This window comes from Malania oleifera, chromosome 12 (genome assembly GCF_029873635.1).
Source record: "Malania oleifera isolate guangnan ecotype guangnan chromosome 12, ASM2987363v1, whole genome shotgun sequence".
NCBI classification, from domain to species: Eukaryota; Viridiplantae; Streptophyta; class Magnoliopsida; order Santalales; family Ximeniaceae; genus Malania; species Malania oleifera.
In genome coordinates this window covers 76268042-76340130 of record NC_080428.1, presented here as the reverse complement: position 1 = coordinate 76340130, position 72089 = coordinate 76268042, and the positions used below count along the sequence as shown (strand labels likewise).

The following is a 72089-nucleotide window of genomic DNA, read 5'->3' as shown; positions in this document are numbered from 1 at the left end:
CACAATGCATTACTTACTTAACCTACATCTCATATATTGAACATATATTTGCACAGAATCTCATACTACACAGTTTAGTAATAAAATTCATACATTGCCTGTAAAATAAGTCAACCAACATTTAACGTTTATATACCGAAAATACCTTTCATTCCTTACATAATTATCCTGAAAATATTTTCCACTTTCATCAGTTCATTTTTGCATATACATATCTAATAAACAGTCATAAACTCGAAAAAACATAATTTAAATGGTTGACATTTTAAACTTATACCGAAACATATACATGTACATATAACACAATTTATTTTTCCATTAAATTCATAAAAATTATGGTTTAATATATATTTTCCCCCTTACCTAGTTTCTTGAACTACGCCAACAGAGACACTGAAAAATACCTGTGGTGCTCACCCGGACCCTGAATTAAAAATCATAATTCCATTAAATCAACCCTAAATAAAATATTATTTAATATTTTCTAAGCTCATAAATTCTAAATAAATAAATATACCCTTAAATATAACCAAATTACCAAATTTCCCAAATCTCACTCTCGCTTTGGAGTGGGGCCTAGAAAACCTCCATTTGAACTTTACTTATGTCAAAATGATGACGATCACGACTAGGACCCTATGGTGGTGCCAGATCGTCGATTCAATAGCAGATTTAACGAGAAATTGAGAAATTAGGGGAAAGTTGCCTTTTCCCAGGAATGGTGCCTACGTTGCTCCCACGATAAATCAGATCTAGTAGAAATATCAGTGGTGGAATTAGGAATCCAAAGGCACCTTCCGTTTCCCAATCGGTCGAATATTCGTCGAGAAATGAGGGGAGAGAGAGAGGCGAAAACGGAGGAGTGGACAGGAGAGTGCAGAAGCTCTCTACAATTGAGAGAATCGCAGGAAGCTTCAGGTAAGCTTCCTTTATTTTCCTTTATCTTTCCTTTTTTTTTTTTTTACTTACTTTAACATAACTTATATATATATATATATATATATATATATATATATCTTTATTCCAATTTTTTTTACTATTTTTGTTTATTTATTTTAACAATATTTAATTAATTCATTAATTAATTAATAATTACTCTTTTTTTTCATACTATTTATGTCACACCCCGAATCCGGAAATGGGACCCAGGGGTGAGTTCAAGTAACCTAACCTGTCTCTGTATCAATTTAAACATACATGACACAATACATAAAGGGGGTCCGACCCCGTGGGATAAACGGATGCCCACATACATACACACAATCATCCATACTCATCCATAATACGTAGCGGAATACGATCTTTTATACAATAACAGTATCATACTAGAGTTTACACGAGCTAGGATATACATTCCCATAATACAAATATACCCCAGGTGTCTACAAAAACCATCCCGACAACTTGGATACCAAAAATCGCACCTAAAAGGTACTAGCAGTAGCTACGACACCCCTTACTTCCCGACGCTAGGATGCTACTTACCGCTACCTGAAGGTCCTGAAAATATTGTACGTACATCCGGGGTGAGACACCTCTCAGTAAGGAAGAAAACAGTTTATATTAGTGTGTGGCATACCAGTGTCATTTTACATACTTCATAACACTATACATACGATACAGTTTGAAACAATTCATACAATTTCATACAATTCCATACAGTTCCAGTATTTTCAGAAAATCATTCCAGTTCATACGATACCCATCATACATACATAATACATACACACATACGGTCAGTGTCGTCACACTCGTTCGCAACTACACCAGGTCACCTCGTCTCACAGCGATTACATTGCTATATACGCAACTACGCTGCGACGATCGAGGCCCAATGGTGAATCCATTGCCTCATACGCAACTACACAAGGTCACCTAGTCTCTCAACGATTACATTACTACATATACAACTACGAAGATCTACGACTCAGGCCCAATAGTGAATCCATTGCTACATACGCAACTACACAAAGTCACCCAGTCTCACCCCCATTACATTGCCACATGTATAATTACGCTGCGACGACCTAGGCTCACTGTGAATCCATTGCTACATACGGTGTAGATCACACCCACCGGTGACCAGCCGGAACATACTGGTGATATTTCACACCTTGAATATAGAGTCGTCCACTCTCGCCAATGGTAGTTAACCGATACATGGCTGTTTACAAACCCCTTGAATCATTTTGGAACTCACGTTTGTATACATTTTAGGGTAAAGTAATTAGCCGCCATATAGCTGTTTCACAAATATCTAGAACAAAATACATACATACAAACATACCACACTTATTTGGTTTACGGCAAATCATAACGTTTACAAATTCAAGTATACAGTTTATGCAAATATGGATTTCGGTCACCTTAATAATACAATTTTAACATAACCAACAATTTCCAAAACAAAGTAGAGATGAAACCCGAAATCCCCAATTTTCCTGAAAACTGTAACCCAAAAATCCCGTTTTTTTACTCGATATATTTCCCCAAATAAGTTGCCAAAACATACATATGATCGTAGCCTACAAGTTTACCGATCCCGATTTCAAAAATGAACTGATATAAACAAAATCTCCTTACCTTAACCCAAAATCCAACTACGAATCGAGATTCCGAAACCTACAAACCACAGTACAGTACATACTTACAATCCGTACCTCTACACATGTACTGAATCAGAAACGAAAACCGAGTCTTATCTCGATTTTGGCCCAAAACCCGAAAACGCTCGAATCAAGATTCCGATCCGCTAGAAATGTAGAGAATCCTTCGCTGATCCTCGTAGTAACTTTGGATTTGCAATTCCGGCGACAAATAGCGAAGCAATTGAGGAGAGAGAGAGAGCTTCAATCCTAGAGGGAGAGAGAGAGAGAGGAAAACCAAAACTTAGCCAAGAAGCAACTGAAAATATCCTTATAAAGATCTTTGACCCGGAGGATTTCGTCGACGAATTGGTGTCCTCGTCGACGAAAGGCGAAGTCTTCAGAGATTTCGTCGACGAGGTAGAGATTTCGTCAACGAACTCTGATATTTAAATTTTCCTGAACCTCTCGGCTTTTTCTCGTCGACGAACCTCTGAATTTCGTAGACGAAAAGCCTACTACCTTCGTCGACGATAATGGCCTTGTCGACGAAGTCTACAGAATTTCCATTTTACCCCTCATTTACATAATAGACCCACATCTCATGGTTTGGGTTCTTACAACCTCCCCTCCTTATAAAAATTTCGTTCTCGAAATTTGCAATCTCTCTTTATAATCACATTCACACTACTACATACATACTCTGAAGTGAAACGATGAGTATCTATACACAGTCCCTCTAAGATACATACATACTCACTCTAGAGAATACGGCGGCCATTTATACGTAGCCCCATTACGATACATACATACATACTCTAGAGAATACGACGATCATTTATATGCAGTCCCGTTACAATACATATACATACATACCCTCACTTATGGCGGAGGAATACCGTAGTTACATACATACACGGTCTCGAAAGCTCACAATACTACAAGACTCTTCCAGAAACTAACCACACAATACTAATACGATAACATAGTATTACATACATACATACATACTCATACCGACTCTGCTATCCAATTACTACTCAGAACAACTGCGAATACTTCCGACGTATTTCCGTTTCTAGTTCCCAAGAAGCTTCCTCAACCTCGTGGTTCCGCCACAATACCTTCACTAACGGTATCTCTTTGGTACGGAGCTTCTGAACTTTATGGTCCAGAACCTGAACAGGTATCTTCTTATACGCTAAAGTATCCCTAATTTCCAACTCATCATAACTAATAACATGCGAAGGATCCAACACGTACCTCCTCAACATGGATACGTGAAACACATCATGGACCCTCAAAAGTGCTGGAGGTAATGCAACTCTGTAGGCTACTGGACCCACTCGCTCAAGTACCTCAAATGGTTCGATATACCTCGGGCTCAGCTTACCCTTCCTTCCGAAACTCATCACTCCCTTCATCGGAGCGATTCTAAGGAATACCTTACCCCCCACCTCGAACTCCAACTCACGGCGGCAAACATCCGTGCAACTCTTCTGCTGGTTCTGAGCTAATCTAATCCTCTCCCGGATCAAACCTACCTTCTCAGACGCTTGCTGTACGAGTTTAGGTCCTAAAACCTTACATTTACCGACCTTATCCCAATACAAAGGAGATCGAAACCTCAGACCATACAAAGCCTTGAATGGTGTCATTGCTATACTAGCCTAGAAACTATTGTTTTAGGCAAAATCCACCAGTGGTAGAAACTGAATCCAACTACCACCGAAGTCCAATACACAAGCCCGTAACATATACTCCAAGATCTGTATCGTCCTCTCTGACTGTCCATCAGTCTGGGGGTGGAACGTTGTACTAAAAGTAAGTTTCGTCCCCAATGCTTCCTGCAAACTCTTCCAAAATCGAGAAGTAAACCTCGAATCTCGATCTGAAACAATGGATACTGGTACCCCGTGCATTCTTACAATATCATGCACGTATATATCAGCTAGCCTATTTAAAGGGTAGCTAACCTTCGTCGGTACAAAGTGAGCAGATTTCGTCAACCTGTCCATAATTACCCATGGAAATGTGCTCCCACTTCTACACCGGAATAGGCAAAGGCTGTAACAGCCCTGCCGGCCTCTGATGTTCAGCTTTCACCTGCCGACACGTCAGACACTGCTCCATAAATCGGGCAATATCCCTATTTATACCACTCCACCAGAAGGACTTGCACAAATCCCAATACATCTTCGTACTACCTGGATGTACCGTATATAGGGAACGATGCACTTCCTCCAGAATCGTCCTTCTGATCTCATCATCATTTGGAACGCACAGTCTGGTCCCAAACCTTAACACACTTCCATTAGAGATGTTAAAATTCGTAGCCAAACCCTGCTACACTTTCTCCCCAATCTCAGCTAACTCTGCATCATTAGTCTGCACGACTTTAATATGCTCAAACAAAGTCAGTTGGATTACCAAGCTAGCAATGAAAGCCTGATGATCACAAGACACCAACTCCACACCAAGGCTTTCCAAATCCTGACTGACATGATGCTGAGCTGCAATTGCAGATACTGTTGCATGTTCTAACTTCCGACTCAACGCATCTGCTACCACATTAGCCTTTCCTGGGTGGTAACTGATCGTGCAATCATAGTCCTTAATCAACTCTAGCCACTGCCTTTGCCTCATATTCAACACCTTCTGGGTGAAAAAGTACTTGAGGCTTTTGTGGCCAGTGAAAATTTCACACTGAACACCGTATAGGCAGTGTTGCCAGATCTTTAGGGCATAAACAACAGCAGCCAATTCCAAATCATGCATAGGGTGATTCATCTCATACTCCTTAAGTTGCCGAGAAGCATAAGCTACCACCTTACCCTGTTGCATAAGCACACATCCCAAACCCTCCAAGGACGCGTCACTATAAATCACAAAACTCTCATCCCCTGAAGGAATGGTCAATACTAGAGCAGTAACCAACCGATGCTTCAACTCCTGAAAACACTGCTCGTAATCATTGGTCCACTCAAACTGCACTCCTTTCCTGGTCAATCGTGCCAGAGGTCCAGACAATTTAGAGAATCCCTCCATGAACCGACGATAGTAACCCGCCAGTCCTAGAAAACTCCGAACCTCCTGCACACTCTTCGGTCTAGCCCAGACTACAACTTCGATCTTGCTAGGATCAATAGAGATACCGCCCTCAGACACCACATGGCCTAAAAACGCGACCTGATTCAACCAAAACTCACACTTCTTCAACTTAGCATATAGCTTCTTCTCCCGCAGAATCTGTAGCACAAACCTCAAATGGTCCACATGGCTTTTCCATACTCCTAGAGTATACCAGAATGACGTCAATGAACACCACCACGAACCTATCCAGGTACTCATGGAACACCCTGTTCATCAGACCCATGAACACCGTCGGAGCATTTGTCAGCCCAAAAGGCATGACCAAAAACTCGTAGTGGTCGTATCTGGTTCGGAAAGCGGTCTTTGCTACATCCTCAGATCTAAGCTTACCTAATGATACCCTAACCGTAGGTCGATCTTCGAAAAGACCTGCGTTCCCTGCAGCTAGTCAAAAAGATCATCTATACGAGGCAAAGGGTAACGGTTCTTCACCGTCACTTTGTTGATCTCATGGTAGTCAATGCACATACGCATCGACCCGTCCTTCTTTTTCACAAATAATACTGGAGCTCCCTAGAGAAAAATACTAGGTCAAATAAAACCCTGGTCCAGTAATGCAGCAACTCTATCGCAAACTCCACCTCACGATCTGGAGGTAAACCGGGTAAATCACCTGGAAATACATCTGGAAACTCATTGACCACCCGAATATCCTCGAGTCTCAACTTATACCACGGCGATTCCTGCACACAAGCTAAGTACCCCTGACATCCGTCCAAGAGTAACCTCCTCACCTGCAAAGCCGATAGAATCTGTGGCGTAGAATGCACACACGATCCCATGAACTCATACTCCTGCTTCCCAAGAGTTCTGAACACTACTACCTTCTTTCGACAGTCAATCACCGCATAACTGGAGAACAACCAATCCATTCCCAATATAATGTCGAAACCCGTCATGTCGTATACTACAAGATTCGCCGGTAGTAGTCTCTCCTGAATCACAACCGGGCAATTTCCTCACATCTTACTACAAATCGTTATACTCCTAGTCGGTGTAGTCACGGCCAAACATTCATCCAAAAGTTGGGTTTCAACCCCACACAATTTCACATATTTAGCAGATATGAATGAATGGGTTGCCCCAGAATCAAATAATACAATAGCTTTATTAAAAAGCAATAACATGGTACCTGTCACTACGTTCCCAACATGTTCTGCATCTACTGGAGTAAGTGAATATACCCTCGCCGGAGCCGTGGTTGCCTAGTAGTTCCCTCGAGGCATCTGATTACTTCCACGGTTCTGACTCTGTGCAGGCATAATCCTCCTCTGTTCCTGACAGCTCTTCACCATATGGCCTGTCTCGCCACAGTTGTAGCAAACATCCCAGAATGGCCGGCATTCGCCATCATGCCATTTATGGCATTTGGCGCATGGTGCGGAGGGTGGATCCCCTTGAGAACTCAGTCGCTCGGTGTTTTGCCGATAACCAGAGCTATAATTCTTCTTCTTCTTCCACTTACTTTGCTAAGGACCACTCTGAGGATCAGAAGATACTGGCATCTTCCCCTAAACTTGTTCTATCTCATCTCCCCAAAGATCAGTCTCAACTATGGTGGCTTTATCCACCAGGACAGAGAACTCACGGATCTGTAGCATCCCCACATGATGGCGGATGTCTTTCCTCAGACCCCTCTCGAACCTTCGAGCCTTCTCGTGCTCATTCAAAACCAAGTATGGTACAAATCGAGATAACTCGATATATTTGGAAGTATACCTCTGCACCGTCAAAGTTCCCTGCGTCAGGCCCAAAAACTCATCAGCTTTAGCATCCCGTGTGGAGACCGAAAAGTATTTTTCGAAAAATACCTCCTTGAAGCGGCCCCACGTCATACTAGATGGACCAGCTCTCTGCCTCTCAAGCAGGCTCACTGCCGTCCACCATCGTCCTGCCTCCCCAGTCAACTAGAAGGTAGCGTACAAGACCTTCTGCTTCTTAATGCAGTGGAGGACTCCCAAAATCCTCTCGATCTTCTTGATCCAGTCCTCCGCCAGTATCGGATCAGGTCCTCCCATAAATTTCGGAGGGTGCATGCATGTGAACCTCTCGATGGTACACCCCGCATCAGTAGGTGAGCTCTCGTGTCTCCTAACACTCCGCCTAATCTCTTGGATCACCTGTCTCACCAAACCACGAGACACAGAATGAGACTCATCGCTTGCCGTCTCCTCGGAGCCACTTTCCAAGTTATTATCCTTGGGCTCCATTCTGAAAACAAAATAAGAATCGGTTAGAATTCCTATATCATACACAGTTAACACAATCATACACCTAATCATGTCAACTATTACTCTCACAGGTCTAAGCTTGTCTCGTCACACCGACACGAAAGTTGTCAATGGTCTGCCCTGCCTTTATTGGATCGTCATCCCAAGAAAAATACCACTGACAAAACCTGATCTAGCAAAAGAACAACCCTCGATCAACACTACCCATTTCCTACATCCTATACTCTAGTATGTACACATCAATACTTCTAACCAAGTCTATAAGACCTAACAACTTGGTTAGCTTTGATACCAAGCTGTCACACCTTGAACCCGGAAATGGGACCCGGGGGTGAGTTTAAGTAACCTAACCTGTCTCTGTATCAATTTAAACATACATGATACAATACATAAATGGGGTCTGACCCCGTGGGGTAAACAGATGCCCATATACATACACACAATCATCCATACTCATCTATAATACGTAGTGGAATACGATCTCTTATACAATAACAGTATCATACCAGAGTCTACACGAGCTAGGATATACATTCCCATAATACAAATATACCCCAGGTGTCTACAAAAACCATCCCGACAACCTGGATACCAAAGCTCATACCTAAAAGGTACTAGCAGTAGCTATGACACCCCTTGCTTCTCGACGCTAGGATGCTACTTACCGCTACCTGAAGGCCCTGAAAATATTGTACGTACATCTGGGGTGAGACACCTCTCAGTAAGGAAGAAAATAGTTTATATCAGTGTGTGGCACACCAGTGTCATTTTACATACTTCATAACACTATACATACGATATAGTTTGAAACAATTCGTACAGTTTCATACAATTCCATACAGTTCCAGTATTTTTAGAAAACCATTCCAGTTCATACGATACCCAACATACATACATACATACATACGGTCAGTGTCATCACACTAGTTTGAGCCTACACCAAGTCACCTCGTCTCACAGCAATTACATTGCTACATACGCAACTACGATGCGACAATCAAGGCCTAATGGTGAATCTATTGCTACATACGCAACTACACAAGGTCACCCAGTCTCACCCCGATTACATTGCCACATAATATAACTACGCTGCGACGACCTAGGCCCACTGTGAATCCATTGCTACATACGGTGTAGATCACACCCACCGGTGACCAGCTGGAACATACTGGTGATATTTCACACCCCGAATATAGAGCCAGCCACTCTCGCCCACGATAGTTAACTGATACATAGCTGTTTACAAACCCCTGGAATCATTTTGGAACTCACGTTTGTATACATTTTAGGGTAAAGTAATTAGCCGCCACATAACTGTTTCACAAATATCTGGAACAAAATACATACATACAAATATACCACACTTATTTGGTTTACGAAAAATCATAACGTTTACAAATTCAAGTATACAATTTATGCAAATATGGATTTCGGTCACCTCAATAATACAATTTTAACATAACTAACAGTTTCCAAAACAAAGTAGAGATGATACTCGAAATCTCCAATTTTCCCGAAAACTGTAACACGAAATCCTGCATTTTTACTCGATAGATTTCCCCAAATAAGTTGCCAAAACATACATATGATCGTAGCCTACAAGCTTACCGATCCTGATTTCAAAAATGAACTGATATAAACAGAATTCCCTTATCTTAACCCGAAATCCAACTACGAATTCTATGGTCCTTAAAACTACGAACCGAGACTCCAAAACCTACAAACCACAGTACAGTACATACTTACAATTCGTACCTCTACACATGTACTGAATCAGAAATAAAAACCGAGCCTTACCTCGATTTTGGCCCGAAACCCAAAAATGCTCGAATCGAGATTTCGATCCGCTAGAAACGTAGAGAATCCTTCGCTGATCCTCGCAGTAACTTTGGATTTGCGATTCCAGCGACAAACAACGAAGCAATCGAGGAGAGAGAGAGAGAGAGAGAGAGAGAGAGAGAGAGAGAGAGAGAGAGAGAGAGAGAGGGAGAGAGCTTCAAACCTAGAGAGAGAGAGAGGAAAACCAAAACTTAGCCAAGAAGCAACTGAAAATATCCTTGTAAAGACCTTTGACCTGGAGGATTTCATCGACGAGGCAGAGATTTCGTCGACGAACTCTGATATTTAAATTTTCCTGAACCTCTTGGCTTTTTCTCGTCGACGAACCTCTGAATTTCGTCGATGAAAAGCCTACTACCTTCGTTGACGAATTATGGCCTCGTCGACGAAGTTTGCAGAATTTTCATTTTACCCCTCTTTTACATAATAAACCCACATCTCATAGTTCAGGTTCTTACAATTTATTTTTACTTGTTTACTTAATACATTAATTTAATAATGTTTAACTAATTAATTGATTATTAATTTTAATTAATTAATTTTTTTGAATTTTTTTTTTCGGGTTATTACATCACGGGTAGAGGTTGTTTTGTGCTACCCTTACTAGAAGGGTAGGTGTATTTTTAGTACCAATGATTTGGGGTAGATCCCAAGTTTTTGATGTTGTTACTGGGTGTTTTGTATTGTAATTATACTTCAGAATATTATAACTTTCTGGTATTGTGTATATGACGATTTATCGTTTCTTGTATACCGCTGCTTAGGAATGTATGACGTACAGACTTTCTCCGTGCTCCTTTGAGGCTGAGATATTTTCAGTAGTATTTCAGACAAATGATATTTACGTTATATATATAGTTGAAAAAAAATGATTATATAAGTAGCAGGTCGTTGCACGTGTTACACTCTATATGAGTCACATATTACAACAAAACTAATTCTATCAAAATAAACAAAACACTAATATCAATAGAAACTAATATAGAAAAGAAAACAATGACACAAAAATCTCCAAATGCATACAAATTAAATTGTGAATATAGATTGAAACAAAAAGACGCACACCATTAGTGAAAACAAATTAAAAAAAAAATAGTTACAGATATGAATCAATTACTAGACTAATAAATTACCAGAAACAAAAGAGAAATGTACGCGAGAAAATCTACGACAACTACCATACTGGTGGATCTTGCACAACAATGTACTCACCTGCTAATATGATCATTTTAAGTACCCAAACTCTCACCTTCATTGTTTATTTTTGTCCCCGCTCCCTCCCTCCAAAACACACAAATCACAAATTTGTAAGCATATTTCATACTAATTACTAATTCTAATATAATATTAAGACTTAATAAATTATACATAAATCGTTTGCCCAAATTAATTTATAGTCAAATAAACTAAACACATCTTTCAAAAATGAAGCCAAAGGGTCACAATCTATTTACAAACAAATGATGTAACTATATTATAAAACTGAAAAGGTTCCATGACATTTAATTGGAAAATGAAAGGTGTTTAATAGAATTCAATTGAAATAACAAAAATTCGATGATATTTAGATAACATCCAAAATTTTTGAATATAATAAGAATTAACGTCTAAAATAAAACATAATTACCCAAAAAAATATCTAAAATAAAACATACTGAATGATAGTTTGATCATTTTTTAAAACTTGTCACTTAAGACTATCAAAAGATCGATTTTTATCTTTTAGAAGTAGTTAAATTAGAGTGTAAGCCATTACTTTAAGAGTCTAACCTTAAAAATAGCATAGAATTAAGCCTTTTATTTAAGATTTTAACCTTAAAATAACATAGAATTGAAACTTCTTATTTGAAAATATTTATATTAATTAGTGTGTTATAATAATGATACTGTACTGTTGTAGCTGGAGCCAGGAGACTGCCAGGAGCTGGAGCTGAGTCAGAAACGCTCTCCATTTATTTTGATTTTATCCTGATGGATGAAAGTCCTAAATTTTGTAATTTAATGTATTAATTGTGATTTAAATATCAACCCTATTGTAACGACCTGCTTAATTAACTGATTTTTTTTCACTGTAATAATTATCATACCTTGATACCATAACATTATCCTAAGCAACGAGAAGCATAATCATATAAACAAAACCTAAACCATTACATACAATACCAGAGTTCTGAAATGTTTTGCAAAATATACAACGTAACTGTATCCCCAAAAATTGCCCTCAACTAGCTAGGGTAATACAAAAATGCTCTAAAAAATGATACTCACTCTCTGTCAGGGCCCTACTGAAGCCCTTCTATTTGCAAGCCTGATCTGCTCGCCTACCTAGATCACCTGAAAAATATATCAACACTGGGATGAGCTAATGCTCAGTAAGAGAAAATATGCTATTACTAATGTGTGGTAAATGAGCTACTACATATCATGAAATCTGTTTCATATAAACATGAATAACTAAGTACAAAAGTACAGTACAAATAATAAAACACACCACCCCTTTTCCCTATTGCTTAACATTTCAGTATTATGATTATAATTCAAAATACTTCTAGTGTATATAGTAGGATCCCTATTTCTGTCAATCAATATGTAAGTAATAGTAACTAAAACTGTTCCTTATGGCTATCGGTGTCATGACATGCCCCTCATGATGAGGTTGTGCAGCCCGTAGACTGGATTTACCCTAGCTGGCCAACCAGGAATAAATCACTGAACTCCGTCAGTCGACCTGCCCTCCTCAACCCATATCTGGATAGGGAGCCTAACCTCTTCTAGGGCCTAGGTGGTCGACCGTACCACGTATATTCTGAATAGGTGGTTACACTCATAAAGTAACATAGTATCTATAGCAACGATACTGTGCTCTGTAGCTGCAAGTCCAATAGGGTCTGATATCGTATAATATATTTTTATATACATGTCTATATGATTTACCATGATTCTGAAGTACTGAAATAACCATGATACTGCATAACGTACTGAAATTTGAATAATCATAATATGGAACTGCATATTCGTAATACTGGAATTCGTGTTATCATGGTATTGAAATTCATAAGATCATGGTACTGAAATATCGTAAAATCATGGTATTGAAATTCGTATAATCATGATATTGAAATGCGTATAATCATAATACTGAAATTCGTAAAATCATGAAACTAAATTCATAAACATATCCCCGTACCATATACATAATCATAAGCCACACCATACTAAAATACATAATTTTCTTAAATAAATAAACTGCATAATATTCAGAACTTTCCTAACATAGCATATTTCCCTTACCTTATCTCTGAAAAGCCCTTACTGTACTCTAGCCTGATACCCGCAGGGTCTCCTACAAAACACCCTAAAACCAATATTTGTCAGAACTAAACATCAGTATTTTTCCGTCTATAACATTTTCTCTAACTGCCACAAGGCCAAAAGGAGACTAAAAGGCCTTACCTTGAATTTGGGATGATTTCCAACTCTGATTTCCTGACGATCTGCTCCGATAGATGCGTAGAGAACCCCACCAAGAGCATCGTGGTAGCTTCAGATCGTCGATCCGGTGACTGGTGGGGCCGGAAATGAAGAGAGAAGGGAGAGAGAGTCGTAGGAGAGGGAGAGGAGAGAGAGAGCCGTGAGAGAATGAATAAAAATCCCGTCTTTCCACTATTTATAAAGCCCGGCTCATCGACGAGACACGTCACCTCGTCAACGAGTTCTTTATTAAATTCGTCGACGAAGCCCTGTGTTCGTCGACGAAATTCAGGCTATCCCAAAATGCCTCTCAGTACTTTCTCGTCGACGAAGTCCTGTGTTCGTCTACGAAATTCTGAAGGCCTTCGTCAATGAAACCTTGTGTTCGTCGACGAAGCTTAGAAATTTCCTGTATTTTTTATTATTTAATATTATCTCCAAAATGCAATGTCCGCGTTCGTCGACGAAGTCTACGACCTCCTTCTGTTTCAGTATCTATTTTCTCTCTCTCTTATTATTATTAACATGCTATTATTCGGGTCACTACACCTATAAATAGAGGGCTGAGGAATACAAGTGAGAAGCTCAGAGAGTAGAGGGGGGAAAGAGGAGGAAGAGAGGGAGAGAGAGAGTGAGAATTGTAATTTTTTGGCGAATAGTGAATTTGTGGTGTGTGCTTCATGGATGTAGGTCAATATAGACTGAACCACGTTAAAATTCTGGTGTCACATCTTTCTGGTTGCTCACAGGTTCCTAACAAGTGGTATCAGAGACCGGTTGGAGCAAAAAAGCCAGATCGGAAGTGATCCCGAAATCAAAGCTCTCTCTAGTAGATTAAAACTGCATTTTGAGGCCACCATCACATTCAGCTCGCCGCAATGAAGAGAACGGTGCAAGCCGGAGCTCGAATGGAGTCCATACGAAGCCTCACGCGCCTTGCCGGAGTAAGATGCTTCGCCACGTGCTGGTGACCAGCTGCACACGAGCCGCACGCATTACACGCGTCTTCCTCTCCCGGACAACCTCGACCCCACCCGATGGAAACCCGACCCGACCCGAATACACCCTCACACTGGGTCCACCCAAGAACCAGTCCTTGACCCGGATCCGACCCGCTGTCTTAGAACCTAGCTGTGTAAGCGCCGCTAAGTCAGCAGAACCCCACTGCCACATCAGCAGCCATGTCAGCTGGGGGTGCCACATCATTGGAGTGCCACGTCAATAGGTGGACCCCACAGCCAAGTTAGGACTGACATGTCAGCTGCCACGGCATCAAGTGCCACGTTAGACTGCCACATCAGCATAGTTTACCAGTTTGACCAAGTTTGACCATTACTTTGATTGAGCTTTTCGGAGTCGTTTTGGATTCGATTTTCAAGCGAATTGAACCATTTTTAGGGTTTTCGATCATTACGGATCCAATTGTGCTACCCATTTGAGCTAATTCTATCTCTATATTAGAAAATCAAGATGTCAAATTAAAAGAGCTCAAAAATCGAAATGCTCAACAGAAACAATTTCGGTTTCTAGAAGATGCAAATAGAAGATTATTTATTTGGGAAGGAATTTCACTTACCGTTGAAGTGTAAGCCAATGTCCATGATTGAGGACGCGTGAGAGTTGTTTGATCGAAAATCCCTCAGAGCCATCAAAATGACGTTGTCAAAGTTAGTGGCGTTCAATATCAAGCATGTAACATCCACCATGTCTCTGATGGATGCGCTCTCTAATATGTACGAGTAGCCTTCAGCCGCAAACAAGATACATCTCATGAAAAGACTATTTATAATGAGTATGTCTGCAGGTGAAAGTTTCAGTAGACATTTGAATAATTTCAATGAGTTGTCTGATCAACTCGCCTCAGTCGAGATAACGTTTGATAATGAGATTCAGACCTTACTGATTCTCAGTCAGTTGCCTGAAAGTTGGAATGGTGTTGTTACTGCCATCAGTAGCTCTGCAGGAAAATCAAAGCTTGTATATGATGAGGTCGTCAGCATGATTTTGATGGAGGAAATAGGAATGCCGTTGAATCATGGCTCCACTTCGAGTTCAGCCTTGAACATAGAGATTCAAGGCAGAGGAAACATGCATGGACGATCAAACAACCGCGGCAAATCTAGGCCCATACGGTCTAAATCTAAAAATCCTAGAGGTACTCAGGACACAGGATCCCCGGAGCACAAAACTTATTGAGTGCTGTAACTGTCGAAAAATTGGTCATTACAAGAACCAGTGTAGAAGTCAGAAGAAAGACTACGAGACGAGGGCAAAAACAGAAGCAAATATTGCTTCCGAAAATGATGATTTGTTGATCTACTCTTTAGAGAGCAAAAATGAGTCTTAGGTGTTAGACTCTGGAGCTTCATTCCATGCCATTTGCAGCAGAGATTGCCTAGAGGAGTATACATCAGGTAATGTCGGTAAAGTTTATTTGAGCAATGATCAACCGTGCGACATTGCTGGTGAGGGGACAATAAAGATCAAAATGAATGGGTCAGTATGAAAATTGAGAGAAGTCAGATATATTCAAGACCTGAGGAAGAATTTTATCTCAGTCGGTCAATTGGCAGATGAAGGTTTTAACACATCTTTCATTGGTAATGAATGGAAGATTTTGAAGGGTGCATTGACAATTGCTCGAGGTAAGAAAAGTGGTACTCTTTATGTAACTTCTGATGCATGTATGTCTATTACAGTTGCTATAGGAAATGATAATAGCAACCTATGACATCAACGACTCAGACACCTGAGTGAGAAGGGACTTAGAGTGATGCACTCAAATGGTAAGTAGAGTGATTTACAGTTCGTGAAAATTGATACATGTGAGGATTGCATATTTGGGAAACAGAAGAGAGTCAGTTTCCAGACAAACATCAGTACCCCAAAGAAGGAGAGACTTGAGCCAGTTCATTCAAATGTATGGGGACCAACAACCACTTCGTCTACAGGAGAAAAGCATTATTTCGTCACGTTTATCGATAATCATTCACAAAAGGTATGGATTTACTTCCTGAAGTATAAATGTGATGTTTTTTATGCTTTTAAAATTTGGAAAGCGATGGTAGAAAATGAAACTGGTTTGAAAATCAAGAAGCTAAGAATAGATAACGGTGTTGAGTATATTGACATCGAGTTTAAGAAATTCTGCCATGAGCATGGTATTAGAATGGAAAGAACTGTACCAGGTACGCCTCAACACAATGGTGTAGCCGAGCGAATGAACAGAACATTGACAGAGAAAGCCAGAAGCATGCATATGCAGTCTGGCTTGCCAAAGATGTTTTGGGTAGAAGTAGTCAACACAGCAGCTTATTTGATTAATAGAAGTCCTTCAGTACCATTGGACTATAGTCTACTTGAAAAAATTTGGAGTAACAAAGAGGTAAGACTTTCACATTTGAAAGTTTTTGGTTGTATTGTATATATACATGATCATGTCAGGAATAAGCTGGATCTGAAATCCCGAAAATGTACTTTCATCGGTTATGGTGGAGATGAATTTGGATATCGCATTTGGGATGATGAAAATAAAAAGGTGATCAGAAGCGGAGATGTGATTTTTGATGAAAAGATGATGTACAAGGATAGACACACAACAGAGTCTACAAAGTCTGAAACAACCTTTGTAGATGTGGATGATGTTTTAGAAGGTGTAAGGAAACGTCAGTAGAACACAGAGAATCCTCAGTAAACTACCGAGATTCCTCAAGCAGAGGAACATGTGGAGCATATTATTGCACCACCACCTCCTACTCCACTACTAGAGTTTAGGAGATCTTCTCAGCAGCACATACCAAACAGGAGATATATGAACCATTTGCTTCTTACAGATGGAGGAGAACCTGAATGCTATGTTGAAGTATGTCAGGCAGGAGATGCGAGCAAGTGGGAGTTTGCAATGAAATACGAGATGAAGTCTCTTAACTCCAACAAAACAGGGGAATTAGCCAAGTTGTCCAATGGTAAGAAGGCTCTTCACAACAAATGGGTTTATAGAATCAAAGAGGAGTATGAAGGCTCCGGGAGGTACAAGGCTCGGTTGGTAGTTAAAAGCTTTGAGCAGAAGGAAGGAATTGACTACACCAACATTTTTGCACCAGTTGTGAAACTGACAACCATCAAATCTGTTATAAGTATTGTTGCCTCAGAGGGTTTACATCTTGAACAGTTGGACGTGAAGATGACATTTCTTCACGGTGATCTTGATGAGAAAATATATATGCAACAGCCAGAAGGTTTCTCAAAAAAAGGTAAATAGAATCTGCAAATTGAAAAAGAGTTTATATAGTCTTAAACAAGCTCCTAGACAGTGGTACAAGAAATTCGACAGCTGTATGCAGAGGAACAATTTTTAGAAATGTAATGCCGACCACTGCTACTACTTCAAAAGGTATCGTGCTAGCTATATTATTCTACTATTATATGTTGATGATATGCTAGTTGCAGGATCAGATATAGAAGAGATAAGAAAATTGAAGCAGCAGATGTCAGAGGAATTTGATATGAAAGACTTGGGTCCCGCAAAGCAGATTCTTGGGATGCGGATCTCTTGAGATAAGCAACAAGGCACGTTGCAGTTATCTCAGTTAGAGTACATCAGCCGTGTTTTACAGAGGTTCAACACGAGCAGCGCCAAAACTGTAAATACACCATTGGCAGGTCATTTCTGTCTCTCAAAGGATCAGCCTCCCCAGACAGATGAAGATAAAGACTTCATGACTAAGGTACCATATGCCTCAGCCGTTGGAAGTCTAATGTATGCTATGGTTGGTACCAAACCGGATATTGGCCAAGCAGTGGGAGCTGTCAGTAGGTATATGCCAAATTCAGGGAAGACACACTGGGAAACAGTAAAGTGGATTTTGAGATATCTTCGTGGCACTATTGATAAGTGCTTATGTTTCGGCAAAAGTGATCTGAAAATCCGAGGATTTGTAGATATGCTGATTTTGCAGGTGAGATTGATCATCGCAGAAGCACCACCGGGTACATGTTCATTGTTGGCTCAACAGTTGTTAGTTGGATGTCACAGATACAGAATATTGTTGTTTTATCCACTACAAAAGCTGAATATGTAGCAGTGACAGAAGCCAGTAAAGAGATGATTTGGCTTCAAGGTTTGTTAACGGAGCTTGGATTAAAGTAGGAGAGGAATGTTTTGTACAACAGTTAGAGTGCGATACATATGGCAAAGAACTCAGCATTTCATTCCAGAACTAAGCATATTGGATTGCTTTACTACTTCGTCAGATCTCTGATAGAGGACGGTGTGTTGATACTTGAAAAAAATCCAAGGTAGCAGAAAATCTGGCAGATATGTTAACTAAGGTGGTGACTACAGAGAAACTGAAGTTGTGTTCAACTTCAGTTGGTTTTCGTGCCTGAAGATATATATTTTGAATACATCATTTATTCATGATATTGGTTGAGGAGGCGTCTCTATCTCCAAGTGAGAGATTATTGTAGCTAAAGCTAGGAGACCATCAGGAGCTGGAGCTGAGTCAGAAACACTCTCCATTTATTTTGATTTTATCTCGATGGATGAAACTCCCAAATTTTGTAATTTAATGTATTAATTATGATTTAAATATTAGCCCTATAAATAGAGGACTGAGGAATACAAGATATGTACAAGTGAGAAGCTTAGAGAGTAGAGAGGAGAAAGAGGAGGAAGAGAGGGAGAGAGAGAGAGAGAGAGAGTGAGAATTGTAATTTTCTGACAAATAGTGAATTTGTGATGTGTGCTTCGTGGACGTAGGTTGATAATGACTGAACCACGTTAAAATTCTAGTGTCACATCTTTCTAGTTGCTCACGGGTTCCTAACATGTGCAACATTTTTTCGTAAGAAAAAAACTATTACTAATATTCAAACATATTAAAATAAATATTAGATTAAAAAACGTCATATCATATTTATAAGCACTAAAATAAGTGGAACAATATCAAAGTTACTTTATTTGCTTTTTATCAATGCATGATATCTATATATATATATATTTTGAAAAAAAGAGGATTTTACCTTGAGTAGATTGTGAGATATTTATATTAAGACTCAACACTTGGAGGAGAAAAAAGAGAAGGTAAAATACAATAAATGATGGGTTACTCATAATTTATGGCTCACACATAATCCAATTAACTAAAAAAAATATTATAAAAAAAATAAAAAATTGTTAATTACTACTTTTAGGTTGGTACCTATATTCTAAGCGATGTTTTGCATTGTATTCGTCGTTTTGGTTCAAAAGCAATGCTTCGTCTTATTCCCAAAAGATAATTAATATACAAATACCTTACTCGATCATCAACATAACAATTTTATGCATCATAACTAAAGTATAGATTGAAGTTTATTTCATTTTATTTTTATTTTGATAAAAATTGTGTTCGTTTTGCAGGTTACAATTTAGTAGGATTAAACTAGTTCAATAATTTTATCTTATCTTGCATTTGGTTTTCATCTATATATTAAAAACAGATAAGACGTATAAAACATTTTATTTTCATTTCACATTTCTTGAATTTTATGCCGTTTAATATTCTCTAATTTAACTTAGTTCGTTAAAGATGAGGTGGAGGAGGGAGTGAACCTATCACCTCTAAATCATGCAAGTTTGTTATTTTTTCTTTATATAAAAAAATTACACACATAAAAAATTAAAAAAAATATTTTCTTTAATTTATTTTTAACACATATATTTTTAATATTTTTATATTTTTAAAGTTACGTCAATTACATTTTAGTTTTAATGTAACTTTTTTCAATTTTTTTCCCATTCCTTTAAAATTTGGTTATAATTTCAAATTTGAAATAATGTGTTAGAGACTAATTAAACTTGAACAAAATATAGGTAAAGGAAGAGAAATGTCAAAAATCATAAAAATAAAAAAAATAAATTTATAAAAAATAAATTAACCTTTAATTTTAAATTTTAGTTATATTTGAATAAAGAAATTATTTTTTATCATATTTAAAATAGAGAAAAAAACAATAAAAAATCACCCTTTTTTATTATTTTGTTTCTGTAAAATTTTCAATCCATAAGCAGCCCGTGGTGGTTTTGCAGAAATATAATTTTTCGAGAAACCACGTGGACGGTCAGAAGCAGCGATGAGACATCCATTACCGAAGATTAACGGTGGTGATTCGGAGGGAACCCTTTCCTTCACAGAGGCGACCGCCGTACCTCGCGAGCAGCAACAGTGTTATAAAACAGGCAGATCTCGCCGACCATTTCCGAAGGTTTAAACCTTAAAGGCGCCGTCTCCGTCTCCGTCTCCGATCCTCGTCTGAGGTGAGTCACGTGCATCCCACTTGTTTTATTCTTTGCTTGAACATTGAAAGAAGGACAGGGACTTCGCGCTTTATCTGACTTGCAGTTTATCTTTTAGTTATTTATTTTTTATTTTTATCTTCTTCTTTTTTTTCGTTTTTGGGAATGGAGTCATGCACTGCTTGCTTGTTTTGTTAAAATAATTATCCTAATCGAAGGGATCCTGTTTGATTGCTCAGAAAATTGAAAAAAAAAAAAAAAAAAAAAACCAAAACCAAGTTCTTATTTTTGTGATTTTTGTTGTTTCGTCTTTCAGGAAATTTGTATGCCCTAGGATTGCATCAGGTTCAATTGCGCTGGGACTTCTTGTATTTTATCTTGTTTCTGGTTGTTTCAATTAATGAAAAAAAGCCTAGATTGAAACCCTTTTTTTCATTCTTGTTTAATGAGAAATTGATAGAAAAGAAACGAATGTAAAGTTGCATAGTATGTTTCTTGCTGTTCGGGCCTTGGGTTATAAAAAAAACCTCTTCTCAATCAGGCCAAATAGTTTTATTGGACTAAGTGGATTGAAGATAATTTGTTAATGAGGTTTTTAATACTGAAAAATTAAAGATTAAATATTTTAATCAATCTCTTCTCTGTTCTTACCTTTATTCAACCACCAAAACTGGAGTATAAAGCTGTGATTTTATTCATTTATTTCCTTTTTTGGTAAAGATTTACTGCTATACTGAGGAATTTTTTTTTGCAGATCTGTTCAAATGGCTGAATCAAAACCAGCAATGAGGAAACCAGTTTTCGTAAAGGTTGACCAGCTTCGCCCGGGCACTGGTGGGCACACGCTCACAGTTAAAGTCGTTAGTTCTAAGATGGTATTGCAAAAAGGTCGTGCTGATGGACCACAACTACGCCAAATGCGGCTTGCTGAGTGTATGGTTGGAGATGAGACAGGAATGATTATCTTTACGGCCAGAAATGATCAAGGTATGGCTTTTAATGCCTGCTGCTTGATCCTAGGGACTATTATTATGCACTATCCGTGAGGTTTTGTCCTAGTCCAATACAGAATTTAACCATGCATCTTTGGTTCTCTATGAGCTGTATTGTTGGATCTGTCTATGAATTTGATAATAGCTAACCTTGTTGCTCTTTGTGCATTCAGAATGGCAGTGTTCGTGTAGACTGTAGATTAGGTTGATATATCATAAGTGCAGATTAGTATTCCTTATTTAGTGAACTAAAAAGTTCATCCATAAAGGTGATAGTGAGGTGCATTATGCAGTTAAAACTTCATGCTGAAATAATGAGCTGATCCAAGAAAATCTGTAATTTTTGGTTCATTCTGGAATAAAACCAACATTTTTGGTGAATTTGGTTTTGGTTTGGTTCAATAGCATTTTTATTAGCCAATTAACAAAATATTTGATACACTAGACACTCACACAACAATTATTAGTGGGGATGAGTAAGTGTTGAGAGAGAGAGAGAGAGAGAGAAAGGACTAAAAAACCTATGATATGTGTGCATGAATTATGGTTGCATTTCTATTTTAAATTAAAATGACCTCATTATTTGTCATCAAAAAATAAAATATGCCTATATATTTGTTGTATTAATTAATTATCTCCATTGCGTTGTATCCTCATTTTTCAAGATCACTGTATTACTATGTCAGTGTTGTGTAGTATTCATGTCTCATATTGGTATCGGTGTTTCCTAGACCTAGTGTCAATATGTTAAGAAATGAGCAAATAAAATTTATTTTTTTGACAATTCCTGACATGTTTTGGACACAGCTTGACGCATCTTTTGTGTTTTTTTAATCATATTTTGTGCTAGATTGCTTCTTGTTCCTGCACCAATGTTTCTGATGCACCTTACTGCTAGTTGTTTCTTGTTCTGTGTCATTGGATGATTTTTCATCATTAATGATACTTTTATGATTATGTTATAAATTTGATGATACTTTTAAATGTGGTGTCAAATTATGAAATATGAATGTAGGCAATATATCTAGTTGAAGTTTATTTGGAGAATGTGTGTTAATAATTCCTATAATTTGTTGTAAATTTACTTTACATCGATGTTTTATATCTAAAAGGGAAAAGCAATATTGGGCATGCCTAAATATGTTTTTTTTTTTTTTAAAATTAGTTCATCGATGTGCCCCCCTCATGTCATATCCTTGTTTTTTGAAAATGTTTCTGTCGTCATTTGTCATGTCGTATCCTTATTATTAAAAAAATTATTTTATTGTGGTACTTTTTGGTTTTGGTTCTGCTTAGGGTGAGTATCTTTAGGCATATAAGCTTTTAGAATTATGAGAAGTATGTATTGGTTCTCTATCTTGAAGGCTATTGTTAGCCCCTTGACCACTTGACATGCCGAGGCATGTGGTTCCATTAAGCCATATGCCAAGGCAACATATAAGGATGACCTGTCATGGGTTATCTTGCAGGATTCAGATGGTTTACATGTTATGTTGTTGAGCAGGGAGCTCATAGTAGTTGAGATGCTTCAGTACATGCTCCACATAGTCAGAGATGGACATGGTTGGGGCCACAGTCTTTGACAGCATTACTACAGGACCTCAGGTTTAAGATTATGTTGCTGAATGCTCAACTTGGTTGTATGTCAAGTGCTCTAATGTCATGCGGTGCGTGTTCATTCCACATGCTACGCGCAGTCTCAATGACATAGGTAGATTGGTTGATATGTTGACAAAATTGGGTAGTTACTTGTTAGTTCCTTGTAATGACCGACTTGTATGCCTTTGTCTGAAGGCAAATTCGTGGTTTTAACATGTCACAACTTTCTAGCCAAAAAAATGTAGACACAGTTGGTTGTGCCTTGTTGGTACTTGTTTGTACATCCTTCATGACCTAATCAGTTGGGGTTTTTAACTAATAACCCTATTTTTTTTTTTTAAAAGTCAAATTCACATGTTTAACATTTGGCAACTTTCTAGCCATGAAAATGTAAACAGAGTTAGTTGTGCCTTGTTGGTACTTGGTTCTTACATCTTGCATGGTCTATGCAGTTGGGGTTGTTAACTATTAATCCTTGATAGGTGGGGGGTGTCAACTTGTTTAAATCGACATGTTCTTGTAACACTAGAGAATTTGTATGTGGGGTATTCATGCATGTTGTTGAGTGTATTTCCTTGTCTTGAATAAACTATTAAGGTTGGGAGGTGGTGTTCAATAAATTGCTTTTGTGCATGCTATACTGTCCTTTACAAGATAACAACGAATTTTTGATCGCAGGATATTGGTTGTACTAGAATGGACTTTGTGCCATCACAATGGGTAAAAATTTGTGGGAAATTTTGACCTTGTGACAATTTCTATTAGAGGCTAGTTTGTTGATGGCGAATTTGGGTTGGTGGAATAGGTTGATCTATTGAATTTATTTTTTGATTTTTAATGGATTGATGACGCAATTGCAGTGTAATATGAATGATTGACCAAGGCATTAGTTGAGTTGCAGCAAAGGCATCATGTTGACTTCGTGGTTGCTATAGAAAGGCCTAATATATATTTTTATTGGTCTAATTACTTTGCTTCTGCAATACACCAAATTTGGTCTAGTTGGCCCAAATGCATCAAAACTAGGGCAAAATAACAAGCATGTTTTGGAATTTGTTTGATCCAAGTCAAGAGAGCATTTGAGCATCTCTTGAAAGTTCTCTTCCTTCAAAATGGAAAGTTCTTTGAGAGCTTAGAGTTCTTTTGCCCGAGTTGTCCATCGATAGGCTCATATTGTTTCTTCTTCCAGTAAGAGTAGGGGCCAGCTGAGAGCTTTGATATCAACAAAGAGCTTCAACGAATAGGGAGTTGCATAGTCAAGATGAGAGCGTAAAGTTGCAGGGGTATGGTAGTTATGCGTTATCTTTGTGGTTTTTTTACATTCTTCCTCTTTCTTTTCCTCTTATTATCGACAAGCTAAAGACCTATCTTTTTTCCCAAAGCAGAGAGTTCATGGCTTTCTTTTTCCTCTTCTTTCCTTTTCGACTAACAAAAAGTTCTTCTTTCTTCAACAAAAAGATTTTCTTTTTCTTCTTTCCTTCCTCTTCCTTCTTGTTTTCCTTCATCTCCATCTTCTTCTTATGGTTTGGTGACAAAACCACAGAATCTAAGAAGTTTACATCAGCTCTATGAATTAAGATTATCAATTTCTTCTTCCTTTTTCTCTTCATTCTTTTTGTTTCTCTTTTTAATGACAATTATTGAATAAACAAGCTAGTAACAGTCTGCCTTTTGAAAAGAATTTTATAGTTTAGGCTAATCAGATTTTTAAGGGTCAAAGTTGGAAGGAAAAACTTGCTAGATGCTAGCTAGCAAGCTAGCTACAAGTGCTACACGTTTGAAATTTGTTTAAATTTCTTAAACTTACTACCAAGTTCATAGGCTTATTTATTGATAGTTTTCATAAACTCTAAATTCATTAATTTTTAATTTATTTTACATTGTAAGTAGAATGTTATAGTCCACTATTTGATCTGGTGGATCCTATGAATGATTATATGTAGGATCCCAATTCTAACAACCTTGGTCCTTAGTGATATGCATGGTTTTAAATAAAGGCCGCGACCGTTACGTAAAGCCGTTACATAACGGTTTTTTGGGTTACCGATACCGTTACACACCGCGAAATCAGTGGGAAGAAAAATCACGGCCATAGCAGCCGTTACGGACCGCGACAATTACGTAAAGGCCGCTACGGCCGTTATGTAACCGCTACAGGATTGTTACACCAAAAAATTATTTTTTTTTTTACTTTTTCTTCTCACTTTTTCTCTCTCTTTCATATATCATTCTCAATATACCAAGTGACAATAGGGGGAAAAGATTATAAAGAGGATGACAATGATACAAAATCTACTATTTCTTTAAATACTCACAATAGATGCATTAATTAACAATTTGAAAATACTAACTTGTTAGGAAAATATTTTATTTTGATAATATTAGTAATGTAATATTTATGTTTTAAATTTTTCAACTTCAACCTTCTTTCTTTTCTAGCTATTTTATATTTGTATTATTCATATGTCTTATGTGTCTAATAGATTAATGAAGTGTCTAATGTATTTTTTTTTTATTAATTAATTTAGCACACATAAGAATTCATCACAGATAAGAACAATGAGAAGTATAAATACGCACACACATGTAATTTTTCTATCAATGGTTGTTTAAAACAAATGTAAACTTGTTGCCCCTACCAAATAACTTAGTTACTCGAACTAAAGGATCCAAAATATACTAAAACTCTTTCTAAGAAGGGCTAAAATCTTAAAACATGCAAGTACGCTAATATGCACAAGGCTGTGCGTGCTTCAAAAAATTCACGGCCGTTACACCCGCTTCCCGTTATGTAACATCCGCTACTCTCGCTTCTTGTCACACCCGTTACCGTTACGTTATGCTACCCGCTACAGCGATTTAAAACCATGGTGATATGACAACCCTTACTAAAATCGTGAACGATTTGGCTCTGTGGATGAACGCTTGTGAAGGGGGCATCACTTCAAGCCCACAATTTTTGAGTTCTTGAACCGAAGTCCTTCGAAGGGAGCTGAAGTGCAAAGAATATGGATAATTTCTTCTGGGATAAGGAGTAGTCTTAGTTAGAGGTAGTGGATGTTGTTTTAGTGAAGAGTAGGCTGTAAAAGGCATTTTTAGGCATTTTGGTGCCAAAATGCATTATGGTGCTTTTCTAAAGGCACAAGTTGAGAAAAGCAAACACATTTTTTTGATCTGTGCACACCCAAGAGGAAAAGCCGCGCTTTTGGTGCCTTGTTTGAGAAGGCATACAAATTATGGGAACACATGTTTATTTGTTTTCTTATTAGAATTAGCAAAAGAATGGATTAGGGCTTAAGGAACTTCATTCAATTGTTCCGCAGTAGGAAGGAAGTAGCTGCCAAGTTTTCTGATCTCTCTTTGCCTTTTACCCATATTTGTCTGAATCCACCTTCTTCACTCTTCTATTGATGGTCGCAAAGCAAGTAGCTTCCTCAATGACCTCCCTCGATCTTCCTTTCTCTTTGATGAGTTTCTCTGATTGACAACTAACCCTCTCTTGAATATCTTTCCACTTGAAAATCCCTTTTTTGTGTACAATTCTCTCAAGGGTGATGTTTGTGAGAAGCACAAAGGGCTGAATTGTTAGAATTTGGGTCATGCAAAATTTTGTTGGACCTCTTTGACCCTCTCAAGCAACGTGCTTTATCCTTATTGGTTGGAAGAGAACCCATTAGTGATGTTATATCCTTAGAAATACATGGCTGTGGCTGTGGCTGTGGCTGTGGCTTTGCCATTTATGCGGAAAGACTGAGGACAAGGTCATCATCCCTTGTGCAAGCCCCGTTCATAAATTGTTCATGATCATGTCTTTAAACTGAGGCCCGTAGGTCATGTGGGACTGAGGACAAGGTCACAATCTCATGTTCCAGCCTTGGAAGAAGCTTATGATCAAGACATGAGTGTCTTAGGATCGAAACCTGAAGAACATGAACAAGACTGAGAGGCAACAATGTTGCACGTTGATAATCGAAGTAGGACCAAAAGGCAACAAGGTCACAAGCTAATAATCAATACTAGGAACAAGAAGCAATAAGATTATAAGCTAATTAGCAAGTGGATGTCCAAAGTTCTGAAGAAGAAAATTCAGGACATGTTTCTTCTAATAGTAATTTAGTTCTAAGCATTATATATTTTTTTTCAAAAATATTATTTTTTTTCAAAAATATTATTTTTTTTTATGTTGATGAGATGACATTAGATTTTTTTAAAAGAATATTAATAGTAAAAAATTTATATTTATTCAACTTTAGTAGTAATATATTTTTAGGGCCAAGTTGATGAAAGGATAGTTGAAGTTAATACTCAAGACCATGAAGTTAACCGAACACTGCACCATCAACACAAGTGTTGTTCAGTTGTAAGTATTTTACTTAGGACTTTCTTCTAGTGAGTATCATTCAGTTGTAAGTATTTTACAAAGTATTTTACTTAGTCCAAGAAAATGGAAATAGTGCTTAGTTAGCTTCATGGTCTTGTATTAACTTCAGCTATTATTTCGTTAACTTGGTCCTAAAAGTTTATTAGTGCTGAATTTTAACAATACAATTTTTACTTTTAATATTAAAAAAATCTAATATAATATTTTGTATAACATAAAAAAGTAAGACTTTTTGAAAAAAAATTAAACATTATACGAACAACTAAATTATTATTAGGAGAACATGTCCTAAATCCTTTTCTTTAGGGGATTTAATATCCACTTGATAATAAGCTTGTGATCTTTGTTTGTTTCTTGTTCTTGGTCTTGATTATTAGCTTGTGACTTTGTTGCCTCTTGGTCTTGGTATTGATTATCAGCTTGTGACCTTGTTGCCTCTTGGTCTTGGTCTTGATTATCAGCTTGTTACTTTGTTACTTGTTGGCCCTATTAATGTTCTTTAGGGTTCGGTCCTATGAAATTTGTGTCTTGATCATAAGCTGTTTTCGGGGCTGCTACATGAGATTGTGACCCTGTCCCCGGTTCCACAAGACCTATGTGCCTCGGTATAAAGACATGATCATGAACGAATTTCGGGCAGGCTGTCGCATAAGATTGCAACCTTGTCCTCGATCCCACACGACCTATGGGCCTCTGCCTAGTGACATGATCATTAATGGCATTTGGGAGGCTTGCACATGGGACAAGACCTTGGATTCAATGCCACGTAACTTATGCGTGTTGGTCCCACACGATCTGTCGGCCTTGGTGCCATACCGTCCATGCCTTGGTCTATGCATAATCATGAATGGCTTTCGGAGGGGCTTGCATATAGGATTGTGACCCTATCCTTGATACCACTCGACCTATGGGCCTCGGTCCTACACCATTTGTGAGCCTCAACCGGAGACATGATGTGTTGAATCAAATACTTGAACCCTTCTCTTGACTTTCTTTTGCGCTTCTCAAAGATGTCATTCTGCAAGAATCAAGTATGAAGAATTTTTTATAATAGAGGTCCTTAGGTTGTGTGGGACCAAGGCCCATAGGTTGTCTGAGATCGAGGATAGGGTCACAATTCTATGTGCAAGCTCCTTTGGACGCTGTTCATGATCATGTCTCTAAACTGAGACCCAAAAGCCATGTAGGACTGAGGACAAGGTCATAATCCAATGTGCAAGCCTTAGGGGAAGCCGTTAATGATCATGCCTTTAGATTGAGGTACGCAGAAGGTGAGGGACCAAAGAAAAGGTTACAATCCCATGTGCTAGCGCCCCCCTTTCCCCACATGAAAGCTGTTCATGATTATGTCTTTGGACCGAGGCCCACATGTCTTGTGAGATTGAGGACAAAGTCATAATTTCATGTGCCAGGTCTATAGCAGCTTATGATCAAGACATGAATGTCTTAGAGAACCAGATTCTGAAGAACATGAATAGGTCCAATAAAGAACAAGGTCACAAGCAGATAATCAAGGACCAGATAACTATTGTGGAATTAAGTGAACTAAAACTAAGGTTAGAAAACAAGGGTCTCAGATAACTAGTTTGTTTTTATGCCCAGGAGACCTACCTTAGAAGCTAATCTATGGAAGTTCTACTTAAGTTTTTTAAAAAAGGAGCATGTAGCTGGCATATAGAGGTGAATATGTTTAGTAGAGTATTCAAGTGTTATAGAGCTACTATTGAAAAGTCTAGGAAATCTCTAATCACAATAGTTGTAGATCAAGGATCTGCTTTGTTTCCTCTCTCTCTCCCTCTCTCTCATTTTTTTTTTAATGCATTAGTGGTAGGTGCCTACCAAGGATATTCAAATTATTTTGATACTTCACTAAGAATTATAGAGAGAAGCTTTAGAATCTAGAAATTTTAAGATAAGTAGGAATAAAGGTAGAATATATGAATCATAATTTTAGTTATATTAGGAGGAATATTGAAGAAAAGATTAAACTTGATGGTCAAGAAATTATTAGCTCTTGTAGATTTTGATACGCTGGATCTGTTATGCAAGCTAAAATAGAAGTTGAAGAAGATGTAATACATAGGAGTTAAATGCATGTTGGGTATTTTGAAGGAGTGCATTGGGCGAGCTGTGTGACCATTAAAAAACTTTAAAATTAGAAGAAAGTTCTATAGAATGGTTAAAAGGCCAAGCATGCTATATGGTTGGGACCAAGAAATACAACATATCCAAAAGATATGTTAAGGAATGAACATGTTAATGGTAAGCCGGGTGTTGCACTAGGTAAGATTAGCAGTGGGCAGTTAAGATGGTTTGGTTGTAGGCCAAATGACACATCATTGAGAAGGAGCAAGGTAGTGTAAATGTTAGTGGCAATAGGAGGGGAGAGGTAGACCTAGAATAATGTGGGTTGAGATAGTAAGGATTTGACTGTTCGGAACGATTGAAGAGGATTTGTGTAGTCGACCCCACCTAGTGGGACTTAATGCTTGCTTCTTGATATAGATTGGATTCACATAGCCGACCCCACCTAGCAAGGATCTTGCTTCTTTTAGACAAGCAAATTGGAGGCACAATGAGATCATTTACATATCAGATCTCGGTTGGAACTTGAACCTGGCCTCTTTTTTCATGTCAAGACAGAAGCAAATGGGCTGGCTTAACACTCGTGCAGTTTCAGCTGCTGCCTTCCAGATTGTAGGAGAATTAAAGCTCAACACTCTTAACTTGCCTCCTCTCATCTCCAGAGCTTGATTAGCAGATATGCCTCTTGCCCAGCAAGATCCTTGATCACTTCAGTGGTTGCTTTGGGAGAAAGCAGGTTCGGTCTGCCTGTTTTATCTGTCTTATCCTTTCCCTGTGGTTTATCTGTTATGTTGTTTTTCTTTTTGGTCTTTTCACCTACCCCCAAAAAAAAAAAGCCACTACAAGACTATTCTCACTTCCACAACAAAAGAATCAATGTAACATTCAATCCCTAGTGTTTTTGGCTTGGTAAAAATCATCTGAAACATTAGTATGTAAAAGTCGGAGCCAAAACTTGTGAATAATTTTAACAAGTTGGCTAATGTCGTAAATGAATTCATTGGCGTGGTAATGTTAAATGTTGCATCCATGGTTTTAAGTAGCAGGCAATGTAGTGTTATAGAGGAGTAGATTTCCTAGGCTGTAAGGAACCACCTTTGCCTTAATCTGCCCAAAAGGTGACAGATGTGCGGCGACAATACTACATCAAGTCCTATCTACTCATCCTCATCCATGGAAACATTCCAATGCTCAATTAAGTGTCGATCCTCATTGCGTTACAACTCTTGTACCAATTGAGATTGTCATTGAGGAACCATGACTCGAACAATAAGGGTGTTAAAATCACATTCCACAAGCACAGAGGATAAATCCTATACCCACAACACAATTTTAGTGAAGAGCACTTGCACTTACTACCCACTGGTTGAAGTTAAGGGAAGTGATACCTTACACTACTTTAGTCAAACAAAAAGGATGAAAGACCCTTGATAGTTCAATTAGGGATGAGATGACAGTGCCCAATAGTATACTGATGGGCCAACAAGGGAGAGCATCGCAACCTCTGGGTCGAGATTAACACGTGACTTCATTCCCCGATGAGTTGTTAATGAGGCTTCCAATTTGACATGGAAGCCCAAGACATCCTTCAAGGATATCAAGAGCTTGTGCTTGAGCATTCCTTAGGCTGCTAACTTAGTACCCAAGAGGAAACTAGGGGGAGGTAGGTCGCTCACATGATGTTCCCCCTAAAATAATGTCTTTCCATCACGTTCCCACTTACGTACAAGTAATCATCCGTGGATCTAATGATCATGCGTCAGAGCAGCCCAAGATCGCCACTATAATTATTGTTTGGATCAACAACAACATTGCAGTGACATTCAAAAAGCATCCTATGACTTCTTCATAATTGAACCCATTCTGAACAAATTTCCTTCCACAACCCATCCAATGTGAACAATGTAACCATCCAAAGTTGTTCAACAAGCCATTTGACATGTGTCTTGGTTACAAGAATGTAGCACTGTGTCATGGTGGTAGGTACAACGGAAAGCAGGAGTAGCAAAGGTTGTTGCATCGCAGGAAGCAGGTGTAAGCCGTGAATTTCTTTTCAAGCATGCATGACTTTATCTATATTGGTATATTTGCTATGTTCTAAGCCCTTAACCCTTCCTAAAATGATTTTTAGCGTATTTGGATCCTGCAATTTAACTAACGGACATTGTTTAGTAAGGGTGATATATTTATATTGGTTTTAAAATGTTTTTGACCAAAAAAATTTATATATAGTTTTTTTTTTTGTTTTTCATTAATCATGAGTGATAAATTATTGAAACAAATTAATTTATTAATTCATCAAACTCTTATATTACAAAAAAAAAAAAAAAAAATTGTGTCAAAATCACATCACAATAATATTCTTCTCCTTCCTCTCCTCTTCAAGTAGCTGATTGTGATGGATTACAAAATGAAAAATGAGATATAAGCAGGATAAAAAATTATATATATATATATATATATATATATATATATTTCTGTTGTAAGTCTTCTTTTGGTTGCTGCAGTCCTGTAATGACTGCAAAGGCTGTTATGTAATGGTAGTAGCGTTCAACAACCATTTTGACTGGGATTTTGTTTCCTACTGCTTTAGTAGTGTGCTACGATATCATGACCCCAAAAATCCATTATGTAATGGCAATACATGGCAATTTCAACTGCTATTATTTAAAACCATTGTTACACTAGAAACAATTGCAGCCACTACCCTGTAACGATTGCCATTGTGCAGATTGCAACTGTGAGGTTATGTTTATTTAAATCCATGACATTGTGTCACGGTCTGACTATTTTCACACCATTGTGAAGGGCCGTGCGGTGCTAGCTAAAGCACTCTTGCTTAACTAGCCAGCCTATCCTTTTACCAACATTCATCCACGAAGCACTTTCATTAACATTCATTCAGATAGCAGCGGAAATAGTAATCAATTCATGAAAGTCGTGGCAACCAAGTAGTAAACATTGAAGCAAACGTAATTCATTAACAAATCCTCTGTTGACATGTTGTACGTAGCGAGGGAGGCAAGTATGCTAAGCACGTTGACAATTGCTAGTGAGTTTTACAATGACTGATGAACACTCACTCTCCCCTAAAGAGGTTTTTATGTAATTATCATCCTGACACTAGGAAACATCAAAGTGACCGAGGAGTCATACTGCCTTATTTGGCTTACAAAGATTCTACTAGCAGAAAATAACCCTACACTAGTATTTAGATGATGGAAACCCATCCCAAGCACACGAGATAAGCGGTCACAGGCAAGCATAATGCCCTGAACAAGCTTAGCTTGTGACACATTGGGAAGCATGAGACTTAAGTTGGGGTGTTTGCTTACCACTAAGCTAACCCGCTCGTTCCAAACTAATAATTTTAAAGGATATGTATGCATATAATTAATGCTGCCTTCGTTATGCCATAGGTCATCATCACCGTGCCTCCTCTCATTAATTGTTTTTGACATTCCCTCCATTATTGTGCTGTCTTTTACTTCAATTGAATTAATTCTCCTTGGTGCAATAATTGGTTTTCATTTACATGGTTAAAACGTCTTAGATGTATTGTCTTTGTGGCTATTAACATTATATCTAGCTTTGTCTCTTATTGCCATTCATCTACCTCAATGTAAATTTTTTTTTTTCTATTGTAATCAGTTGTAGCAGTTCTGTAATGGCTGCAAGGGCTATTGCGTAATTATAGAGCGTCCTGCAATGGCCATTTTGGATGTGATTTTTATTCCTGTGTGCAATTGTATCAAGGCCCCAAAAATCCATTATCTAACATCGCAACTGCCATTATTTAAAACCAAGGCTACATGACATGGAAAATGAATTCAATGGCTACCCTATGACCATTACCATTATTCGGATTGCCACCAGTTTCTACATTTGCATGTTTGATGATATGTTTTAAAATACACGTATATACGTTACAGGAAAGTTGGCTGAACCACGAGGATGGGCTTAATTGAACCCATGGACTTGGGGGAGAATTGAGACTTTCGAGGGGATGCTTACCTTTAAGCCAATCCTGCTCATTTTTTATGGAAATGCCCACACTTACTTTGAGCACTACCTCAATTATGTCATAGGTCAACATCGTCAGATCATTTCATTATTTTTTTGGGACTAGCTCTGTCATTGTGTTATCTTTAACTTCAATTGAATTTGTTCTCCTTCAGGTGCATTAATGGGTTTTTGTTGCACATTTGAAAACACATCTTGGACGACTTCTCTTGTTGCCTATTCACATTGTATCTGGCTTTATGAGAACAATTTTCTCCTCTTATTGACACTCATCTACCTTAACATCCTCAATTCAGTGGTGCTTATCTTATGGACATTTTATTTTGTGAACATCAAAACTCCAGACCGTGAAGCTTGATTGGAGTTATAATTGTCTCATGATGTTATCTTTTAAACTTATTAGCGATTGTATGGCCAGAAGCAGCCTGCAAATACTTTTTATTGATCTAGCTCTGATCTTTTAAGTAAAGCTCTATTGAACCACTCCATCTTTGTGGTGCCAAGTTACAATGACATTCATTGTATGGCTGTATTTGTACATGATTAACAGCGTGGTAGATCGTCTGATATCGATTCTGAAGTTGATTGAAAGAAATGGTTATCAGAACAGTGATGCTATTATATGCAAAAGTAAAATAGTGATATCCAGCTTTTAAAAAGTTTAGTTAGGATTGTTTGTTTCTTTCCCTCCTAATATATGATTTTATTTTGGGCTGTTACTGGATCTTCCAACCTTTTTTAAGATCTTTCAACCCTTATAAGGATATATGAATTGGATATCCAAACTCCAAATATTCAGATCTTTCGAACTTTTTCATGCCATACTTTTCTTAGGTACAACCCAGTGCTTGTTGGACTCCAACATCCATCATGAAAACTGTGAAGCAAAGGCTATCACCCAAAACTAATATTGCCGGAGGGCAGTCTGGGAGGCATGAGTCAAACTTTTGGTATTTTTTCATGAAGTGGTTATTTGTATGTTTTAAACCTTCATATCTGCCTTTTACCACTAATGGAGGTAATATTTTACGCGCGTTTGGATTTTGGTCACCTGCATGGTCTTAAATTTCCACGACATTGTCAAAATTTCCATCGAATTTCCGGTTTCCATCACTGTCAAATTGAAATGGCAGTCGATTTCTGTCTTGCATAATTTCCGTTGAAATCTCAACGAATCATCTGAAAGTTGAAATCTCGAAATTTTAGTGAAACTTGTCGAAAGTTTAACTATACAATGAAATATCCCCAGAATTCAAATGAGGGATTTAGGAGTGAAGTGAAATTTATCTCTTAATTTATTTTTATCGAAACAAAAGATTATTACAAATGCTTTTGAAATTATTTGAAAAAATAAACTTACAGCAACACTTTATATAATCATTCATGTCTAAATTATCATTATTTGTATAATAAATGATGCTTAAATGATTTATAACTTTCATTTGTATTAATTGAACATGTTTAATGTATGTTATCTTATAAATATGTTTGATACACATTATATTACAACTTTTTCACCTCATACAACATAGATGTATTTCACTTGTAATATATTAGTCCTTAAAACTTTATTATGTCTGTTAACCATTTCTCACAAAGAATTCAATGTTTTACTACTGATTTCCGTTATTTTTTCAAATCAAAATCGAAATTTTCCGTACTTTTGAAGCTTCAAAAATTGAGTCGAAATTGAAATTTAAGACCTTGGTCACCTGTGAAAGGGTCTAATGAATCCTGTCTCTGGAAAATATCCGTCGAGTAGAACAGTGCTTGAACAGAAATTACATTGAGTGTTTGAAAAGGATCTACTAGTTTAGAATTGCAAACAGTGAGTACATTTTTTAATGCTTGAATAGATATATACTGATGTTTGTAGTGCATTTTCTTTGCTAAAACTGATCTCTGGTTGAATGCTCAATAATGAGCTTTTGTATTAGCAATCAACTGAGTGAGCATGAGAAGAGGGGCAAGTTCCTTGTTAAGGTTTCCGTAGCTCTTCTTTTGTTTAGGCCTAGAAAACTGGCCTAGTTTCTTTAGAACAATCTTATGTACTATCTGCATTGTCATTGTAATTTTTGGTGATGCAGAACTTGATGTAAACTTTTGTGTACAGTTAGTGTCATAGTGGGTTTATTTACTGAATTAGATGATTTTACAGTGAAATTAAGAAATGAGAATCTAAATTTTTTCGGCTATGCAGGAGTTAACCCAGTTAATTTATTCATGTATGTGACCCCCGTAGAGTTGGGATGTTGCTTTGATGTTGCTTTGTTGTTGTTGTGCTTTTTTATTGGTTACCTCTTTGAGGATTATGTATTATATGAAATCTGGGATCTTTGTAAATTTAACTTTTTTTTGGTGCTGGAAACTGTTGTATACATTGTCTTGTATTAGCAAGTGTTTTCAACTGTGCAAGCATGAGAAGAGGGGCAAGTTCCTTGTTAAGATTTCCCTAGCTCTCCTTTTGTTAAGGCTTAGAAAACTGGCCTAGTTACCTATAGGACAATCTTACGTGCTATCTGCATTGTCATTGTACTTTATGGTGGAGCAAAACTTGGTGTAAACTTTTGTGAATAGTTAGTGTCTTAGTGCATTTATTCACTGTATCTGGCTGATTTTAGAATGAACTTAAGAAATCTAAGTTTTCTCTGCCATGCAGGAGTTAATCTAGTTAATTTATTCATGTAGGCGACCCCCATAAAGTTGGGATGTGGCTTTGTTGTTGTTGTTGTGGTTTTATTTTATTTTTGATTCTAAAGGATGCCATATTGTTTATAAGTACAAGAATGGTCTGTTTTTTTCCCCCCTGATAAAACACACTTTTTAAAATTTGGTTATCTCTTGGAGGATTATTGTATGAAATCTTGGATCTTTGAAAACTGAACAAGTTTTTGGTGCTGGAAAATGTTGTATACATTGTCCTTGTTTTTTGGTGGAAGAAATAGATTTATGAAGTTTAAAATGCATTTCCAGAGCATTCTATCAGAGTTTTGCAGTTATTTTGTCTATTAGAGTACTGCAGTTATTTTCCTTATGAGAGCTTCAGTATTTTTTCTTAGGTCCTGCTTGAGAATTGTGCATCTTATGTACTGAGTCAGGACCTTTGCAAATTGAGGGGCCGTTTGGTATCATTGTAAAAAATTATGAAAATGAAAGCGAAAAACCTAGAAATTAAAAACTAGAAACCAACAACCTGTCTAGTCAATATTTGTAAAGCTAAATTTAATTAAAAAATTAATTAAAAAATGCTCATTTTTGTCTTAAAATAAAATAATATTATAAAAATATTATTAAAATAATAAAGTGCAAAATAATACAAATTAATTAAAAATACTATAATAAAAATAAAAATTATCATAATTAGTTTACTTAATTGTTAGATTTTTAAAATTCACTTTACAATAACAACCTTATTTGTACCTAACAATTGAAAAATAATTAAAATATTTTGTAATAGGATTTTATTTTTTATTTTTAAATATTTTGAATATGTCTATATTTTTATTTTAATTATATTTAAATTTATATGACATTTTACTTTTAGTTAAAAAGTGTATAAGATGAATGATTTAATAAATTTTTGGATATTAAAATTTGTAGTAATCTCTGCCTATGATGTGCTAAATGTACTAATCTTTTCACATAGTCAGTCCCAAGCCCGAGTAAAGGAGGAGGATTGTGTTAGATAGTTGACAACCAGCGTAAAACTCGTCAAATAATTATAATATGAATCCTCATTGGCCATTCGTTGGGGCATCCTGTACGAGCGACGCGTTGCACTTATATCGCTTGGGTGTAGCGAAAAGTGGGCTAGGGGGTGGGTAAGGAAGTTAATTTAGGAGACTAAGATTAGATGAACAACTTGAAATATAGGGAAATTTACAAGTAAATGCATGGAAATTGTGGACAATGATTATAAGAAAAATTAATCTAATCTGCCTTCAAGAAATTAAGTAGGTGGGGGAGAAAGTTAGAGAAATTGAAAGATTAGGATTTAAACTTTGGTACATTGGAAAATAAAAATATAAGAATGGGGTAGGAATTATTGTAGACAAAAACTTAAAAGATAGAGCTGTAGATGTCAAAAGACTAGGGGATAGAATTATAAAAATTAAGGTAGTCTTAGGCCAAGAGATAATATATGTCAGTAGTAATCTTAAGTGACAATTTTGGGAAGATATGGGTAGCATTATACAAGGCATGTCAAGGACGGAGAAAATATTCATAGGAGTAGATCTAAATGAACATGTTGGAAGAGTTAATAAAGGTTATGAGAGGATACATGGAGGATATGGATATGGAGACAAAAATGAGTCTAGAGAGATGATCTTAGACTACACCATGTTGTATGATTTTATTACAATGAATACTTTCTTTAAGAAGAGAGAAGAACGCCTAATGACCTTCAAAAGTGGACAAATTAAAAGTCAAATAGATTTTTCCTTAAATAAAGGGATAGGTCGTTTATCGTGTTAAGGATTATAAAGTTATCATTGGTGAAAGCATAACCACACAACATATAATTTTAGTGTTAGATACATGCATTAAAAAATGGAAGAGGAAGGATAAAATGAACCGGTGTAAGAAAACTAGGTGGTGGAACTTAAAGGGAGAAAATATAATAAAATTTACAGATAAAATGATCAAAGATGGCGGTTGAACTATAGATGATGGTGTAGGCACAAACATTCTTTGGAATACGATAACTAGCTCTATTAAAAAGATAGCAATGGAGATTTTAGGTAAATCAAAAGGAAGATTCTCGGATAGCAAATAAAGTTGATGGTGGGATCAAGATGTCCAAAAAGACGTAAAGACAAAGAATTTAGTATAAAATGACAAAAAATGTGAAAGCATGTAAAACTTTGACAAGTATAAAGAGGCGAGAAAAGATGCCAAAAGGGTTATTAGTGAAGCTAAATATAGATCATTTAATAATTTGTATACTAGATTAGATACGAAAGAAAAGGAAAAAGACATTTAAACTTCCTAGAGCCAGAAAGAGAAATAGTAAGGACTTAGGTAATGTGAAATATATAAAAAAGTGAGGATGATATTATCTTGGTTGGAAGAAGACATAAAAGAAAAATGATGAAATTACTTTAGTAAGCTATTTAATGATAATTAAGTAGAAAGTTTAAACTTAGAATTGACAAATGAGGACTAAAGACTACAAATATGAGATTCCAAAATGAGGTTCCATGGTGTATGTTGTTTGCAGATAATATTGTCTTGATTGATGAAAACTGGGGTGGAGTAGAATTTAAGTTAGAATTATGGAGAGAAACTTTAGAATCTAGAGACTTTAGGATAAGTATAAATGAGGCATAATATATGAAATGTAATTTTAGTAATAGTAGGAGGAATATTGGAGACAAAGTTAAAGTTGATGATGAAGAAATTGATGTCATTAGTAGATTTTGATATCTTGGATCTATTATGAAAGTTGAAGGAGAAATTGAAGAAGATGCGATACATAGAGTTAAAGCAGGTTGGGTAAAATGAAGAAGTGTTTCGAGTGTGCTTGTGATTGTAGAACACTCTTAAAATTAAAAGGGAAGTTTTATAGGACAGTTGTAATATTGGTTATGCTATATGGATTAGAATGCTAGGCTATGTTAAAAATTAAAAATTGTCAAGATGAGAATACTCAGATGAATAAGTAGTATAAAGTTAAAAGATAAATTAAGAAATGAACTATTCGTGATAAGTTAGGCGTAGCTCCTATAGAAGATAAAATAAGGTAGGGACAACTCAAATGGTTTAGGCACTTGCAATATAGGCCACATAGTGCTTCAGTGAGGAAGGGTGAATTAGTTACTGTGAGGGGTAGTAGAAGGGGTAGGAGTAGACCTAAAATAACTTGAAATGAGATAATGAGTAAGGATTTAATAACCCTAAATTTGTTGAAAGAAATTATCCATGATCGTATAAATTGGCGAAAAATTATTCATGTAGCCAACCCCACCTAAATTTGTTGAAAGAAATTATCCATGATCGTATAAATTGGTGAAAAATTATTCATGTAGCCAACCCCACCTAGTGGGACTTTAAGGCTTGGTCTTGATGTTGTATTAAAATTTCTAGTAGTAGGTTGCCAAAACAAATGAAAACGATAAAATTTGGTTTTTCAATTTTTTTTTACAAATAGTTAAAAAACAGCAATAGAAACAGAAAATTGGCAACTTAAGGAGCCATTTGGTATCACTGTAAAAAATTATAGAAATGGAAATAAAAAACGAAAGTAAAAAAATAAAAATAGAAACTAAAAAGTAGAAACTAACAACCTATTTGGTTAATATTGATAAGACTAAATCAAATTAAAAACATAATTTAAAAAATGATCATTTTCATATTTAAATAAAATAATATTATAATAAAAATATGATTAAAATAATAAAATTGCAAAATAATGCACTTAAAAAAAATACTATAATAAAAATAAAATTTATTATAATTATTTTACTTAATTGATATACTTTCAAAATTTATTTTACTATAAAAATTTTATTTGACATGACAATTGAAAAATAGTACAATATTTTGTAATTGACTTTATTATTATTTTTTGAAATTTATGTATATTTTTATTTTAATTATATTTAAATTTGTATGATCATTTAATTTTAATTTAAAAGTGTATAAAATGAATGATTTAATCTAAAAGAAAAATTTCTGAATATTAAAATTTCTATCAGCAAGTTGCAAAAACAATTGAAAACCATAAAATTTGGTTTTTAGTTTTCTCACAAAAAAAGAAAAACTGATAATATAAACAAATGCGTTTTTATAATATGTTTCTTCACTATGTAAAAATTGAAATAGAAAACAATAACAATACCAAATAGACCCTAAACAAATTTGTTTTTTTAATTTGTTTCTTCATTGTGCATTCTCCCCCTCCTCTTTACCCATTTTAAAAAAAAGCAACTTTCTGTTTCTTTCTAGGAAAAATGTGTATTGGTGGCTTTTTATTGTGAACCCAATTTTACAATATGGTTTGTTCATTGATTTGTATTGTCTTCCACTTGTTTAACACTTATGGAAGTTCTACTGGTGAATACACTATTTGGAGATTTACAAGTGTGTTAAAACTTAATCTATAATGAGAATTGGATATAATTACCATCTTATGTGTTTGGTGTACTTCTATAGATGCACAAACGGAACCACTAATTTCAATATGATAAACTTGTATGCATATACCCAATACATTGTCCTTTTTCTCAGATTTTACAATATGGTTACATTTTACCCCCTGTGTTCGTGCTTCTTTGAAATGCTAATCTTGTGCCTGTGCATATAACAAATTTTGTTAGGCCATTCTTTGTATCATTGTATGATCAACAACAACAACAAACCAAGCAATGCAAAGATAAATATGAGATTAAAAGGAATGTCTCGCTCTCTCTTCTCTCCCTCTTGAGCATATGGTGATATGGAGCCTTATGCTATAGGCTATGCTGAATCTGCCGATTAAAATCAAAGGAAAATCCTTCAATCTACGTTTGGACAAAGGTCAGCTAGATCTCCTTTCCTCATGGTTGAGGATAACTTTATGTGAAATAGGTGGGGGTTAGGTTTTATAAAGAGGCAATTTCCTGGTTTGCTGGTGGATTGTCCGTCCGTGTTCAGCCTGATGGAAAGGGGTTATCAGGGTATTCCAAGTGTATCTCACAATATTGGATATTGATTAGGTGGACAAAGGTTTTTGGAGTTACGATTGGGGTGGAAAGGAAGGAATTTTCAGTTTTCATTCCTGGCGGCGTGAAGGGTGAGGGGTGGCAAAACTTGCTAGCAATTTTTATGAGATTGCAAAGGAATTTTAGAAGGAATTTGAAGCTGTAGTTGTGAATGACTTGTCACGTCCCTGATTGTGGAATCAGGTGGTTTTGGAAGGTAAAAAGGGCAAAAGCGGTGGGTCATGGTAGTCAATCTTGTTCTGAAAATCAGGGTATGGTGGTTTGGAGAGAACATCAGTGTTGTCTGCGTGGAGGTGTGTTGCAGCTGAAGGATCTTGAGCTTTCAAACTCAAGATCCACTGCAGACTGACTAAAATCGTTTTGTTAGAATGGTAAGGAAGCTAGAGTTCAGGAGGAGTGGCATTCCTCTTAGATGCAGTTAGGGCTATTCTCGGGGTGGTATATTTCTTGTTTTGAACCTGGCTCAAATAATAGAAGAAGTAGTTAAGTCTTTTTCTAATTAATTTGGCCAATTATTTGATCGGGCTCAATTTTTACGAAAGTCGGATTTGGGTTTTGATGTGGAGTCAAAGGGAGGATCTCATCCTTTGGGCGTCATGTAGATGGACCATGGTGGTAGTCAATCTTATGTTTTGGGTAATAGTGATCCAGGTATTTCCTTGTTGGAAACAAAAAATGGCAGGCCCAAAATTCTGTTCCTAGAACGCAAGGGCAATATTGGGAAGGAGGACCCTATCCCCTTTAATAGTGCAATCGATCCCTAGTCTACAAATTTCCAAGGTATGAATCGAACTAATCAAGAACAAACTCAGAATGGCAGTAGAGAAGATTCGAAACAAGATTATTGTTTTAAATTGCAACAAGTTTTGAAGAGGGATTAGAAAGTGGCGTAGAAAAGAGTAAAAAATTAGAAGTTGTCTTGTTGTGAGGTTTTTTTGGAGTGGGGGGGGGGGGGGTAGATTGGTGGGCTGTTATGATGTTGCTTGTCATAATTATACCATATTTGAATGAAACAAAGTTTATGCTTGTCGGAGAGCGGCTTTTATGGATGCTGAGATGAGGATGGTATTTGAAGATAAGTGAGTAAAATCTGTTTGAGTCAGTGACAAAGCTATCAAAGAGAGATTCTAAAGGAGAATATAGTGAAGATTCTCATGCTAAGGTGGTAGGGTGTAGTAACGGGGTAAGTAAATAAAAAAAGAAAAAAGGGAAAGAAATAGGGAAACTTTATCAGATTCATAAAGTGATGATTTAGTGAGTTTGACTCTGGTAGGGGGCTGTTGTTGGATGAGTTTTGAGAATAATATGGGTAAGTTTTGGATTCTTCTTAGGGGATTTCTCTGTTTGATAATGATGGTCTGATTAACAATTTACAGCAGATGGATGGAATTTTTCTTACACCCGTGGAGGATTTTCCTAAAAGGAATTAGAATAGTTAACTTGTTCTGGAGGAAATAAAGTGTGCATGGATGGTGGCAGAAGTTGAAAGTTGTAGTGTCAAAAGGAGTTATCAAATTTCAAGAGTTTGGTAAATTATTATGGGAAGGGGTTGAAAAGGCTCTTCCTTGGTAAACATTGTCTAGTTTTATTTAGTGATCTTGTGTTTTTTGTTTTGGTTTTTCCTATTCCTCTTTTCTTTGGGGGTTTTCTTGTTTTATTTGGTGGATTCCTTGTCCTTGCATGTATCTTCCCCTCTTTCTATCTAATAATAACTTATTTTTATCATAAAAAAGAAGAAAAAGAAAAAGAGAAGAAAGCAACAACAAACCAAGCCTTAGGTTCCATTAGGTGGAGTTAGATACACAAATCTTTCTTAGCCAATTTACATGATCATGGGTAATTTCCTTCAACAAATTCAGGACAATTAAATATTTACTATCTCATTCTGAGTTATTTTAGGTTTACTGTTACCCTTCTACTATTCCTTACATGAACTAGTTCACTTCACCTCATTGGTGCACTATTTAACCAACATTATTGACGCCCAAATCATCTTAGCTATTCCTCCCTTATCTGATCTTCCACTGGGGTTACGTGTAACTTACTGTTAAAATATTCATTCCTTAATTTATGTTTTAACCTTATACCACCCATCCACCTTAGCATTTTCATGTCGACAACTTTTACTTTTTTTGGACATGTTGCTTCTTACTTCCCTTATATTATGATTCATATCGCATAGCTGGTCTTACAGTTGTCCTATAGAACTTCCGTTTCAATTTTATGGGTATTCTACGACCACACAGCATGCTTGAAATACTTCTTCATTTTACTAAGCCGGCTTTTAACTCTTATGAACTACGCTTCTTCAATTTCTTTTTCAGCTTGTATAATAAATTTAAAGTGTCGAAATCTACTAGTTTTATTGATTTTTTGACATCACGTTTAATTTTTTCTCCAGTATTCCTCCTACTATGATTGAAATTACATTTCATATATTCTATCTTATTCTTACTTATCTTAAAACCTCTATATTCTAAAGCTTCTCTCTATAATTCTAATTTGGATTGTACTTCACCCCTAATTTCATCAATGAAGACAATAATCATATGCAAATAATATATACCATGGAACCTCTTTTTGGATACTCTTAATAAGTTTATCCATTGCTAAAGTGAAAAGATAAGGGCTCAAAGTGGATCCTTGATAAACACCTATTATGATTGAAAATTGGCTAGCCTATCCATCTGTAGTCTTAACGCTAGTCATTACTCAATCATATGTATTCTTAATGACATCAATATACTTACTACATACGCCCTTGTTGTCTAATACACGTCATAGAACTTCCTTGGGTACCTTATCATAGGCGTTTTCTGAGTCAATAAAAACCATATGCAAGCCCTTATTATTTTCCATGAACTTTTCCATTATTCTTCCTAAATGATATATAGCTTTTGTATCATTGTATGATATTTACCTATTTTGGACATGTAGATGGGATGGGCTTATGCTTGGGGAACTTTTTTTCTTTCTTCTCTTTTTCATCATGGAGGGTGGTTTTGTAATTGTTTGTAGATATACAATAATTTCTTCATAATGTGGAAGTAGTGACTCTCATAGTTTCCCTCATTAGAAGGTGAAATGTACTATTGGGTGAACAAACTACTTGATTTGCATAGGTTGGATCAGAAAAATCATTGCTTTAGCGATTAAAAGTTAAAACCAAAATTTAAGGTCATTAAGTTGAATGGTTTTGGTAGACCAGATGAATTTGAAGAAAAAGAAATGTTTCTCAACTTTTATACGTGCACATATATGGGAATTACTGGATCCCGATTCAAATGGAAATTAGGGCCTGTTCCAGTCCAAAATGTTTCAACCATCTTGTCTGGTTTGTGGGTTTCACAATGCTGGGAGGTTTAAAAAGTTAAACAGAAAAGAAACAGTGAACATCATTTGTGAGTTACACAATGCATGCTTGATAAATCATTTGTTTTTCAAAAATTTTTCATATTAATTTTATTCCTTTTATGGTAGTTGTGTATGACCACAGTTATTGACAACATTTTGTTGTTTTTAATGTTTTTGACGTGTAAATGTGTATTTTTCCAACATGCATTTAATATTGATTCTCTTATTCTTATACAACGAAAGAGGATTTACGGTGTTGTGTATTGCAATTCATATAAATTGTTTATTTGATTGTTTATTACATTATGTATGGAAGACATCTAACATATCGGCAATGGTGATCCAGAATTTCTTGAGACAATGAAACTTGGTTAGTGTTTGTTATTTCCCAGCTTTTAAAATCATCTAAGATATTTGTTCTTAGGTAGCAAATCATATATTGAAGATTGTGATTAGTTGCATCTTGATGGTAACTGTTGTTTGTGAAATCCAATGCAAAATATAAAACAATATCCTTGCAATAAGTCAGTTTCTATTAGTTCTGATTATGTACAATATTTTGTTTAGTTGACTTGATGAAAGAGGATTCTACTGTAATACTGCGGAATGCAAAAATTGACATGTTCAAGGGATCAATGAGACTTGCTGTGGACAAGTGGGGCCGCATTGAAGTCACCGAGCCTGCCACATTCACTGTGAAGGAAGATAACAACTTGTCATTGGTTGAATATGAACTTGTTAATGTTGTTGAAGAATGACCTTGTGTTGACACTGGTCACTTTCCTAATACCTCTGGACCCAAAAGACAAAGGAATTACTCGAAAAGGCAAACTACTTTTACCATCGGGGCACCGTTTGTGGAAAAATGCACTTGCCTTTTTGCAGGAAGATATCTGAAGCCACTAGTAGAAAGGTTTGTTCTTAGTTTTGCAGCAGAAGAGCATGACTTGAACCTTAACATTTGACCTCAATGCAGATGGTGAATGCAGTATGCCCATTAAATAAAAGAATCTGGCTGTTAAAACTTTATTATTTTTACCATTTCTGGCTAGTGACTGTTTCATTATTGTTGTTCCTGGATAATACTTCTAACATTAGTACTATGAAATGTATTTGTTTTTAAAATACATATTTAGTATTCACATTCAATATAGTCCATCAATAATTTTTTTTCTTCTCTGTTTTTATGTTCCATTGCAGTTTTTTTTTTTTTTTATACATGTGAACACATTCAAAAATAATTGTTTGTGCCTCGTAGTTGGTTGTGTTTGTGATTCTTGCCTTTATATTAGTCTTGTTGACCATTGGTAGTTATGGGGTGAAAGAAAATGGGAAAGGGAAATTTTGGTTTGCAATGAAACTAGAAATTGGGAGTGCTAGTATGTGAATAGGTAAAACTAACCATTAGCCCTAGCTATTAGATCGACACCTTTTGAACTGATTTTAAATTGTAGTAGTGGGTAGTGTAACGGGAAGTGGGAGTAGCGAATGTTATATAACGGGAAGTGGGTGTAATAGTTGTGAATTTTTTTTAAGCATGCACCTTGTGCATATTAGCTTATTTGCATGTTTTAAGCTCTTTACCCTTCGTAGAGTTTGTGTATTTTGGATCCTTTAGTTTGATTAAGTTATTTGGTAAGTGCAACAAGTTTTCATTTGTTTTAAACCACCGTTAGAAAAGTTACGTGTGTGCGAATTTATACTTCTTATTGTTCTTGTCTATGATAAATTGTTGTGTGCTAAATTAATTATAAAACACAATATATTATATATTTCATTAATTTATTTGACACATAAGACATACGAATAATAAAAATATAAAATAATTAGAAAAGAAAGAAGGTTGAAGTTGAAAAATATATAGCATATACTAATATTATCAAAATAAAATATTTTTCTTAGCAAGTTAATATTTTCAAATTGTTAATTGTTAATTTTGTATAATTATCATCCTCATTATAATCCTTTCCTCTTGCCACATGGAATATTGAGAATGATTTATGGAAGAGAGAAAAAATGAGAAGAAAAAGTAAGAAATAAAATAATTTTTTTAGCGTAACAGTCTTGTAGTGGTTACGTAATGACTATAGCGGCCTTTACGTAATGGTCACAGTTCGTAATGACCGCTATAGACATGATTTTTCTTTCCACCGATTTCGCGGTGTGAAACGGTATCGGTAATTCAAAAAATTGTTAAAGTAATGGCATTACAAAATGGGCATGGCCGTTATTTACGTAACGGTCGGAGATTATTTAAAGCCATGGTTCTCGACACCTTTTTAGCCATTGCCAAAGGCCATTGCGCCATGTATGTATCAAAATAATGCTTTTGGGCATATTTTCCCCTTCGTCTTTATGAAAAGATCTCATGAAATAAAAGTATCCTTCACAAAGGCTTCTATGCTACCTTGGGCAGCCTTTATTTTGGAGAATTTTATCCTTATGTCGTCATCACTATTATTATCATTGTTTTCCTTGTCAATCACTATTATTATTCATTATTATTGTCATTATTTTTGTTGTCATTCTTTTTTCCTTTACTATTTTGAAGGCATTGTAGAATCGTGGGAAGAAAATTATGTTCTTGCATTGCACAGATAGTAATAAACCAGTAGGCAGGAAGAACTGGCACATAAAGCAAGATTTCAAGGCATTTTTAAATAATATCCTTGAGATATTATTTTCTGAAGACCAAAACAACTACTTGAAGTTAGGTCATACAAAGCGTCATATAATTTCTTTTACACAAAAGAAATTATCCATTAATGGGCTGAATAAACTCTGTTCTAAAGTTCAAAAACGTGAAATTTATATTCAGCTAGGTCAACAGAGAACTAGAGAGACATGTGATTAGTGCTATTGGGTGAGAAGCATGTCATGTTCAAAACGTGGGGCTCTCTGATGTGAGAAATATGAATTTTGCTTGGAGAAATGCATCGCAGTTGTGACTACTTTTCCTCACAGAACAAGTGGGATACATGTGCCATTAAAAGTTCCATGTTACAGATGGGATTGCTCCTTTCTCCTTACTTGCATAAATACAGAGCTGTTGCCAAAATATGAATAGATTGTCCATTTCTCAACCTTTTAGCTAAGCACTTGATAGCCTTATTATACGCTCAAGCAGATCTAGTCTTAATTATCTGACTCATGTCATGGTAAACATATTCAGACCCATTTTAAATCAGTAGAGAGTAATAATCTTCTTAGGGTTTGTATCCTAGCCGTCTCCCGGGTGTACACTTAATTGATTTTAGCAAAAAAAAAAAAAGGGAGGTGGGGATGGGGGGAGGGAAGGCTGCGTGAGCGGAACATTGTAGACGGTGCATGAGGAGCATGCTTCTACGGAGTAGTTGCCCCACACGGTAAGCCTGTATGACAGTGTTTGGTGAATATATATATATACTAGTTAGCTCAACTGGGGTTCGCAGAGTGAAAGTTCTAAGGTTCTTAATGTATCCATTACAGGACAAAAGTAAAGATCTCAATTGGGGTTTGCACAGTGAGAGCTATAAGTTACTTATTCATAAAATTAAACGAAGGAAAAAAGAGATAAAGATGATTAAACAATTGGAAAGTGAGGTACAACTATAATGTGAAAAGGGAGGACCGACTCATGGCTTTCTACATTATTAATTATTATGCCCCAGAACTAGAAAAAAAAACCACTTACATGGCTGATCATGAAGAACAAGAAAGAATCCAAATGATGGGAGAAAAAGGAATAAAAAAAAAAAAAGGGGAAATGGAAATGAATAAAATTCATATAGAATTACGATCGATCAACGTCACCCTAACGTGTTGAGTAGGAACAGTACTTGTGGGAATTTTCATACAAAGAGCTCAAAAACGATGCCTTGTGATAAAGCATACTGTGTTCTGTAGTGGATAACTGGATACATATATCATCAACAAAATGACATAGGGAGATGGAATCAACCAGCGGTTTCTCACATCACAGATGCCCTGAAACCCCTTACATTTGCAGACTTGTCTTTTGCTGTCTTTCTGTGGATCACTGCTCCTTTCACTGTTATTGCATTCCGTTTTCTGTTTTCTCAAGAAAATGTACCGAAAAATAAAATCTCATCGATGAATAAATTGGTTTAGGTTTGAGCTTTCAGCATGTGTTATATATGCTGCCAATTAGACTGATTCTCATAATGTTGTTTTCTGATGGTATCACTAAGCAGAAAATGTTCCATTATATCTGTTTTTACAGAGAATGACTCCTTCCTTTATCCAAAAAACAGAGGGGGTGGGTTGGAAATCCCCACTGCCTGAATCATTGTACTGGGAAATCCTTCTATTCAAAGAATCCTCTGTTAAGTACATGGGTGTGCTTGGTACATGCCTGCTCGGGTGGTGGGCATGATTGTGCACGCGGTATCATGAACCTTCTGACTCAAAATCATCATGTGTGTACTGCTCTTCTTGTGTCCAATTGGATCTATCTCATTGGCAAATGTTTGACCCCACAGAAGCATGTTCTGCTTTCCATAGGATGCCTGCCCATATGCTCACCTTCTTTTTTCTTTTTCTCATATCAATAATGAGAGTTGTAGCACCCCTTGTTGGTCCCAAGGGATAGTTTAAGTACGATACCAATATTTTATAATTTTTAGTTCTCTTATATTGTCTGACAATTTCAATAAGATTTCATTATTGAACAGTGATACTTGATAATCACTTGATAATCTGAATGAACTTCTTTTAGCTTCTTCTTTAACTTCAGTTTTCGTTTCTTTATCTTTTTTAACACATTCCATAATCTTTCTTTTAGTTTCTTTGTGTTAGTTAGGCTTCTTTTCCTTTTAACTCGTATCAAGAGCTAAGCACTTGTCCCTGAGAAACTTGTAATGATAAGTGCCAATCATTTTAACACACATGTGGCTAAACAAACAACTTGCAGTTAATAGTAATGGGCTGAATCTGGGATGACAATTTAGCAGTTAATTGCAAGTGACAGGTGGCAGATTTCTTTGTAAGCTTCTTGGGTTAGTTAGGAGATATGTATTGTATATAATGTTGGTTGTTTGTTAAAGTTCATAATGATGATTATTTTTATTGGCAATAGCAAGATCAGGGAGAGGGATTGAAAGCTGAAAACACCAAGGGCATTGTTCTTCTTGAAACGATCAAGAAGTTGTGAATGTGAGGTGATATGCTTGTAATCTCAAGATTGATTTGATTCATTAATAAAGGTTCTTCCGTCTGGTTCTCACCGTGGATGTTGGCCACATTGGCTGAACCACGTAAATTTGTGTTTTCTTCTTGTTTAATTTTTTCTTGTTGATTCATTTCTGCAAGATTTACTTCAGTTTGGCATCAGTTTTGGTTTTACATAACAGATATGAGTTTTTAACAATTGGTATCAGAGCTTAATCATGACGGGGACAACCAAATATGATGTAGAGAAGTTCACGGGGAAAAATGACTTTGGTTTATGGAAGCTAAAGATGCGGGCTTTGTTGGTGCAACAGGGTCTTCAGGATGCACTTCTTGGTGAAAAGAACATGCCCAATTCTATGTCTGACAAGTAGAAGGCTGAGATATTGCAAAAGGCTCACACTGCTATCATACTTTCTCTTGGTGATAAAGTACTGAGAGAAGTGGCTAAAGAGAAGTCAGCAGCAGCACTTTGGCCCAAGCTTGAAAACCTGTACATGAGAAAGTCCTTGGCCACTCGACTTTACAAGAAAACCCAACTCTACACCTTCAAAATGGCTCTAGGTACGTCTGTGGATGATCATCTTGATGAGTTTCACAAGATAATCTTGGATCTTGAAAACATAGACATAACAATAAGTGATAAGGATCAAGCCATTTTGCTGTTGAGTTCTTTAGACACCTCCTAGGCTAACCTAAAAGAAACCATGATGTAGGGTAAAGAGAGCTTGACTTTAGAAGACGTCCAGTCAGTTTTGCATTCTAGAGAGTTACAAAACCAGGGGGGAGTCAAAGAATGAAGTTGGAGAGGGTTTGAATGTAAGAGGTAGAATGGGAAAATGTGAAAACAAGAACAAGAATAACAAAAGGAGGTCGAAGTCCAATGGACAAAGGTTAAAGTGCTTTAATTGTCATAAAGAGGGACATTTTAAGAGAAATTGTCCTAAATATAAGCAGCATGTGGGGAAGAAACCAATTGATGAAGGTGATGCAGTAGTTGTATTGGATGGGTATGACAGTGCCGAGGTATTAAATGAGTGATATTGATTCAGGAAAGGAACGGATACTAGACTCAAGTTGCTCGTTTCATATGTGTCCAACAAAGTCCTGGTTTGAAACTTTTAAAGAAACTGATGGGAGTTATGTCCTACTTGGCAACCACAAGTCCTGTAAAGTACTTGTTATTGGGTCAGTAAGAATAAGGATATTCGATGGTGTGGATAGGCTGCTCCAAGAAGTTAGGTACATACCTGAACTCAAAAGGAATCTTATCTCCCTAACTTTGCTTACTCAAGCTGGTTGTACCTTCAAGTCAGATTCTGAGGCTTTGAAGGTAGCTAAGGGATCGATGACTATGATGAAAGGAGTGGTCAAGAATGGATTGTATACTCTCATTGGGAGAACTGTTATTAGAGAAGCATCACCTGTTAAAAATGTTATTGATGATGCTGTTAAGCTACGACATATGAGACTCGGGCATATCAGTCAAAGGGGGATCCAAGAACTGGAAAAACAAGGGCTATTGGGCACATAAAAGTTGATTGAGTTACCTTTTTGTGAGCATTGCATTTATGGAAAAGCAACCAAAGTTAGTTTTGGGAATGCTAATCATAAAACTTAGCAGACCTTGGACTATATTCATTCAGACTTATGGGGGCCTGCAAGGGTAACTTCTCATGGAGGAGCTAACTACTTCCTCACGTTAATTGATGACTTCTCAAGGAAGGTGTGGATCTACTTCCTTAAGAATAAGAGTGACACCTTTGCCAAGTTCAAAGAGTGGAAGACCCTAGTTGAAAATCAGTTGGGTAGGAAAGTAAAGACATTGAGAACTGATAATGGCTTGGAGTATTTGTCTAATGAATTTAACAAGTTTTGTTAAGAAAAGGGTATAGCTAGGCACAAAATAGTAAAGCACACACCTCAGCAAAATGGGTTGGCTAAACGTATGAATAGAACCACTTTGGAGAGGGTTAGGTGTATGCTATTTAACTCGGGTCTGTCAAAATCTTTTTGGGCAGAGGCTGCTGATACAATATTATGCCTAATCAATAGGAGCCCTTCTTCTGTTATAGGGTTCAAAACTCCACAGGAATTATGGTGAAGAAAACCAACTGTGTAAGAACCCGAACCGTGATAGGTGGGTTTAATTAAAATAAGAGAGGGCTAAAAAGTTAATTAAACAGGCTTTGTCGACGAAGGCCTCATATTTCTCGTCGACGAGGAGCAAGTGTTCTTCGACGAGGATAAATCGAGAGGTATTGTGAAGTACGATGAAATTCAGGGCTCGTCGACGATGTGACGACCTGCTTAATTTCCTCATTTTTTTTCACAATATAATAAAATCAATATCACAAAACTTAGCATATCATAATCCACTTGGACTAGTGGGTACCCGGGATACATCAGAAACACATCACAGAAGCCTATGCAGCAGGAAACATAAATCATAAACACCTCATTATACCATACATCACAATACCAGAGTTACTACAATCACTCTATATATATATATATATATATATATATACACAATACACAACCCAAAAGATGTCTTAGGGTCATTTCCACAAAATACATCTGACCTTATCAAAACACTTATCTTTTTAGAAGGGCAGATCAATCGTACCAGATCAGCGGAGCTTTACCCGCTCTCCTATTAGGGGCTCTTGAAATGTTTATAAAATTTGGGGTGAGACACCTCTCAGTAAGGGAAATAAACTAATACTAGTGCGTGACAACATGAGCATTTCTATGATATACATATAGTTATAAACATAACCAGTAAAACTGTATGTATATTATTTCTGGGAAAAACATGTATAATCCAAACATGGTAGAACATAATGGTTTTCGTAGCATAATTTATCTCATATAAATAATAATACGAAAATAATCCTGGTAGGTTAGCTAACTGTTGTCATGTATTACCACATAATTGGGTTGTGTGGCCTGAAGGCGGGACTTGACAATGGCCGACCACTGCCAAGTCAAAAGTATAGTCTGTAAGTCTGATAGATCTGCTAGACCTGGTTTGTACACCAGGGGCGCTCATACACTTCCTAAAAACCACATCGACCATCCAATCTCACACCACTCTGTACAGCGGTGTTAACACAAATATCATAATCATGATGACCATGGACACATAGCAACGGTACTGTGCAAGTGCTAGCCTAAATCAAGTCAACCAGGTTCTGATATCATATAACATATACTGAAACTGTGATACATGGATATTTTATATCATTAATTATCAAATCAATCATATCATTTTGCATATATACATATATCATGAAAATCATCGGCCCGTACGCTGGCAAATCATACACATAACTTGGCTCGTACGCTAGCAAACAAATATAAAAATCTCAGCCCGTACGTCGATTTTCATTATAAAAGTCCATATCATTAACACATTCCCAGAAAACAGTATTTCATAACAATTTCTACTTATGCAACACTAAACAGGTTTTTTGTATATTTAACATACCATCATTTTCAATAGTATTTTTCCAAATATAAATCACATATAAATATATTTATTTCCCTGAAATCAAATGCTATAAATATTATACATATTTTTCATAAAATACTAGCTTATTTTATCCCCTTATCCGAGTTTTGAAAAGTCCCTAAGAGAAATACTCCTTCACCCGCAGGGTTCCCCATTCAACACCCTGAAAACAACATTCTCCAGAACTAAAGTTCAGTATTTCTACGTGTACAACACTTTATACAACTGTCAAATAGACAAATATTGAGTAAAAAGTCTTACCTTGGATTTGGGATGGTTTCCAACTCAGCCCCACCGACGATTCGCTCCGGCAAACTTGTAGAGAACTTTCTCAGGAATGTCGTGGTGGCTTCAGATCGTCGAATCGGTAGAAAATTGGCCTGAGATCTTAGAGAGAAGGCTAGGGAACCGAAGGATGAGAGAGAGAGAGAGAGAGAGAGGTTATGCGTGGAAAATGAACTAAAAAATCACGCTTAACCCTATTTATATTGCGGGATTCGTCGACGAGCCACGTCACCTCGTACGACGAGTCCTATAGAAAGTTTGTTGATGAACCTTAACCCTCGTTGACGAATTTCAAGCTTCCAAAAATCCCTTCTCGGTATCTTCTCATCGACGAGATGGAACTTCGTCGACGAGATCCTGAAGAATCCTTGTCGATGAAACCCCTGTGTTCGTCAATGAGGCCTTGGAAAATTTCTCGGGATTATCCCATCCAAAATGCTACGTCGTCGAGTGCCTCCTTCTGTTTCTATTTCCAATTCCCTTTCTTTTTATTATTTAAATACCATTATTCTTCGGGTCGTTATACACGAGGTCATGGTCTCGTCGACGAGAAGACTATAGGGCCTTATCGACGAGAGCTGTTAAGTCAAGGGTGCTATAAATAGAAGTCTTCATTACTTCTCAGGTAAGAAATCTCATTTTTTGCCTCTATCTCTCTAGAAACTCTCCCTACACTTCCTTTCTTTAGATTTCTTTGTCGTTCATCATCTGATTTGACGATCTGAAGTTACCACGAGGATCATGGAAGGATTCTCTACAAGTTCTATAGATCGGATTTTCGATTTGACTCTTTTTGGGTTTTGGCGTTAAATTGAGGTAAGGCTCGATTTTCAATTCTGATATGGTAGTTTTGTAGAGAATAGTCTTGTGAGTATCTTTTGTATTGGGATTTGTAGTTTTTGTAATTCGATTCGCTATTTAGGGGCCTCAAAGTTCGAGAATTGTCATTTGGGGGAAAGGTAAGGGGAATCTGTTTATGTCGGTTATTTTTGAAATTGAATTTGGTAGAACTGTGGTTCACGGTCCTGTGTGTATTTTAGCTACTCATTTGGGGGGATCTAACGGGAAAAATTATGAGTTTTTCATGATTACAATTTTGGGAAAAAAGGGGGCGACGGGCTGCAACCCTAGTTTTGTTGAAAACCGAATGTATATGTTGATTTATGCTGTATTATAGCGATAACCGTGCCTTGACTTGTTTAAACTGTATGTGTTTGAAAAATTATGATTTTAGATTACTAAATGAGTGTGGTTTGTTTGGTTATATAAGCATGCATGTTTATGTTGTGTTTTGTTGAAATGCGAGTAGGAACAGGGTTCCGAATTTGTTCCAGGTACTGAGAGTGTCTATCTCTATATCTGAGGGCATATGAAATCACTGGCCATGTTTGGCAAGAGTGTCCGGTTCTATATCCGAGTGCGTGAGCCTTACTGGCTGATCACTGAAGGGTGTGGATCCACTAGTTTAGCGCCGGTACAATGCCATGGGAGTCTACAACTAGCCATGTGCGTGTGGTGCCGTGTTTTACAGGTTGGCTACGGGCAAAGGTTGTATGTCGCGGGCTGGCTTCACGCTGAAGGGTGTGATAACACCGAGATTGCTGATCACGTGTGTCTGAGTGTATGCACTATTGTGAAATTAGTACTAGAACTGCATTTAACTGTATATATATTGCGTTATGATAACATTCAAATGCCACACACTGATATAACCTGCATTTTTCCTTACTGAGAGGTGTCTCACCCTTACTGAACGTACATATTTTTCAGCTCTTTCGAGTAACCGGAACTAGTGTCCTTATGTCAGGAGCATAGTGTCTGGTGTACTGCGGGTAGCGCTTGGGTAAGTGTTAAGACTTGTGTTTTGTGAGTTTCCGTTTTGAGATATATTGGGCACCCAGTTGTACGTTGTATGATAGAGCCTTATTTCTGCTCTTGTATAGACTCTAATGTGGTACCATGTTTGTATAGAATGATCTTTTTCTACTGCGTATATTCTGTTGTGTTTGGATGTGTATAAGGTGCCTGGGAATCCCACAGGGTTAGACCCTCATCCTTTGTACTGTATCTTTAGATGTTTTGTTGGATACAGGGACATGTTAGATTACATTTTCACCCATGATCCCATATCAGGTTCGGGACGTAACAACTTGGTATTAGAGCTAACTAGGTTGTTAGGTCTTGTAGACTTGATTAGGCTTAGCTGTGAGTACATACTAGAGTATAGGATGTTTAATATGGGTAGAGTTGCTTGAGGGTTGTTCCGTTGCTAAGCCGGGAATTGTTGGCGATATTCCTTGTTTTTCCTTGGATGATGATTCTAGTAAAAGCAGGGCAGACCATTGATGACTTTCGTGTTGGTGTGGTAGAACAGACCTGGACCTGGCAGGGAGTAGTTAACACAATTATTTGTAGGTAATTGTGTTAACTGTATGTGTTGTAGGGATACTGATAGATTCCTATTGTGTTGCAGAATAGAGCCCAAGGATAATGACCCGGGAAGTGGCTCCGAGGAGATTGCAAGTGATGAGCCTCTTTCTGTGCCTCGAGGTTTAATGAGACAGGTTTTGTGGGAAATCGGGCGGAGTGTGAGGAGCCGTGAATGCTCTCTTACTGCTGCGGGGTGCACCATTGGGAGGTTCACACTCATGCACCCTTCGTTGTTCTTTAGAGGACATGACCTAATGATAGTAGAGGACTGGGTGGAAAAGACTGAGAGGATCTTGGAGGTTTTGCACTACACGGATAGGCAGTGAGTCCTCTATGCTACCTTCCAACTATCTGGGGAGGCGGGTCGATGGTGGACTGTAGTGAATCTGCTGGAGAAGCAGAGGGGCGGTCCTGAGGAGATGACATGGAGTCGTTTTAAGGAGGTGTTCTTTGACAAATACTTCCTAACTTCAGTACGTGATGTGAAGGCGGATGTGTTTTCTGCTTTGCCTCAAGGGAATATGTCGGTGCAAGGGTATGCGGCTCGGTATATAGAGCTATCCTAATTTGCGCCGTGTTTGATCTCAAGCGAGTATGAGAGGACTCGGAGATTTGAGAAGGGCTTGAGGAAAGGTATCCGCAGACTAGTGGGTATGCTTCAGATCCGCGAGTTCTTGGTGTTGGTGGATAAAGCCACAGTGATTGAGATTGGTATCCGAGAGGATGAGGTAGATCAGGAATCGAGGAAGATGACAGTACCATCTGGTTCTCAGTTAGGAACTCGTCAAGGATCGTGGAAGAAGAGGAATAAGGGCTCGATTTACTGTCAAAATACCGAGTGCTAGGGTTCTCAGGGGAGCTAGATTAGTGGGCATTGTACTAGATGCCACAGATGGCACAAAGGCGAGTGCAGGTCATTTTGGGGTAACTGCTACAACTGTGGCCAGTCAGGTCACATGTTTTGCAATTGTTATGCACTGAAGCATGACGTGCCTGCATCCAGTGTGAACCGGGGTAGTAATCAGATACCTTGGGGAACCGTTCAGACGAATACAATTCCGACAAGAGTATACTCTCTTACTCCAGCGGATGCTGAGCATACAGGGAACGTAGTGACAGGTACCTTATTATTACTTTCAAATAAGATTTCTGTTTTGTTTGATTCAGGTACAACCTATTCTTTTGTATCTGTGAGTTTTGCTAAAATGTGTTGGATTGAGACCCAAGTCATGAACAAGGTGTTATCTGTTATTACACCATCTGAGAGTATATCATTCTGTAGGAAGATGTTGGAAAACTGCTCAGTGGTAATTTAGGGGAAGCTGCTACCAGCGAATCTTGTGGTATACGACATGTCAGGGTTTGATGTTATACTGGGAATGGATTGGTTGTTCTCCAGTTATGCTGTGATCGATTGTCGTAGGAAGGCGGTAGTGTTCAAACCTCATAGGAAGCAGGAGTATGAATTTTTGGGATCGTGTGTGCAGTCGACGCCACAAATTCTATCGGCACTGTAGGCGAAGAGGTTACTCTTAGACGAGTATCAGGGGTACCTAGCTTGTGTGAAGGAACCGCCGCAGGATGGGTTGAGGCTCGAGGATATTTAGGTAGTCAGCGAGTTCCTGGATGTGTTTCCAGATGATTTACCCGGTTTACCTCCGGATCGTGAGGTGGAGTTTGCGATAGAGTTGCTGCCTGGCAAGGTACCGATCTCTAAAGCTCCGTACCGGATGGCTCCAACGAAATTTCGGGAGTTAAAGGAGCAGTTGTAGGAATTACTGGACAGAGGTTTCATTCGACCTAGTGTTTCACCCTTGGGAGCTCCAGTACTGTTTATGAAAAAGAAGGACGGGTTGATGTGGATGTGCATTGATTACTATGAAATTAACAAGGTGACTGTGAAGAATCGCTATCTTTTACATCGTATTGATGATCTTTTTGACTAGTTGTAGGGGACGCGGGTCTTTTCGAAGATCGATCTACAGTTAGGGTATCATCAGGTGAGGGTTAGATCTGAGGATGTAGCGAAGACTGCTTTCCGAACTAGATACAGCCACTATGAATTCTTAGTCATGCCTTTTGGGTTAACGAATACTCCGGTGGTGTTCATGGATCTGATGAACAGGGTGTTCTATGAGTACCTGGATCGGTTTGTGGTAGAATTCATTGACGATATTATGGTATACTCGAGGAGTTCGGAAGAACATGAGAGTCATCTGAGGTTAGTATTACAGTTTCTGCGGGAGAAGAAGTTGTATGCCAAAGTGAAGAAGTGTGAATTATGGTTGGATCAAGTGGCATTCCTAGGCCATGTGGTGACTAGTGACGGTATATCAGTTGATCCTAACAAGATTGAAGTTGTGGTCGACTAGGTGAGGTTGAAGAATGTGCAGGAGGTTTAGAGTTTTCTAGGACTAGCGGGTTACTATCGTTGGTTCGTAGAGGGTTTCTCTAAATTATTTGGACCTCTGACACGATTGACCAGGAAGGGTGTGAAGTTTGACTAGAGTAGTGATTGCGAGGAGTGCTTTCTTGAGTTGAAGCACCGACTAGTTACTACTCCAGTATTGACTATTCCTTCGGGGGATGACAGTTTTGTGATCTATAGCGATGCGTCCCTGAAGGGTTTGGGATGTGTGCTTATGCAACAGGGTAAGGTAGTAGCTTATGCTTCTCAGCAACTTAAGGAGTATGAGAAAAATTACCCTACGCATGATCTGAAGTTGACTGCTATTGTATATGCACTGAAAATCTGGTGACACTATCTATATGGTGTGCAATGCGAGATCTTTACTGACCATAAGAGCCTCAGGTATTTTTTCACGCAGAAAGAGTTGAATATGAGGAAAAGACGGTGGCTTGAGTTGATCAAGGACTACAATTGCATCATCAGTTACCACCCAGGGAAAGCTAATGTGGTAGCCAATGCGTTAAGTCGTAAGTCGGATCACGTGGTAGTATCTGCAGTTGTAGCTCAGCATCACATCAGACAGGATCTGGAGAGCTCCGGTATAGAGTTGGTGCATGGTGATCATCAGACTTTCTTTGCTAATCTGGTGGTCTAGTCGACTTTGTTTGAGCGTATAAAAGCCGCACTGGCTAGTGATGCAGAGTTGGTGGAGGTTATGGAAAAGGTACAGCAGGGATTGGTTACGAAGTTCAACATCTCCGAGAAAGGTGTATTGAGGTTTGGGACCAAGCTATGTGTTCCGAATGATGATGAAATTAGAAGGACGATTCTGGAGGAGGCGCATCGTTCTTTGTATACGGTACATCCTGATAGCATAAAGATGTATCGGGACTTGCATGAGACCTTCTGGTGGTTTGATATGAAGAGGCAGATTGCTTAGTTTGTGGAGCAGTGTTTGATGTGTCAGCAGGTGAAAGCTGAACATCAGAGGCCGGCATGGCCGTTGCAGCCTTTGCCTATTTTGGTATGGAAATGAGAGCATATTTTCATGAATTTTGTGATTGGATTGCCACCAGCACTTCACAGGCAGAATGTTATTTGGGTGATCGTGGACAGATTGACGAAATCTGCTCATTTCATACCAATGAAGGTTAGCTATCCTTTGAGTAGGCTAGCAGATATGTATGTGCATCAGATTGTGAGAATGCACGGAGTACCGGTATCCATTGTATCAGACTGAAACCTGAGGTTTACTTCTCAATTCTGGACAAGCTTGCAGGAGGCACTAAGGACGAAACTTACTTTCAGTACAGCGTTCCACCCCCAAACTGATGGACAGTCAGAGAGGATGATACAGATCTTGGAAGATATGTTGTGAGCTTATGTGTTAGACTTCGGTGGTAGCTGGATACAGTTTATGCCACTAGTAGAGTTTGCTTATAATAACAGCTTCCAGGCTAGTATCGGGATGGCACCGTTCGAGGCTTTGTATGGCCAGAGGTGCCGATCTCCTTTGTATTGGGATGAGGTTGGTAAACGTCAAGTGTTAGTACCTAAACTTGTGCAGCAGACGTCTGAGAAGGTGAGTTTGATCCCGGAGAGGATTAAATCAGCTCAGAGTCGAAAGAAGAGTTACGTAGATGTTCGCCTCCGTGAGTTAGAATTTTAGGTGGGGGGTAAGGTATTTTTGAGAATCGCTCCGATGAAAGGGGTGATGAGATTTGGGGAGAAGAGCAAGCTGAGCCCGAGGTATATTAGACCATTCAAGGTTCTTGAGCGAGGGGGTCTGGTAGCCTACAGAATTGCAGTACCCCCAGTACTCTCGAGGGTCCACAATGTGTTTCATGTGTCCATATTGAGGAGATACATGTTAGATCAATCATATGTTATCAGTTACGATGGTTTGGAAATTGGGGATACTTTAGCATATGAGGAGATACCTGTTCAGGTTCTGGATCGTAAAGTTCAGAAGTTTCGTACTAAAAAGATACCGTTAGTGAAGGTATTGTGGCGAAACCACGAGGTTGAGGAAGTTTCTTGGGAACTGGAAATGAAAATACGCCAGAAGTATCCACAGTTGTTTTGAGTCCATGTACGTTTACCTGCTTTGGGTTGGGATAGATGGTTTGTCTTGGGAGTGTGTGTACTTGTGAACTCTTATGACATGATGTGTATGTAATCACGGTATTCCTTCGCCATAAGTGAGGGTATGATTATATGTATATAATATGATGGGGCTGCGTTGTAGTAGTCGCCAGTTTTTATCTAGAGTTGTGTGTATGTATGTGTTCAATTGAATATGAGTTTGTGAATGAGAGATGGCAAATTTCGAGGACGAAATTTTTTGTAAGGAGGGGAGACTGTAAGTACCCAAACCGTGATAGGTGGGTTTAATTAAAATAAGAGAGGGGTAAAAAGGTAATTAAACACGCTTCATCGACGAAGCCAGAGTTTGTCGACAAAGGCCTAATATTTCTCGTCGACGAGGAGCAGGTGTTTGTCGACGAGGAGAAACCGAGAAGTATTGTGAAGTGCGACGAAATTCAAGGCTCGTCGATGAGAAGAAGCCGAGGGATTTCGAAAAATAGTAAATCCTAGGCTCGTCAACGAGGTCATGGTCTCGTCGATGAGAAGACTATAGGGCCTCGTCGACGAGGACGCAATTCGTCGACGAGAGCTGCTGAGTCAAGGGTGCTATAAATAGAAGTTTTCATTACTTCTCAGCTAAGAAATCTCATTTTCTCTCTTTATCTCTCTAGAAACTCTCCCTATACTTCCTCTCTCTAGATTTCTTTGTCGTTCATCATCTGATTTGACGATCTGAAGTTACCACGAGGATCGTGGATGGGTTCTCTATAAGTTCTATGGATCGGATTTTCGATTCGATTTTTTTTGGGTTTTGGCGTAAAATTGAGGTAAGGCTCGGTTTTCAATTATGATCTGGTAGTTTTGTATAGAATAGTCTTGTGAGTATCTTTTACACTGGGATTTGTAGGTTTTGGAACTCGGTTCGCTGTTTAAGGGCCTTAAAGTTCGGGAATTGTCATTTGGGGGAAAGGTAAGGGGAATCTGTTTATGTCGGTTATTTTTGAAATCGAACTTGGTAGAACTGTGTTTCACGGTCCTGTGTGTGTTTTGATTACTCATTTGGGGGGATCTAACGGGAAAAATTATGAGTTTTTCATGATTACAGTTTTGGAAAAAAGGGGGCAATGGGCTGCATCCTTGGTTTTGTCGAAAATCGAATGTATATGTTGATTTATACTGTATTATAAGGATGGTCGTGCCTTGACTTGTTTAAACTGTATGTGTTTGGAAAACCATGATTTTAGATTACTAAATGGGTGTGGTTTGTTTGGTTATATGAGCATGCATGTTTATGTTGCGTTTGGTTGAAATGCGAGTAGGAACGAGGTTCTGAATTTGTTCCAGGTACTGAGAGTGTTCGGCTCTATATTCGAGGGCGTGAACCTGTTGATCATCAAAGGGTGTGGATCCACTAGTTTAGCACCGGTGCGATACCATAGGAGTCTGAGATTAGCCATGTGCTGGTGGCGCCACGTTTCACGGGTTGGCTACGTGCCAATGCCGTATGTCGCGGGCTGGCTTTGGGCCGAAGGGTGTGACGACACCGGGATTGCTGATCATATGTGTGTGCGTGTATGCACTATTGTGAAATTAGTAGTGAAACTGCATTTAATTGTATATGTATTACGTCATGATAACACTCAAATGTCACACACCGATATAAGCTGCATTCTTCCTTACTGAGAGGTGTCTCACCCATGCTGTACGTATATATTTTTCAGGTCCTTCAAGTAACTGGAACTAGCGTCCTTGTGTCGGGAGCGTAGTGGCCGGTGTACTGCGGGTAGCACTTAGGTAAGTGCTAGGACTTGTGTTTTGTGGGTTTCCGTTTTGAGATATTTTGGGCACCCAGTTGTACGTTGTAAGATAGAGCCTTATTTTTGTTCTTGTATAGACTCTGTTATGGTACCATATTTGTATAGAATGACCTTTTTCCGCTGCGTATATTATGTTGTGTTTGGATATGTATAGGGTGCCTAGAAACCCCACAGGGTTGGACCCTCATCCTTTGTACTATATCTTTGGATGTTTTGTTAAATACAGGGACAAGTTAGATTATATTTTCACCCCTGGTCCCATTTTCGGGTTCAAGACGTGACAAGCTAAGCATGACCATTTGCGGGTGTTTGGTTGTGTGGCCTATGTTCACTCAAAAACAGACAAGTTAGACCCTAGAGCTGTAGAGTGTATATTTGTGGGATACCCAAGGTGTGTGAAGGGATGCAAACTGTGGATTGATGCTTTAGGTAAAAAGTAGTGTTTGATTAGCTGAGATGTTACTTTTAATGAGTTTCAAATGGTTGGAAATCAAACAGAAAGCAAGCAAAATCATAACAAAGACTCTGGCTTGGACAGATTGCAGCTTAAGGTGGAGCAATTAGAGAAATCTCTGCAACATCAGATTGAGCAAACTAATATAGAAGAGGAAGCAAGCCAAGGAGGGACATAAGAGCAAACAAGCTCAAAAAGTCAGAATCTCCAAGCAGGTGGAGCTGATTCCTATGTTCTAGTAAGAGACAAACTGAGAAGGAACATTAAAGCACCACAGAGATATGAGCAAGCTAAATTCACTGCTTTTACTCTGTCAGTTGCTGAAGAAATAATTGACATGGAGCCAAGAACTTATCAAGAAGCAATCAATAGCAAGGAGGTAGACAACTGGATCCTATCTATGCAAGAGGAGGTGGAATCCTTGAACAAAAACCATACCTGGCAGCTGGTTCCTAAACTAGAAAAATAGAAGCTAGTTGGGTCCAAGTGGATCTACAAGAAGAAAGAAGGCATTCCAAGGGTTGAGGGTCTGTGGTACAAGGCTAGATTAGTAGCAAAGGGCTTCACTCAAAGCGAGGGAATAGATTACATTGAAATTTTCTCCCCGGTAGTCAAGCACAGTTCCATTAGACTTCTACTTGCTTTTGTTGCTAACCAAGACTTTGAGTTGGAACATTTAGATGTCAAAACAGCTTTTCTACATGGAGAACTTGAAGAAGTCATTTACATGCAACCTCTTGAAGGATTTGTGGATGAAACCAACACTAATTAGGTATGTCTCCTAAAGAAATCATTGTATGGACTTAATCAGTCACCTAGGTAGTAGTATAAAAGGTTTAATGTCCACATGATTAAAATTGGCTTCAAGAGAAGTAGTTATGATAGCTGTATTTATTTTAAGCAAGATGAAGGGGAAATGGTTTACCTATTTCTGTATGTAGATGACATGCTTATTGCTTGTAAAGATCGAAGAAAGATTGAACAAGTTAAAGGCATGTTAAAGTTAGAATTTGAAATGAAAGAACTTGACCCTGCAGAGAAAATTCTGGGAATGGAGATTGAGAGGGATAGAAGTAAGAAGCTATTGTCTTTATCTCAAAAGTCCTACATTACTAAAGTTCTTAGTAGATGTGGCATGGATAAGTTGAAGATGGTTAAAACTTCCATGAGACAACACTTCAAACTGTCAGTCACACAAGCACTCGAGACAGAAGGAGATAAGGAATTTATGACAAAAATTCCATATGCTAGCATGGTGGGAAGCATCATGTATGCTATGGTTTGTTCTAGACCAGACTTGGCCTATGCAGTAAGTGTGGTGAGTAGGTTTATGAGCAATCCAGGCAAGCCACATTGGCATGCTATCGAATGGGTGTTTGACCTTATTGGTACGAAGTGTTTGGGATTGAGATATGAAGGGAATGAGAAGCATGGAAGGGAGATTCAAGGCTTTGTAGACTCTGACTGTGCAGGAAATGTTGACACAAGGAAGTCGCTGACTGGGTTTGTATTTACTGCATTGGGAGGAGCTGTGAGTTGGAAAGCAACTCTCCAATCCGTAGTTTCTTTATCTACTACTAAAGCAGAATATATTGCGATGATTGGGGCTATTAAGGAAGCTATATAGCTGAGGGGAATATCTCATGAGTTAGGTATGTACTAAGGTAATATCACTATCCATTGTGATAACCAAGCACAATTCACCTTCCTAAGAATCAGGTGTTCCATGAGAGGTCAAAGCACATTGACATTTGACTTCATTTTGTAAGGGACATAATAGCAACTAAAGAAATCAAGGTTGTGAAGGTTCCAACTGAGGAAAATCCATTTGATATGATGACCAAGCCACTGCCAACATCTAAGTTCAGACATTGTTTGGACTTGATAAATTTAAGGAGCTGCTGAGCCTCATGAAGAGGCAAGTGAGACCAGTTCGGAGAAGGAGAACAGGGTGAAGGTTTAAAATGTTGTCAAGGTGGAGATTTGTAATGATAAGTGCCAATCATTTTAACACACATGTGGCTAAACAAACAACTTGCAGTTAATAGTTATGGGCTGAATCTAGGATGACAATTTAGTAGTTAATTGCAAGTGACAGGTGGCAGATTTCTTGTAAGCTTCTTGGGTTAGTTAGGAAATGTGTATTGTATATAATGTTGGTTGTTTGTTAAAGTTCATAATGATGATTATTTTTCTTGGCAATAACAAGATCAGGGAGAGAGATTGAAAACTGAAAACACCAAGGGTAGAGTTCTTCTTGAAATGATCAAGAAGGTGTGAATGTGAGGTGGTATGCTTGTAATCTCAAGGCTGATTTGATTCATCAATAAAGGTTCTTCCGTCTGGTTCTCACCGTGGATGTAGGCCACATTGGCTAAACCACATAAATTTGTGTTTTTTTCTTGTTTAATTTTTCCTTTGTTGATTCATTTCTGCAAGATTTATTTCAGTTTGGCGTCAGTATTGGTTTTACATTTTTTAACAAAACTAAAAATGGGTGATTGAGATATGGAACGACCGATGCCTTTTAGTCCATGCACGTCCAAGTCTTGTGAACAGCAAGGGAATGTGCTGAGAGACTGAAATGCAAAACCATATTTGTTCTGTTTACCTCTGGAGGCATTTTGATTTTGAAGTTCAACCAACTCATTTCAGTACACTTGCAAAAGGATCAATAAAACACCAGACTAGGAATCAAAAGAAGAGAATCATGAAGATGTAGAATGGGCAAAGAGGCTTTTCTTTAGTTCTGCACCCTCTTGTTAAAAGATGGAAATTCATGGAATCAACTGCAGGGAAGAGCTAGGATGGTACATTGCCAAGTTTCTAGGAAAAGCATTCATGAACATGGCACTGCCGTGGTAATTGATTCGAAGAACTGCCAAATTGCTGAAATGGGTAAATCACTGGGATAGTTTTGTTAGATGGAAAATTGCACAATATCACCATTGCACTAATTAAGGGAGTAATTTTGCAATGATCCTTACGTCAACACCTTGTAGCTTGTTCTATGTTTAGGTCCTATTTTTTAACTATAATAATTTGAATTTTTCTTCTACATTTTTAACACATTTCTAGCAGCTTTTCAAATAATAAATTTCCGGATCATTATTATTATTATTATTATTATTATTATTATTGAGATGGGAAGTATTCCCCCTAATTCATGTTGACTTGCATGCTAATAATTGAGATAATCCGAGGCTCTGGAGTCTCCTTCACTTAATGCATGAATTCACAATCTTCAATGATGTACATTGAATGTTTCTTCTGAAACAGAAGAACACTTTGTCCACAAGTTAGCAGAGGAGAAAGCAAGTACACTGCGAGGAAATGTGGCCTCTTGTAGTTTCTTCCTTCCCCCGCGGCCTTTATTCTCTCTCAATGCTCTCTCTTCAAGGAAAAAAGAAATTAAAGGACTCTTAAAATTAATATGCTTCTCTGCGGAGCAATATCATAAAGCGCGCACAGCTCAAAAGGTTGGTGGTGGTCTCCTGTGTATGACCCTAACACCCCATTTAATTAAAGGTATAATGACTTTTGTTTTATGCAGAAAAGGGTTCTGAGGTGAGATGTACTTGTGAATCAGAAGCTAATAGAAGGTTTAGATTGAGATCCACGTCAGGTGATGGTGACATTGCCTGTTTTTAATTTGGGTGCCCTTGGTTTTCTCACTTTTGGCAATTAAGAAACCATAGTGTAATAATTACTGAACTGTTCACAAGAAAAGCAGCCGAGCAATAACAAAACATTTGAAACGAGCCATTTTCATGGTCGATCTGAATCTTATATTGTCTTCTAATTGTTTACCATTATCACTAACACTACAGAGGTCAGCTACCTACTCTGCTCTGTTTCTGTGTCACTGTAACATAAGTCAACCAAATTGCAATGTGCGCGTCTCAAGAGAGAGAGAGAGAGAGAGAGAGAGGGGGGGGGGGGGTATTTTAGTTTGTGCGAGGGAAGAGAGCCAGACCCAGGAGAGGGACATTTATTTAAAAGCAAAAAAAATGTGAAATGAAGTACAGGATAATGGCATAATGGCTAATAGGAAGTACATGAATCTCAACTTCTATAATAGATCTTTTTTTTTTTTTTAATCTTCTCTCTTCTCAGTGTGTGAATCCGAGCCACCAGGTGTTTGATTAATTTTGGGGGTTGGGTTAGCCTTGGAACTTAATAAATAATGATATCACACTCCTTGATTTCCACACATGCATGGTTTGCACACTCAAAACTGCTTGCTCGATGCCAATTTGCCATTAAAAGAAAAAAGAAGAATCTGTTTTCCTTTGACTGAGTTTTCTCTATGCTGCACCAAACTCTTGTGTGATTTATAAGATAATGGTGTTCTAAGAAAAGGATGCCAATTTGCCATTAAAAAAAAAAAAGAAGAAGGATCTGGTTTCCTTTGACCGGGTTTTCCCCATCCTGCACCAAACTCTTGCGTAATTTTTAAGATAATGTTGTTCTAAGAAAAGTAAGAAATGGTGAAGAGTGGCAAACACTGAGGAGATATGGTGGAGTCATATTCAACGCGCTTTGAAAATTCTATGCAAAGTTGTAAACTATGATCAAAGTGTAGAAACAAATCTCTGTTTGTGTCTGAACTCTGCAGAGCGCAGAAGCTGTCCAAAATTGAAATTGCATAAAAACCCAAAGGAGCAAAGCAACCCTTTATGAAAAAGTGAGAGGGCTTGGAAATTGTGAATTAGAATTAGACCTCATTCAGAAACTCAGTAACAAAAGTAAGGAGGGAGAAGAAAAAGAAAGAGGCACATTTTCTGTGTCTATGCATGATGGGTGTATTGCACTCGCATCTGCAGCTTTGCTGCTTTTCATAATTTGTCTTCCATGTTTTGAGGTCAATAATGGCCTAACAAGCAAAAAAAAAAAGTGCGCCGCATCATGTAGCTTTTTCTTCTTTTGGCACGCTTATGACAGACAGGGTTCTTATAGCACAGAAAAAATCAAAGGTGCAAAACGAAAGAATGGTCTGCAATGCTGCACAATTTTACCTGTTCAAACAAGTTATGATTTGTTAAAGAACCCAATCTAATCTTCAAAATCAAACATTAACATTGAACAGCCAACAACAAAATTCATTGCTAAAAAAACTAAGAATAAATAAAAGAAAAACAGAGGAAAAAAAGGAGATAAAGGCTTTATGGTACTCGTACGTGGTGGTGTACTATCAATATAAACATTATTATTGATAGGAAATGGTATTGGTGTTATTATTAGTAGTGAGAGTAAATGGCTTGTACCCTCTGCTGCTGTATAGTTCATCGACCAGACCGCCATATTTAATGGCCATCCCATCTACTTCGCCATTTATTAGGTTTCCCATGTGCAGCAGATCGAACCAGAGGCGGCCATTGATGTCTCTGCAGAGCAAATGAGGAAATATGTGATTTGGGTTCTTACCTCTGCTATCATCACAGCCGTACGATCTTCCCACGACACCTGGTCAACTAATTGATGACCATTGACAGATGTTAGAAAAAAAATTAGGTTGTTCTCAGACTGGGATCCTCTCCTCAGACCTTCCATTGAATCCATTCAATGCAATCGTTTCAAATAATAATTAAAAAAAAATTTAAATTTTTTTATAAAGATTAGTATGGCCTTTGGTTTGGAAAATTACATAAACAGCCTATCCATTACTATGTAAGAAATAAATTTCCTCTTTTATGTGTTTGATATTTATAAATGTAAAATTAATTCATCACATATTTAATATTTTTAATACAGATCTAAAAAAGTTTTCTAAAAAATGGGTCTGGTATGAGTCCTATCAGATTATGTGTAGGTAGGTTCAAGTAAGATGCATTGTTTAGAACAACTTTGTTGTATGAAGGATCTGACCAGAGGACATGCCTGTCTGTCCACCATACTGTACGCACCCATTTTTCTTCATGGGCGATCATCATCTACCCATTACCTCTGATTTGTCAATTGGAAGGTGTTAGGTATCGGTGAACTTCAGCATTCACCTTTGTTTGGGAATTAGGGTTGGCTAAAGGGCTGCTTTAGCCTTTTAGGGATGCGGTGACTCCTGTTCCAAATCTCCTTTTAGGACCTCTATATATATGATCCATTGATCTGTCACTTTTGGGAGAGGCAAAGCCAAAACCCTAATTGGAAGGCACAGATACATATATGGTTGAACATGTTCCCTAAACATTTGGGGAGGAAGGAGGAAGGAGGAAGGGTGGGTTTAGGCCTTGGGGAGGGTTCGTCACCCTATGCCTAGCTTGCTTTTGAATGAGTGCACTTTTGAGTGGAGGAAAAAAATCAAATTTTGTCTTGGAGACGATTGTCTAGCCATTTTGCAAGGGTTTGTAGTTCTTTTCTTTTAAGACCTTTTGATGATCTAAAGAAATAGTCTTGTCTAGTTTGCGTTTGTACCTTAAAATATAGATTTATTTTTGTTTGAGGATTTGCATTGCGTCAAAAAATAAAGAGAAGGAAGAAGATGTTAAAGATTTTATGAGTAAGAACCCTTTGAAATTTAGTCCAAGGGCTAAGAGAAAAGTAAAGAATGAAAGTATCTGATGATGTCAATGCCATATAGGCTCCTAGCATTGTAAACGGATTTTAGTATGAAACTTTTAATTTTTATGTGATTGGATTTCAATGGGCTTATGATGAGAGAGGAAATCTTAGAATCTTTACAATGTATAATTTTCTTTTGTAATTGAATCCAGTTGGTTTATTTTACCCTACCTTACACGAAACAACATGTATTACTTAAAGGCTTCCTTAAGCATGAAGTGTTGAAAAATTTATGTGAATTAGTGAGCAAAAATATTAATATATTCAATTAAATAGTGTGGATTGGTTTATGCATCATAAGATGATCGTTATCCCAAATAAAATATTACTTCCTTGCGTGCGAGTGATATTATTGGCAATTTTTAATCTTACGATAAAATCTAAGTTCATTCTCATAGTCTCATTTTATGAACATGTTCAATAAATTGTACTATATAAACAAAAGACAGACATTGACCTCCTTAAGGTTTTGTAAAAAACTACTGACCTCCACTGAGGTTTTAAAAATTTTCAAGAACTTCTTTTGAAACTTTAATAATTATAGGGACCTCTCCTGAAATTTATCAAAAATACACAAACCTTCTCTCACTTGTATTTTACAGAAAAATAAGTCTATTAAAAGAAAGTTTGTGTCTTTTTGACAAATTTTAGAAGAAGTTTATGACATTTTTGAAATCTTAGGGGATGTCGATGAAAATTTCGAAATCTGAGGAGAGGTCCTTATCTGTTTTTTTTTTTCCAAACCTTATGGTATTTGAATTTATACTTGTCTAGCAATTGCTTGTTGGGCAATATAATCCCAATATTCAAAAGTAAGAGACTATGATAAGGTCCTTTCATTTACAAAATATTTCCTCTCAATTTGTAATGAATCAATTGAAACCTACCATGAGGTAAATTTCATAACTCAAATAAAATTTATACCATGAAGTTATTTTATCATCATAGATTTTATGAAATTTGAATTAGCTTAAGATTATGTATTTAAATTTTTTTTATTTCTCTAAAATGAATTTATGCCCCCAATTTGAATGGAATTAAATTTATCACTTGATTTTGTCTTATTTTTCACTCAAAATTCATTTCATTTCATTTTTATTTTCATTGCATTCATAAACTAAATATGATTTAAAATAAAAATAACAAAAAAGGGCGAACTCAATTTATTATGTTGGAAGTGTACAGGAAACAAAGTTAATAAGAGAAACAGAAATGGAGTAGAGGAGAAATGAAAATTCGAGAAGAAAGCCAAAAACAAAAACAAAAAACTAAAACCAACAACTTGTTTGGTTAATATTTATAAAATAAATACGAATTAAAAACCTAATTGAAAATATTTTCATTTTCATCTTTAAATCAAAATATTATAAAATATGACTAAAATAATAAAATTATAAATAATACTTATTTAAAAAATTGCTACAATAAAAATAAATTTTATTAATAATTATTTTACTAAATTTTTTTATTTTCAAAATTTACTTTACAATAAAAACTTTATTGGACATGACAACTAAAAAATAGTAAAAGTATTTTGTAACTGGTTTTGTTATTATTATTATTTGAAATTTATGTATATTTTTCTTTTAATTATATTTAAATTCATATGAAATTTTAATTTTAATTTTAATTTAAAAGTGTATAAAATAATCAAAAATACTAAATTTGGATATTAAAATTTCTGGTAACAGGTAGCCTAGTTTTCAATTTTTTGACAAATAATTAAAAATAAAAATAGAAAACTGATAATAGAAATAAACTTACTTTTATAATTCATTTTTTCTTTATAAACAAATAGAAATAAAAAATAGAAAACAACAATGATAGCAGACCCTATATACTTAATAGAAATGTTGTCTCATCACACTTAAAAAGGGCATATTGCCCTTATTCCTATTTATTTTATTGAAGCATCGATGCATCATGCATGACCCTGCCAAAACTCATAAGTCATACCCCCTCTATGGTGTATTTTCATTTCATCTCTCTCTCTCTCTCTCTCTCTCTCTCTCTCTCTCTCTCTCTCACAAATTGAAATTATGAACCTCAGCTCTCATGCAGAAACTATGGGTCATGACTAAAATCTGTTTTCTATTTGTAAGTAAAGGCAAACAACGCAATTAACAATTAGCAAAAACAGGGGAAGGGGATGCTCTCCATGCACATTTTTTGAATGTGTCTATGAAAAGAGATAGTTTTTTTTTTTCACTAAAGGAGGGCGGCACCTCCAATTATTTATTGATGGTAACCTTCACTTTTTGCGGAGGAATACTATGGTTACGAGACAAACATTGAAAGTTTATAGATAAAAAAATATTAAAGGCCTCCCAAAAATAATACTAACAACCAATCAAAATAAGACTACAAATCTAAACAAAATTAAATAAGAAACAAATGTAAAAATAGATCTATCAAAAATAAAAATAATAAAATAAACTATAATCAAAAGATATAAACCAATCAAAAGAAATTGAAAGGATTAATTAATGACGAGAAGATAGTTTGCAGGACCACTTCCCAACACACCCTAGCATCTGATAAAATGGGTATTTTGCCCTTTTCCTTTTGGCCTTTTGTATGCGTTCATGTTCTTTCTTTGTGTCAATTTTCTTCTTTCAATTAGTGGCAACATTTTGTGTGTATCATTGTTGTCATATTTCTGCACC

At 37.1% G+C, this 72089-nt stretch overlaps 1 protein-coding gene across 1 annotated transcript; it reads left to right on the top strand.

Moving 5' to 3' along the window:
* The first annotated feature begins 20355 nt into the window (after window positions 1-20355).
* Window positions 20356-45867, top strand: LOC131145233 (uncharacterized protein At4g28440). The gene is made up of 3 exons (XM_058094378.1): window positions 20356-20579; window positions 21313-21545; window positions 45263-45867. The coding sequence occupies exons 2-3, from the start codon at window positions 21323-21325 to the stop codon at window positions 45451-45453; spliced, it is 414 nt and encodes a 137-aa protein (XP_057950361.1). The 5' UTR covers window positions 20356-20579; window positions 21313-21322; the 3' UTR covers window positions 45454-45867.
* The last annotated feature ends 26222 nt before the right edge of the window (window positions 45868-72089 follow it).

What these genes read in the sequence shown, in the direction of transcription:
- LOC131145233 (XM_058094378.1), top strand. Translation starts at nt 21,323, where the DNA reads ATGGCTGAATCAAAACCAGCAATGAGGAAACCAGTTTTCGTAAAGGTT. An exon ending in TACGGCCAGAAATGATCAAG is followed by an intron (nt 21,546 to 45,262) that starts GTATGGCTTTTA and finishes TATTTTGTTTAG; the next exon opens with TTGACTTGATGAAAGAGGAT.